Below are 72,089 nucleotides of genomic sequence, written 5' to 3'. Positions count from 1 at the left end.
CAGCCATCTTAAACTCATCATACCTTTGAGTGGAAGTCCAGTTTGGATGAGGAATTAACAATGTCATATCGCAAATATTTAGAACAAAGTTTTCCCAAGCGGTTAATGGTCGTTAATCCCAGACCAGGACATGACTATATTTATTGTGTATATGTATCCCATTCATTTTTCCCAATGGTGTTTTCCACAACACTGTTTTCCCATTAATGTGTTTTAATAGCCCCCAAATCTTTGAATGTGATCTGTTTTTGAATAGTGGTTAATGGCTTAAATGCCTCTAGTGCCTGTGGTAGTTGTTGGAATCCCCTTGGGACCAGTCCCCTATATGCAATGGGCGTCACTGGTTTCCAGTCGTAGTTGGACAGTGGTGGACACAAGGAAGGGGTGCTGGGTTTCTTACACTCATGGAGTCATGGGTTGGTGGGTCAGCCCACTCATCGCTGTGCCTTTACTCTACCGTTTCCTCCTCGAAACTTCCCCAATCTACATCATCACTATTTTTACATGGCCAAAATAAGGGTGATCATGGCCGTTTCCACGGGCTGGCTGTCTGGCACTGTAAAACTTTCCTTTCCTTTTCTGTCCGTCTCTTACAAGCCTCCACGGTATCACAAACCTCTGTGTAATAATGAGACACAGATACTGCCACTTTCATTCCCTTGTCCTTTTTCTGATATAGCCAATGCTTCTTGAGAGCCCATTTCAGATCCTGCTCATTATACGTCATTTTATTTTCAGCTTTCTTAAATTTGTCAAATATGTATCTTAACATCAACAATCAACGACCTTTGTCCAGGTTCTTTCCCAATGTACTTGTGTTTGACATTGTAAAAGACGTATTTCCCTTTCCGTACTCACCCTGCATCGCAGGTCTTCCCCATTTGAACCACTTGACCTAGAGTTCTCTCCTCCATTACGGGTGCTCTTGATCCAGCGTTGTTAGTTCCAGTACACTTCCAGTAGGACTGCATTTGTTCACTCCATTACAGAACCCCCCCACCGCCCCGAATGTACCCTGCTCCAACGTGAGGTTCACTCCACTTGGCTCGAATACCCCATTTGCTACAGTCTCCCAGAGGCAAGTAACGTGGCCGCTTACGATGTTCAGCCCCTTCCTCGGACTTCTGGAGTTACCTGTCGGCTACACCAATTGTTGCGATGTTTCAATACATTCAACACCCGGAGTCAGTATCTCGCGTTCAGGGGTCTTTATTTCAGCATATGCAGGAGATCAGTGTCTCGTCACAAGTCAGAGCCAAAGATCTCGCCATACAACCTTCATATTCATTTTTCACTATGTAGACACAGGTTTTTAGTCATGTACGTTGTTCCATTAAACCACACAAGGCAGAAATCTCTCATTTGCGAAGCAACTGTATCCCTTTGACTGACTCCGATCGCTTATCATTGCTATATTTCTCTAAAATATAACCACATGGACATCCTGCTCCACTTCTAACCTTGTTCTGCTTCTAGTTATTGTTTTTAATGCTTTTGTGAGTTCCATGATGAAGCAGGGTTGTTTACCTCTTACCATAGTCTTGCTCTTCTCACAAACTAACCCTAACAGGGTGTAAGGGCAAATTCATTAAGCAGAGCTTCGTAAATGTCAGGGGCTCTGAGTTGTGAATGAAGCATAGAAACATAGAATATAGAAGCAGGAGCAGGTCATTCAGCCCTTCGAGCCTGCTTCATAATTCAAATAAGGTAATGACTGATCCATTATCTCAATACCATACCCACGCTCATTTCCCATATCACTTGATGCCTTTAGAGTCTTGAAAACTATCTATTTGCTTCCTAAATATATTCAGTGACTTGGCATCCATAGCCCCCTGTGGTGCAGAATGCCACAGGTTCGCGACTCTCTGTATTCTCCTCATCTCAGTCATCAATGGTCATCCCCATATTATGAGGTTGTGACTCAAAAACATAAGTAAAAATATCAATAACACTTCAATGAAAGTGGTAACTTTCCCCTCAAGTTGATGTCTAATTTAATCGTTTATTTCCCTTCATCACAGTTAACTTAGTAACGATTTCAATCCTGTCTCGCCAATCCTGCGGTCTTTCCAATTGTGTCACTCATTACCTGGTGGCTATGTCAACAGCGGATCTACTGGTTGTTTTCCTGGACCTGATATTGAGACAGATTCCGATTGTATACTTAAAACAGTTTTATTTCATGCAGTCCATCCCCGTATGTAATATCCATGCTGTCCTGCTTTATGCAGCCACTGACTGTTCTGTCTGGTTCACCGTCACTTTCACCTTTGATCGATTTGTGGCCATTTGCTGCCAGAAGTTGAAAAGTAAATATTGCACCGAGAAAACAGCGGCTGTGGTTATGGGAACAGTGACTGTGCTCAGTCTTTTGAAAAACATATTCTGGTATTTTATGCTAACAGGTTTGTATTGGCTGGGAAACGAACCGTGGTTTGTTCTGTAAACACATATGTTGAGGATTCTCCCATCTGGGTAACAATCGAGTTCCTCCATCACATTCTAACACCGTGTGTCCCATTTGTCCTGATTCTGCTGCTCAATGTTCTCACCATCAGACACATTTTATTGACCAGCAGAGCCCGCAGGAGACTCCGGGGGCACAATAGTGGGGAAAGTAGCAGAGACAAAGAGATGGAGAGTCGACAGAAATCCATCGTTTTACTGTTTATTATCTCGGCCAATTTCATTTTGTTATGGTCAGTGATAATGGTGTTTTCCATATGGAGACGGATGTATCGTTTGAAGTATAGTTCTATTTATCTACATTATTTTGTTCAGGAATTGGGTTTCATGCTGCAGCTCCTGAGCTGTTGTAGTTGCATTTATGCCGTGACCCAGACTAATTTCAGAGAGCAGTTGAAGAATGTGCTCAAATCTCCTTTCACTGCAATGGTCAATTCATTCAGAGACTAGAAGTACTGAGCTATTGCGATTTCCTGACATTTACTCATTTTATCCACCTGGGCGGGTGGCCTGTCTCTAAGGTAATAGAAGCTGGGAGTGCCCTCTGGTAAAGGTAACATATTGTGTTCAGCAGCTGTGAGAAAGAAATTTAGCAACGTCTGATTTGACAGTGAGGCCTCCCTCTTCCAGTATTCCCATGTGCCGGTCGATCTCGCCATTATTTTCGCTGCCTTGTACTGACTAGTCAGCGAACCCTCCCGCAGCATTATTCCATTTCCATTTGAAGGTCGGCCGGTCACACCCTCCGATTTGAACAGCAAGCTCAAACCCTCACATAATTCCTGGCCCATTGCTGATTCTACCTGTCCATCATTTCACACCCGCAAAACGTCCATTACTTGATTGGAAGTTTTTTGACTGTCTGTCAAGTTGTTTTAATCTTTAACCTACCTTGATAACAAAAATAAGCGCAACTGCTTTGATCCTGGCAAAAGGGGCCTGAGGTTTCTCTATAATAACCTGGAGCTTTCGAACTGAATAACGCGGCCGATTGTTTTGTTCCACCTTTCACACTAGCAGCAGCTGCAGCTTTTTTCAGAGAGTAACGGGTGCAGGGACCAGAGAGAAATTGAGGTCACAGAGAAGAGCAGCGCAGACGCAGTTTCCAATCTCCCGCCAGCCTTGAGAGTCCATGTGCCAATGGACAGGGATGTCAATTCACGCACAGCATGGGATTCGTGGGGTGAGGGGGTGTGGGGCGTGTTCGGAGTCGTAAAGAGCACTAGCTGATCAATTCGACCTTTTTAACTCTTAGGTGGGTAGAGGAATAATGACCATAGACATTAGACCACAGGCACAGTCATCCAGCAACATAAAGATGGGGACAGAGAGCGAAGACAGATGGAGATAAGGAGTGAGAGAGAGAAAAGGAGAGACGGAGAGGAGACTAAAAAAGAGGGACATAACAAAAGGGGTAGAAATTGACACAGAGTGATGAGGAGGGAGAGAGAGTGTGAGTGTGGGAGAGGTACAGAGCGAGAATGAGGGAGAGAGACAGATAGAGAGAATGAGGGAGGGAGAGGGCGGCGGGAGAGTAGAGAGAGAGTGGGGCATAGGCAGATGGGGAGAGAGAGAGAGCCAGAAAGCTGGGAAGGGGGTGGGACAGAGAGAAAAGGACAGAGAGATTGAGAATTAGAGAGAGCGAGAGAGAGACAGCGAGAGGGAGAGAGTGAGAGAGAGAGAGAGTGTGAGAGAGAGAGAGATAGAAAGAGGAAGGGAGAGAGGGAGAGGGAGGAACAAAAGAGAGAGAAAGAAACATAGAGGAAAGGATGGAGAGGGTTTCAGAGAGGGGAAGAAAAGGTTGGTTCGAAAGAAAGACAGAGAGTGAGAGGAGTTGAAGTTTCTATCTCAAACTCACTGCCACAGAAACAGTGGGACGTTAGGTGGTGACAGTTCCCTGGCCAACATTCTCAGGGCTGAATTCTTGGTGCAGCAGTGTGCAGCCGTCCCCAGGGTGATACCGCACAGCCTCCCATCGAGATAGACTTGTCACTCATTCAGGCTCTGTCAACAGGCAGCAAGAACCTGGACACAACACAGAAAACACCAGCTCGTTAATCTGTCAGAGAGCCTGTCATGGGGTGTCGGTGGCGGTGCGGGGTTGAAATGCCGGGAGGGGACCGTGTGGAGCTCGTGCTTGGGTTGGAGCAGCTCCCTGTGACAATTCCTGGAGTGGGAGTAGAATGAGGGGCTCGGAACAGAGCTGGGCACCCTCACTGTCGCGATGTCCATGGGAGTTCGGATCTGGTTATTGGGCTGGGCCAGCTCACTGTCTCAAGGTCTGGGGGTATTCGGGTCTGGTCCCTGGACTGGGCCAGCTATATGTGCCGAGGTCTTTGGGTGTTCGGGTCTCGTCTCTGGTCTGGGCCAGCTCGCTGTCACGTGGTCTAGGGGGGTTTGTGTCTAGTCCCTGAGTTGGGCCAGCTCACTGTCCAAATGTCTGGGGATTTCCGTGACCGGTCCCTGTGCTTATCCAGCTCACTGTTCCGAGGTCTGGTGGTGTTCGTGTCTGGTCCCTGGGCAGGGCAAGCTCAATGTCCCAACGTCCTGGGGTGTTCGGGTCTTGTTAGTGGGCTGGGTCAACTCACTGTCCAGAGGTTTGGGGACGTTCCTGTCTAGTCCCTGGCCTGAGGAAGATTACTGTTCCGAGGTCTGGCAGTATTCGTGTCTAGTCCCTGGGCTGGGCCAGCTCACTGTCTCGAGGTATGGGGCTGTTTGGGCCCACTCCCAGGCCTGGGCCGGCGCACCGTCCCGAGGTCAGTGGATGTTCGGGTCTGGCCCTTGGTTGGGCCAGCTCACTCTCCCAAGGTCTGTGGTTGTTCGTTTCTGGTCCCCGGGCCGGTCTAATGACCAGTTCCAAAGGGTGGAATGATTTGATGGGGTAAAGATCATCGTAAAACATTATTTCTACAAAGATAGATTTCCATTTCTCCAGAATCGTTCACCACTTCAGGATATCCCAAATTGTTCCCTGTGAAATGAGGTCCTATTGCATAGTGGGAAACACAATATAATGTTTACACACTTTAAGCTCCCAGAAACAGCAATGTGAGGATGAGCAGATCAACTGTTTAGGGTTATCTCGCGTGAGTTATAAATATTTAGCTCTGGACACCGGGAGAATTTCCCCATTATTCTTCCAGATTGACTGTGGGATCTTATACGCTGAGTTAAGTGGGAAGACAGTGTCACAGTTTAAGGTATCACCCTGACCCACAGCAGAAATGTCAGTGCAGTGTTCCCTCAGAACTGACATTCCAAAAGCACAGCTCCCCGTCAGTATTGAGACACCCTTCGTTACAGAGTGCCCTTCATTACATGACCCTCCGACAGTGGAGCGCTCACTCATTATTGTCTATCTAACAGTGCAGAAACTGGTGAGCACTGACACACTGACAGTGCAGCATATATGAGGGCTGACCAACAGGCAGTGCAGGAACTCCACAGTATTGATCCTCCGACAGTGCAGCACTCATCAGTACTGACCCACAGGCAGTGCAGTACTGACCGTCCGAAATTGCAGCCCAACCTCAGTACTGAAGCTTCGAAAGTTCAGTCGTCCCTCAGCACTGACCATCCAACAGTACGGTGTTCCCTCAGCACTGACCCTCCAACAGTACGGTGTTCCCCCATGACTGAACCTCTCAGAGTGCAGAACTCCTCCGTTACTGAGCCTCGGAATTTGGACCATCGCTTCATTACTGACGCTCTGACAACGAGGGGCTCCCACAGCACTACACAAGCGACACTGCAGTTCGCCCTCCGTATTTACTTTCTGACAGTGTTGCACTTCCTCTGCACAGTCACAGCAACAACAAGGTTCTCCCACTATCGCGACACTCTGACAGCGTGTTGCTCCCTCAACACGACCTCCAACAGCACAGTGCTCCCTCAACACCTCCTCCAAAAGTGCAGTACTCCCTGAGCATTGATCCTCCTGTTTGGCTATCCCCCCTGTACAGTCACAGCAAAAGCAGAGGTCCCCGACAGTATTGGCCCTCTGAAACTGCAGTACTCCCTCAACATTACCGTCAACAGTGCAGGGCATATTGACCACCCATCCCTGTAGCACTCCCTCTGCAATGTCACTGGAACAGTGTTCGACTTAGTATTGATCCCCCGCTGTGCAGCACCACCCTCAGAACTGCACTCTCAACTTGCAGTGTATCATCAGTGTTGATCCTCAAACAGTGCAGCACACGCTCTGCACAGAGACTGCGACAGCAGGACTCTCGCTCATACTGGCTCTCTGCTAGTGCAATGTCCCCTCAGTAGTGGCCCTCTGACAGTGTGGCCTGCGAAACATGCGAGGGTTCAGATTAGGTGCAAGAATAGGCAACTCGTCCCCTCTAGCCTACGCTTCAATTCAAGAAGGTCTTGTTTGAGCTACTTTGATGCTCAACTCCACGTTCAACCCTCCCCCTTCACCCTCCCTCCACCAAGTCCAATAACGTGCCAACCCCTTCCTTGTTAAGAGTCTATCTAGCTCCACCTGAGAGACATTGAAACAATTTGCTTCAACCACTTTCTGTGGACAAGAATTACACAATTTTACAATCCTCCGACAGGAAAAACGCTAATCTCTCTCTTAAATGTGGACTCTTTATTTTATGCACTGGACCCTAGTTCTAGACTCACGCAGAAGAAGAATCATCCTTCCCACATACAACCTTTCAACTCCACTCAGAATGTTTCATGTGTCAATCAAGTTGCCTTTTAATTTTCGAAAGTCCGGCAGATAAAATCCTCGCCTGTACAGATTTTCCTCATAAGACAGCTCTGTTATTCCAAGTATTAGTCAAGCAAACGCTCTTTGAATTGCTTCCAAACTACATACACTGTTCCTTTAATAAAGGGAGCAACACCGTATTCACTACTCCTGACGTGGCCCTCAGTAACGCTCTCTGTAACTGAAGCATAACCTCCCTACTTTTGTATCCAATTCCGCTTACAATAAACGATAACATTTGAATAGCTTCACTAATTAATTGCTGTACCTGCATATTACACGTTTGCAGTTCATGCACAAGTGTACCTAAATACATCTGTTCTCAGAGCTCTGCAATCGCTCACCATTTGGTTAATATGTTATTGTAATGTAATATGAATAACTATGTTATTCGCCTGACAAAATGGACAACGTCAATTCCACCCAAAACTTTCCTCCTCATATTTGCTTCATCAGCAAATTTACCAACCATACTATAAGCCTCTTCAACCAAATTATTCATTTAAATTGTAAAGAGTTGGGGCTCCAGCACTTGATCCCTGTGGCAGATAACACTTCGCATCCTACCAAACGGAACATCAACCATTTATCCTTACTCTCCGTTTCCTGTTAGCTAGCCAAACCTTACTCCATGCAATATGTTACCTTGTATACCAAGAGCTATCAAATTTGCCACAATAAAATTTCATGCGCCACACTAACAAATGCTTTGTGAAAATCTAAGTGCATGTCATCCATTTCATTCACATCGTACGTTAATTTAACAAGGAAAATCAATAAATTGGTTAAACATGTTTTTAATTTCACAAAGACATGTTGAATGCGCCCGAATACTTTCAATTAATCTAGAAACCCTCCTTAGTTTCTAATAATGGCTTCTAACATTTTCCCTAAGACAGATGTTCAGCTATAGTTTCCTGTAGTTTCCTTTGTCCTTTCTCCCTCCGTTTTCCAATGTAATAGAACCTCCCCCAAAGCGAGAGGAGTTTGGTAAATTTTATTAGCTATTTCTTTTAACTAATCAGGACCAGGTTACATGCAACCCGGTGTTTCAACAATTCCTTAAAAACCACTACTCTGGTGATTGTAATTTTCTAGACTTCCTCCCCCGCTTCAAATTTCTGATTTACAGTTACTTCCGGGTTGTTACTTGTATCCCCTATAATGAGGGCCGATGCAAATTATCTGCTCAATTGATCTGACATGTCTCTATTTTGCATTACTAATTACACAGACTCATTTTCTATCGGGCCAAGCCTCACTTTGTTAACAACTGTACTTTTGTTTTAATACCTGTAGCATTTCTTATGCTTTGTTTTATGTTTCTAGATAACTTACGCTAGTATTGGTATTTCCCCTCCTTTCCTACCCTTTGGACATTAGTTTTTTAAATATTATGTCCCATCTTCTGACCTGCCACCGACATTTGTGCAATTAAAAGCATTTTTCTTAATGATGCTATCTTAATTTTTTTCTTAGTTAACAACAAAGGTCGTCCCATTGGTTATTTTCTTCCTTATTGGATGATACTATTCTGTGCATTTCGATTATCCATTTAAATGTCTGCCACTTAATTTCTATTTTACTATCCCTTAACACAATTTGTTAGTTCACTGTAGATAGCGCTGGTTTCATGCTGTCATGATTGTCCTTATTTAAGTTAAAATGCTAGTCTTGGACCCAAACTTCTCCTCTCCGCATTGAATATATTAGAATGATCAACCCAGCCTACCGGGGCCTTCGATGTGGGGCTCTTAATAATTCGCATCTCGTTGCAGAATATCAGATGTAGTATAACCTGCTAGAGTGTGACGCATCCTCAGTACTGACCCACTTACAGTTCTCTCTCCCTCGTTACTTCCCCTCCATCAATGAGCCAACTTGCCATTGTCAATTCAAAAGTGAAGCCCTCCCTCTGTGCTGACCCCCGACAGTACGCCGCTTCTTCCGTGATGCCGCTCCCTAAATGCCACTCTACCTCAGTGCTGTCGCTCTGACTGTGTGACACTCCGTAAATGCCACAACAGTCCCTAGTCCTCTCTGCCGCACCGCCCCACCCTCCTAGTCTCCACTCTCTTTCTTTCTCCCTCTCTCTCTCTCTCTCTCTCACTCTCTCTTTCTCTCTTTCTCTCTCTCTCTCTGTCTCTCTCGGTCTCTCTCTGTCTCTCTCGTAAATGGTCACAGGGAATAAAACTAACTCTAGTTCATTCGTCACCTCGAGCTTGCTCCTCCATTGAGCAAGTTCATGGGCGATCTAATAATGGCTGGAGTTCTGCTGGAGGCAACATCGTACTTGTCTCCCGTGCAGTTCAATAATTTATATATTTCTCCCTTAAATGCATTAAATGATTCTCTTTCTTATGATCTCTGGCGAAAGGGTTTCATAGATTACTGTCTTGAGAGAAGATATTTTCCTCATCTCCCTCCTAAATGGGAGACCGGTTATTTTTAAAATGCAAAGCTCTCGATTCCTCACCAGGTTAACACCCTCTAAGGATCTAACATCTCAAGCCCCCTCAAAACCGAACATCTTCAAGTAAGAACATCACTCATTCAGCTAAATTCCAATGCTTAAATGTTCAACCCGCTCAAACGTCCCTCATAAGATCACCCTTTTTTACAATATTCGCTATGTTGTGGTAAGGTGTCGTTATAAATTAAAAACAGCGAATGTAAGTCCTTTCATCAAACGGTAGGGAGGCAGAAAGGAGGGAACTACATGTCAGTTGGCTTAATATCTGTCATAGGAAAAATTGTAGAAGTTATCATTAAATACGATGTAGCAGGGTTCTTGAAAACATTCAAGGTAACCAGGCAGAGTCAACATAGTTTTGTGAAATTGCAAATATTGATGTTCTTTGAGAAGTAACATGTGACGTGGAGAAGGGGGAACGAGTGGATCTATTGTCCTTAGATTTCCAGAAGACACTTCATCAGGTTGCTCATAAAAAGGTCATTGCGAAAAAGGAATGCTCATGGCGTGTGTGTATGTGTGTGTGTTTGTATGTGTGTGTTTGTGTTTACGCGTGTGTGTGTGTGTTTAAATCTGTATGTGTGTGTTTATGTGTGTGTTTGTATTTGTTTGAATGTATCTAAGTGTTTGTGTTGGGGGAGAAGAGGGTGTGTGTGACAAATTGGAATGGGTAGAATATTGGCTAACTACCAGGAAACCTAGTTGGCAAGAGTGGTGTACAACGGGATTCAGCCCTGGGGCCCCAACGTTTCACAATTAATATAAATGACTTTCATGAATAGACCAAAGTTATGGTTGCTATATTTGCTGATGACACATAGATTGGTCGGATAGTAAGATGTAAAGAGGACAGGAGGAGGCATTAAATATTTATTGATACATTAAGTGATTGTGGAATGCACTGGCAAATATCGTATGATGAACGAAATTTTGCGATTGTACATTTTGGCAGAAATCTTTTTTTTAAAAAAGCTTATTTTCTTGATGTTGAGAGCAAAGGTCTATTGCAGCAATCACCTAGGAAAGCTGATAGAATGTGAATATTTTTTACGAGAGAATTTAATAATGAAAAAAAACAATATACCAGGCATATGTAAGGCCAAATCTGAAGACCTGTCTAGAGTATTGTTCTAATTTAAGGAAGAACGCTTTTTTTTTTGCTCATGGGATGATGGCGCATACATTAATGCCCTTGTAAGAAAGGCAGATTTCCTTCCCAAAAATGACATAAACATTTCTTAAAGAAAGTGCTGGATAGACTACTGATAAATAAGGAGGAGTAAGGTTATCGGGAGTAGGCAGGAACGTGAAGTGGAGGTTACAATCAGATCAGCCATGACCCTATTGAATGTCACAGAAGACTCGAAGCACCGAGTGCCCTCATCCTGCTCATGAATCGGGTTAGTATCACGCTCATCCCTGGAATCAGTCGAGTGAACCTTCTGTGATCTGCACCCAATGTAACTATATCCCTCCTTCAGGAAGAAGGCCAAAGTTGTATGCAGTACATCAGGTGTGGGCTGTCCAAATCCCTGTGCAGTTGTAATAAGTTCCCTACTTTTATTCTCCATTCAATTGCAAGAAATCTCTTCCCAATTTTTTGCTTTTTCTGTAAGTTCGCTTTGGTGATTCATATTCGAGGATGCTTGAATCCCTCCGCACTGTTTTTATTTTCTTCCTTGCAAAGTGAAGATGCACACATTTTGCCACAAGCAGATATTTTCCCACAGTGCAGCCCATCTCACGTTTTATTCCCCACAATCTTAACCTAATTATACAGCATATGCAGGCCCACTATATCCGCTCCACACTTAGTTTCCGAACAATTTTTCAATCATCAGCAAATTTGGCTTCAATATATTTTGCTCCTCTCCTTCATTCAAATTATTAATTTAATTCCCAAATAACCGAAACCACAACATTGATCTCAGCAGCACGCATTATAGTTTGTCGACCTGAAAATGACACATTTATGACGACTCTCTGTTTCCTGTTAGTTACCCAGCCCTATATGCATTCTGATATGCCACTTTCAGAACCATGAGAATTTATCTTGTGTACAAAGTTTACATCTGACATCTTATCAAATGTCCTTTGCAGATCCAAATACATCACATCTACTGGATCTGCGTCTCTGTCTGATTCTAATATGATTTTCTAAATTTCCTGCTACTATCCATTTAATAATGATATTGAGCATTTTCTCCATGACAGGTTTACACTAGCGGTTAACACTAATGTCCGTGCTTCGTGTCTCCCTTCTTGAACGGTTGTGTTACATTTTCAGTTTTCAAGTCTGTTCTGAACTATCCAGCATCTGAAAGCCCAACCCTACCTCTACAAGTAAGCTGAGCCCCCAGCTTAAATATACCTGTCACCTTACACTTGACCCCATCTTATACCCTAAACCTAAACTGAACCTGAAGTTGAACTTTACCCTAAATGCCTTCTGCTCCGAATACTTAGTGTTTTAGTTAACTTGTGGTTATACGGAGCCGTTAATATAGTGAAACGGCTCAAGGTGCTTCACAAAAATGTTTGACATGACAACGAGCCACAAATGTAGATATTAGGGTAGGTGATAAAATCTTGATCAAGGACTTCTGGTTTGAGGTGCAACTTAAAGGAGAGAGAGATGGATATAAGAATAGGCTTGCATAGTTAAGCACCCAGTCAGCAGAAACACATTCCAATCTGATGCCTTTTTACAAGCATCTGAATGAACTTGCTTTTCATTTAAACCCACTTTAAAAATCTTAGAATGTTACAAAACAGTTCGCATCAAAATATATCGAGCTTGCAAAGCAGAGGCAGCCCATTTGGCCATTAGGCCTGTGCCGGTGTTTCTGACCAGACAAATCTCCTCCCACCCACTCTGCAGCTCACCCCAACATTTTCATCTATTCCTTTCTCTCTCATGTGAATATCCTGATTGACTTTCAATATATCGATACTAATCAACTCAACGACCCGCAATGAGAGCGAGTTCCACACGCTCACCTCTCTGTGGTAAAGAAGGTCTCCCTGTTAAACCTGTTGTAATTATTTTTTAAAATATATTATATTTATCAGCAGTAGTTCTTGTTTCTCTAACAAGTGGAATCGAATTATCTAAGTCTATCCGATTAAGACCTTTCAATACCTTGAATACATCTATCAGGTCAATCCCACACCGCCCCACTGCACGCTTTTCATTTCTAGGGAATGGAGCCCCAACCTGTTCAGCCGTTCTTGATGGTTAGAACCTCTCAGGTCCCGGATGGTTCAAGTGAAGTTTCCTTGTAAATCTCGCAATATCTGTTGATTATATGGTATTAAGGGACATGTCTGGACTCAACCAGAGAATTTTGTGCGAATCTGTGCGAACCTTATGGAGAATTTGAAAGTTTTAGAGAGAAAGCAGACACAAGTTACAAGAATGGATCCGGAGATCAGGGACTTCAGTTTCGTGGATAGAAAGGAGATGTTTTGATTGTTCTCCTTGGAGACGATCAGGTTGGGAAAAATCTTGAAGGAGATGTTCAGAATAATGAGGGATTGAAATGTCTCGACGGGGAGGAACTTATCCCATCGGTGGAATGATTGACAACCACAATTAATCTGATTGGTAAAAGGAACGAGTTGTTCAATTGGATACTTTTTTTTAATCACGTGAGAGGTTAGGATCTGGACTACAAAAGGAGTGTGAGAGGGGCAGATTAATTCGTGAATTTTACAGGAATACTTAGCACATATCTGGAAAGAAAACGTTTACAGGGATACGGGGGACGGTTGGGGGAGTGGAATGAGCTTAGTTAAACTTGCCGTCATGGCCAGCACAGTCTGAATGGCCTCATTCAATGCTTCTGTATCCAACCATTCTATGATTCTATGTACACTAACCTCTTGCTTCCAATCAACACTCAATCTGCAATAGCATCAGTATCACTTGTATTCATACACCAGCTGCAGACAGACACCAGATCAGTCTTTCCCCCTTCCATCACCCCAGTCCTGTAGTGTCTGCTCTCCACAGCCAGATAGCCCTATTGATCACAGTAACACCATTGCGGATGGCCAGAGAAAGCACGCAGTCAGAAACAGGGAATATATTTACACAATAACGCAGAGCACCTTCACACAAAAGGAAATTACATTGTACATAGTGCAGAGTTACGCAACAGAAAAAAAAACACTGGGCAAGGGACGTTCTACACAACAGGAAAATGTATTGACAAGGGAGGACTTTACACAACAGGGAAATATATTGGATAAGAGTGAGATTTGCACAATAGGAAACAAACTCGACAAGGGGCAGCGTTAGACAACGGGAAAACACACTGAACAAGGGAGAGGTTTACACAACAGGAAATGCATTGGAGAAGGGACAGCTTGACAAAAAAGGAAATAAACTGGACAAGGTGCAGCTTTACACAACAGGAAAAATACATTGGATCAGGGACGGATTTGACAACTGGAAAAATAAATTGGACAAGGGTCAGCTTTACACAACAGGAAAATACATTGGAGAAGGGACAGCTTTACACAACAGGAAAGTACATTGGAGAAGGGACAGCTTTACACAACAGGAAAGTACATTGGAGAAGGGACAGCTTTACAGAACAGGAAAATACACTAGACGCGGGACAGCTTTACACAACAGGAAAATACATTGGAGAACGGACAGATTTACACAACAGAAAAATACACTAGACAAGGGACAGCTTTACACAACAGGAAAATACATTGGAGAAGAGACAGCTTTACACAACAGAAAAATACACTAGACAAGGGTCAGCTTTACACAACAGGAAAATACATTGGAGAAGGGACAGCTTTACAGAACAGGAAAATACACTAGACAAGGGTCAGCTTTACACAACAGGAAAATACATTGGAGAAGGGACAGCTTTACAGAACAGGAAAATACACTAGACAAGGGTCAGCTTTACACAACAGAAAAATACATTGGAGATGGGACAGCTTTACACAACAGGAAAATACACTAGACAAGGGTCAGCTTTACACAACAGGAAAATACATTGGAGAAGGGACAGCTTTACAGAACAGGAAAATACACTAGACAAGGGTCAGCTTTACACAACAGGAAAATACATTGGAGAAGGGACAGCTTTACAGAACAGGAAAATACACTAGACAAGGGTCAGCTTTACACAACAGAAAAATACATTGGAGATGGGACAGCTTTACACAACAGGAAAATACACTAGACAAGGGACAACTTTACACAACAGGAAAATACATTGGAGAAGAGACAGCTTTACAGAACAGGAAAATACACTGGACAAGGGTCAGCTTTACACAACAGGAAAAAACATTGGAGAAGGGACAGCTTTACACAACAGAAAAATAGACTAGACAAGGGTCAGCTTTGCACAACAGGAAAATACATTGGACAAGGCTCAGCTTTGCACAACACGGAAATACATTGGAGATGGGACAGCTTTACACAACAGGAAATGCACTGGAGAAGGGTCAGCTTTACACAACAGGAAAATATACTGTTCAAGGGACAGTTTTACACAACCGGAGAAAACATTGGCCAAGGGACAGCTTTACACAAGCGGGGAAAACACTGGCCAAGGGACAGCTTTACACAACCGGGGAAAACACTGGCCAAGGGAAATCATTACACAACAGGAAAGACTTTGACACAACGCCTTCAGACAAGAAGCAACATCTTCCACAACAACACAACAGCTCCAGGACAGTATGCAGAGGGAGGCATTGTAGCAACCGCCACAAACATTCAATGGTAAAAGTTCCAGTTTAATCTACAAGGGCCATAGTTCACCGAAGGACTGGAAATTATGTAAAATCCCTCGGTTGAAATCTTTTTCGTGAAATGTGTCCGCTTAATATCACCATTGTCATTATAGTGAGGAATCTCAACTTGTTACATGCAGGGAACTGGAAATGCATGAAACTTACAGTAATGTCCAATCCCAAATTGTCTGGATGCAGTTCCACAACGTAACATGAAATAGATTATAATTTTAGAGAAAAATAAATCTCAGACCAGGGACCTACTGTAAACGGCAGGAACCGGCTGTATACAACAGGACAAATCTCGGGAAAACAGCGAATGTGATCATGCAAATTACTTGTTTCCATATATTAGTCTGTTTGCTGTCCATCAGCCCCTCTCCCTCTCCCCCAACCCGCCTTCCTCTGTCTCTCTACTTCTCTCTTTCTGTCTCCCTCACTCTCTCTCTCTCTTTCCTCTCTCTCTCTTTCTCTCTCTCTCTCTCCCTCACTCTTTCTGCGTCTCTCACTATCGCTCTCCTCTCTCCCTCGCTCTCTCTCCCTAGCTCTCTCACTCTCTCTCACTCCTTCATCTCTCTCAATTTCTCTTTCCCCTTCTACCTTTCTGTTTCTCTCTCGCGCGCAGACACAGACTCTCTCCCTCTCTCTGTCCCCGCCCCCTCTCTCTAGTTCTCTCTCACTTTCTCTCCTCTCTCCCTGCCCTTCTCTCTTCCTGTCTATCTCTCTCACATACATACTCTCTCTCTCGAGCTCTCTCCCTCCCTCTCTCTCGCCCTCTAACTCTCTCGCTCCTCTCCCTCCCCCGCCTCCTTCTATCTTTTTGCTGTCTCTCTCTTTACAGATCTCTCTCTCTCTCTCTCTCTCTCTTTCGCTCTCTCTCTCTAGGTCTCTCTATAGACCTCTCAATCCCTCTCTCTCTCTAGCTCTCTCACTCTCCCTCTCTCCTCTCTTTCTTTCTTTCTCCCACTGTCGCTCTCTATAGCACTCTCACCCTTTCGCTCATCTCCCCCTCCCTCCACCTCTCTACCCTTCTGTCTCTCTAGCTCTCTCCAGCTCTCTCACCCATCCCGTTCTCTCCATCTCTCTAGCTCTCGCTCCCCCTCTCTCTTTCTAGCTCTCTCACTCACTCTCTCTCTCTCTCTCTCTCTCTCTTTCTCTCCTCTCTCCCCTTCTTTCTTTCTGTCACCCTCTCGACGCAAACAGTATCTCTCTCCCTCTCCCTTTCCCTCTCTCTCTCCCCATCTCACTCAAAGGCTTGTTTTCAGACTCCCTCCGGCTGCCTCTAACTCTGACTATCCGGAGGGCACCCAAATGTTCGCTTCCTGCAAGATTCAAAAGCTGCATGTCCTCCTCCTGTCATTATGTAAAAGACGTGTGGGGGATGGATGGCTTCGTCCTGTTCCGGTTTAACAGACATAAGGGGCGGAAGGAACTCCTCCCGAAACTGGGTTACGTGTTTGAGAAAACTCTGCTCTCAATCCTCCTTTTGAGGAATGTGATGCCATTCAGCCCATATGGTCCGTTACTTAGGGACAGTAGGAAGCCATTCAGCCCCTCGGTCCTGTCACAAAGGAGCAGGAAAATGTTAATCAGCCTTTGAATCCTGTTGCAAAGGACCATGTGGTGTCCATTCGGCTCTTTGAGGCCGTTACACAGGCCAAGACATCATTCAGCTAGGCGCGTCTGTTACACAGAACCAGCAGGAAGTCTTTTATTCCCACAAGCCTGTTACCCAAGATCTGAGTGTTGGCATTCAGCCATTCGACCATGTTACATGAGGTGAGGAGGAGGCCCTTCAGCCTTTCGAACCTGTTACAGTGGACTAGGACCAGGTCATTAATACCCTCCAATCTGGTTACTGAGGAACAAGATGTGGACACTGAACTCTTAGTGCAAATTTTAGAGCAACAGGAAAAGTTAACGAGTGCATGGAGCACTTCAAAAGGGAACAAGCGGAGGTCCATTCAGGTGTCAAATCTTGTTAAGCATGGACAACAGGAGGCCAGCCACCCCAGTGATCCTGCTCACCAGAGCTCCTGGAGTCCTTTCTGGTCCTTTTGCAATTTACGCTGGAGACTCAGCCATTTGAGCCCTTTATACTGGTTCACGAGAAGGTTAGAAGCCCCTCTGAGCCTATATAACAGGATCAGGAGAGGCCCATTAGCCCCTCGACACTGAGGCACAGAAACAGGAGAGGCCCATCCAGTCCATCGGCTCTGATGCACAGAAAGAGGAAAGGCCCATTCAGCCCCTCGACCCTCATACACTGAAAAAGGAGAAGGCCCTTCAAATCCTTGGCAGAGATATACAGAAACAGAAGAGGCCCATTCAGCCCATTGACCCTGATACACATAAACAGGACAGCCCCATTCAGCCCCCAGGCGCTGATACACAGAAACAGGAGAGGACCATTAAGCCCCTCGACCTGATACACAGAAACAGGAGAAGGCCCTTCAACCCCGTGGCCCAGATACACAGAACAATGAGGGGCCCATTCAGCGCCTCGACGTCGATACACAGAAACAGGAGAAGGCCCTTCAGCCCCTCGGTACTGATTCAGAGAAACAGGAGAAGAACCTTCAGCCCCTCGAACCTGATACACAGAAACAGGAGAATGCCCAACAGTACATTGGCCCTGATTCACAGAAACCAGAGAAGGCCCTTCAGCAAGTGCATGCTGAAGACATGGGCAGCTCAATCACTGAAAGGGAGCAAGTTGAAATTTCGCCTGAGAGAAGAAGTGTGAAACTGAACCCTCTGGTAGACAGAAGAAGAAAGAATGGAGGATGGGTTAGAAAATACAATGGACAAACCCCCAAACTACTGCAAGTTCAAGACCTTCTGAATTATTTATGAAGCGAAGCCTTCAAATGAGATTTGCCTGGTACCTCGCATGTTTTTTTTGTTGTGCTCCGTTTGTCAAAGTGACCACAACCATCTCCCGCTCTCTCTGACCATCACATGCGCGCGCTCTCTCTCTCAACAAATGCATTCTCCCTCTCTCTCTCCCACTCTGTCTACCTTTCTCTCTCACTCACTCACAGTGCCCCTCTCTCTCATCTTCTGTTCCCATTTCTCTCTCGCTTTCCCCGTCTCCCTCTTTCTCCCATATTCTCATGCTGCATCCCTCTCTCATATTGTCATTCTCTCTATCTCACTCACAGTCTCCCTCTCTCTCTCACATATTCAGATGCCCCCTATACCTCACATTCACAGTTTCCCCCCTTCTCTCTGATATTTTCCATCTATCTCACTCACAGTCACAGTTTAGCTCTAAATCTCTCACACACAGCCTCCCTCCCTGTCACATTCACCGTCTCACTCTCTCACTCATTCTCTCCCACTCAGTCTCCCTCCTCATCACTCTTTCACATTCAGAGTCTCCTTCTCACTATCGCAATCAGAGTTTCTCTCTATCACTCAGTCTCCCCCCTCTCACTCACAGTCTCTCTCTCTCTCAGTCTCCCTCTACCTCTCTCACTCACAGCCTCCATCTGTATCACTCACTCATATTCTTCCTCTCTCTCTCTCTCACTCACAATATGCATTTATCTCTCACTCACAGTCTCACAATCTCTCTCACATTCACATGCTCCCTCCCTCTCTCTCGCATTCACATGAACCCTCTGTCTATCACATTCACATGCTCCCTCTCTCCCTCACTCAAACTCTCAATCTCTCTCTCCCTATCAGTCTCCCTCTTTCTCTCACTCTCAGACTCCCTTTTCTCTCTCAATTGCAGTCTCCCTCTCTCTCAAACGAAGAATCTCTCTCTCATTCTCAAACTCTCTCTCGATGACTCAGTCTCCCTCTGTATCTCACATTCACATGCTCACTCTCTCTCTCTCTCACACACATTCAGAGTTCCCCTCTCCCTTCCTTACATTCAGTCTCCCTCGCTCTCTCTCTCTCTCTCTCATTCAGTCTCCCTTGCTCTCTCACGCATTCACAATCTCTCTCTCTCTCTCTCTCACTAACAGCTTCACTCCCTCTAACATTCACCGTCTCCCTCTCTCACCCTTTCTTCCTCTCTGTCATTCTGTCTTCCCCTTCCTGTATCAGATTCACTCTCCCTCTCTCACACACATTAACAGCATCGCTCTCTCTCACACTTTCAGTCTCCATCTCTCCCTCTCTCAACCACAGCTTCCCTCCCTCTCACATGCACTGTCTCCCTCTCTTAATCATTGTCCCTCTCTCTTATTCAGTCATCGTCTTCCGGTATCACATTCACATTCAACGACTCCCCCTCTCTCTCACATTCAGCATCTCCTTCTCCCGCTTACTCATAGTGTTCATCTCTCCGTCATTGAGAGTGTCCCTCTCTCGCCCGCTGAGACTCTTTCTTGCTCACTCAAGTTCTCCCTCTTTCTCTCTCACTCAAATTATCTCTTTCCATAACTCACTTTCTCCCTCTCTCTCACATGCAGACCCCTCCGTCTCTAACATTCAAGGATCCCTCTCTCTCTCTCTCTCTCTCTCTCTCACGTTCACAGTCTCCCTCACTGTCCCATGAAATCTCTATATCTCACACTCACTCTCTCTCTCATTCATAGTCTCCCTTTGTCTTTCACATTCACATGCACCTTCTCTCTCTAATATTCACAGTCTCCCTCTCTCTCTGCCACATTCACAGTCTCCCTCCATCTCTCTTTCAATCAATGTCCCCAGCTCACTCGCACATTTACAGTCTCCCTCTCTCACTCATTCATAGTCTCCTCTTTCTGACATTCACAGTCTCCATCTCTCTCTCTCTCTCTCTCACTCACTCACTGTCTCCCTCTCTCTCACTTTCAGTCCCCATTTCTCTCACTCACTGTCTCTTCTACCCCTCACTTTCAAAGCCTCCCTCTCTCACTCGCTCAGTCTCCCGGTATCTCACATTCACAGTCTCCCACTCACGCTCACTTACTTACTTTCTCCCTCTCTCTCTCACTCACTCCGACGGTCTCCCTTTCTTTCTCGCCCATTCGCTGTCTCCTTCTACCTCGCCTTCAGTTCCCATTTCTTTCTCTCATTCATCGTCTCCAACTCTCTCTGACCCTCACATGGACCCTCTCGCTCTCACATTCGTATTCATCCTTTCTCTCCCACTCTGTCTTCTTTTGTCTCTCACTCACTCACATTCTCCCTCTCTCTCAGCTTCAATTCCCATTTCTCTCTCTCATTCACGGTATCCCTCTCCCTCTCACATTCACTTGCCCCATCCCTATCACATTGGCATTCTCTCTCCAACTCACTCAGTCAGTCTCCCTCTCTGTCAATCGGTCAGTCTCCTGTCGCTCACCCATAGTCAGTCTCTCTCTCTCTCTCTCTCTCTCTTTCCCACTCACAGTCTCCGTCTCATTCTCTCATTCAGTTACTCCCTCTTCCTCACATTCACAGTCTCCCCCACTCTCTGACATTGTCTACGTATCTCACTCACATTCGCAGTTTTACTCTCTCTCTCTCAATCACAGACTCACTTCCTCTCACATTAACCATCTCCCTCTCTCAATCATTCTCTCTCTCACTCAGTCTCCCTCACTCTCTTTCTCTCAAATGCAGAGATCAACTCTCTCTCACACACATTCAGATTATCCCTCTCTTTCTCAAATTCAGAGTTTCCCTCTCTCTCTCTCTCAATACCCCTACCTCTCTCAATCACGACTCCCTATGTCTCTCTCACATCCTCCTCTGTCTCTCTCACTCACCGTCTCCCTCTGACAATCTCACTCAAATTGACCCTCTCGATCCCTCACTCCCTCTCACTCAGTCTCCCTCTCTCTACCACTCAGTCTCTCTATCTCAACTTTCTAACACAGGTTCCCTCTTCTCTCACTCAGTCACCCTCTCTCTCACACACATTAACAATCTCCACCTGTCTCTCACTTTCACAATCTCCAAATCTCTCTCAATCGCAGTCTCCATCTTTTTCTCACTCACAGTCTCCCTCTGTCTCTCCAGCTCATATGTCGCTTGTCCCTCTACATTCAAAGTCTCGCTCTTTCTCGCACATTCACAGTCCCCCTCTCTCTCACTCAGTCTCCTTCTCTCTCACAAACATTCAAAGCCTCCTTCTATCTCTCTCTCAGTCTCCACCTCTCTCGCACATTCATATTCTCCCTCTCTCTCATTCACACTTTCCCTCTCTCACATTCAGTCTCCCTCTCTCTCTCAGTTTCTCACAAACTCCCTCTTTCCTGCAGTCACTGTCTCCCCTTCTCACATTCAGTTCCCATGTCCCTAAGTCACAGACTCCATCTCTCCCTAACATTCAGAGTCTCTCTCTCTCTCTCTCACTAAATCAGTCTCCCTCATTCTCTCCATTCCATAGTCTCCCTCTCTCACTCACTCAATATCCCTCTCTCTCGGATAGACAGTATTCCTCTCTCTCTCATATTCAGTCTCCCTTTCACACATGCAGTCTCCCACTCTCTCTCTGCATTACTCACTGTCTCCCTCTCTCTCTCACTCACTTATTCTCTATCCCTTTCTCAATCTCTCACTGTCTCCCGCCCGTTCTTAGAACTTCAGTTCCCATTGTCTCTCTCAGTCATCGCCTCCCTCTCTCTCTCTCTCAAGCTCACACCCGCCCTCTCTCTCTCACATTCGCATTTTTTCTGTCTACCACTCTGTCTCCCTCTCTTTTTCACTCACTCTCAGTCTCCCTCTCACTCGCCTTTATTTCCTATTCCCTCTCTCTCATTCAGCGTCGTCCTTATCTCTCTCTCTCACCTACTCATGCTCCATCCCTCCCGCACATTGTCATTCTCTCCCCATTTCACTCACTCAGTCTCCCTCTCTCTCTCAATCAGAGTCAGTCTCTCTATCTGTCTCACTCGCAGTCCCCCTCTTACTCTTACATTCAGCTCCTCCCTCACCCTCACATTCACATCTCCCTCTCACTCTGACAATCCTCAACTATCTCACTCGCATTCAAAGTTTAGCTCTCTCTCTCTCAATCACAGCCTCCCTCCCTCTCACATTTACCGTTTCCCTTTCTCACTCATTCGCTCTCTCTCTCTCATTCAGTCTCCCTCTCTCTCTGCCTCACATTCTGAGATCCCTCTCTCACACACACATTCAGAGTCACCCTCTCTCTCGCTTTCACTCAGTCTCCCTCTACCTCTCTCACTCACACCACCCCTCTGTCTCTCTCACTCACAGTCTCCCTCTGTCAATCTCACTCACATACTCTCTCTCTCTCACTCAGTCTCCCTCTCTGTCTCTCACTCAAAGCCTTCCTCTCTCTCTCACTCACAGCGTCCGGCTCTCTCTCACTCCCTGTCCCACTCTCTCATTCTCACACACCCTCCCTTTCTCTCAATCAGTCTCCACCTCTCTCTCCCATTCGCAGTCTCCATTAATCTAACAATCAAATCCTCCCTCACTCTCTCACTAAGTCTCTCTCTCTCATATTCACAGCCCCCTCAATCTCTGACTCCCCCTTTCCCCCACTGTCATTCTCCCTCTTTCTCTCTCTCACAATCTCCCTCTTTCCCTTACTCACAACGTCCCTCTTTCTTCTCACTCATTCTCTCCCTTTCTCTCTCACACGTAGTCTCTCTCGCTCACGCTCAGGCTCTCTCTCACTCACAGTCTCCCTTTGTCTCTCACATTCACCGGCTCCGTCCCTCCCTCTCTCCCTCTCACACACACTCTCAATTGCTCTCTCACTCACAGTCTCCGTTTCTCACACTTTTAGTCTCCCTCTCTATCTAACATTGACTCTCTCTCTGTCTCTCTGACACACACATTCATAGTCTCCCTCTCACTCACATTCTCTCTGTCTCTCACTCATATCTTCCCTCCCTCTCACATTCATCGTCTCCTTTTCTCACTCATTCTCTCCTTTCCCTCTAAATATCCCCATTCTTGCCTCACATTCACTCTCCCTCCGTCTCTCACGTTCAGAGTATCCCTCTCTCTCACACATTCAGTCTCTCTCTCTCTCCCACCTTCAGTTTCCCTCTCACTCACCCAGTCTCCCTCTCTCTCTCGCTCAGCCTCTCTCGCGCAGTCTCTCACGCATTCATTCAGTATCCCTGTGTCTGTTACATTCACGTGCTCCCTCTCTCTCACACAATCACCGTCTCCCTCACTCTCTCTCATATATTCTCCCTCTCTCTCTCACTCGCAGTCTCCTGCTCTCTCTCTCCCTCATATTCTCCCTCCCTCTCACTCTCCCACTCACAGTCTCCTTCTCTTTCTCACTCTTGGCTTCGCTCCCTCTCACTTTCACCCCCTCTGTCTCTCAGTCATTCTCTCTCTCACTCAGTCGCCCTCTCCCTGTCTCACATTCACCCTCTCTCTCTCTCTCTCACATTCAAGCTCTCCCTCTCTCTCTCCCATATTCAGGGTCTCCCTCTCTCACTCATTCATAGCGTCCTACTCTCGCTCACTCACAGTCTGCCTCTCTTGCTCACTCACAGTCTCACTCTCTCATTCATTCACAATCTCCCTCTCCATCGCTCATTCACAATGTCTGTATCTCTCGCAATCGCAGCCTCACTGTCTTTCTTACTTACAGTCTCTCTCTCGCTCACTCAGTCCCCTCTCTCTCTCTCTCACTCTCACACATTCATAGTCTCCCTCTCCCTCTCTCTCATATTAAGCCTCCCTCTCTTTCTCAAATTCAGCCTCGCTCTCCCTCTCACGTTCGCGAATGCCTCCTTTCTGTCTCACATTGTCAGCCTTTCTGTCACTCAACGTCTCACGCTCTCCCTCACTCAGTACCCATCTCTCTTTGACTCATAGTCTCACTCCCAGGAAGCTCATTCCAGACCGTCACCACCATTTGAGTAAAAAGATGTTTCCTCATATCCCCGCTAAACCTTTTGACTCTCACGATAAAATTAACTCCCCTTCTGACTGATCCTTCAAATAAGGGGAACAGCTGCACCTCAGCCACTCTGCCCATGCCCCTCATAATATTGTATATCGCGACCAGGTCGCCAATCAGTCTTCTCTGCACCAAGAAAAACAACCTAGATCTGTCCAACCTCTCTTCCCTTTGAAATATATCCGCCGTTCCTTCACTGTCGCTGGGTCAAAATACTGGATTTCCCTCATTAACAGCACTGTAGGTGTACCTACACCACATGGACTGCAGCAGTTCAAGAGAGCAGCTCACCACCACCTCCTCAAGGTGGCATTAGGGATGGGCAATAAATGCTGGCCAAGACTGCGGCAACCACATCCCGTGAATGAATGAAAAAGGAACTGGATGATATACAGCAGAGGCAGAGAGTAAAGTGAAATAACACTATAAAGGGGAATATAGAACATAAGCAGACAGTAAAGGGAGAAAACACTGGATAGAGAGGATGCAAAAATGTGCCGTATATGCAGAGGGATGTGTGGGGTGAGCGAGCACTGGGCCAGGGTAACGCAGAGTGAAAGGTGGCTTCTGAATTCTGAACAAGGAGAGGAAGATTCTTGTGGTGGTTACCACAGACGGGAGGCTGTCTAAGTGGCGGCGAATGACCCGTTGAAGTTGGACGATGCTGCGATGGAAGGTGAGGGTAAAGGGAGCGCTGAGTTTGATTGTGGGAGGAAGGGAAAGCGGTGATGGTTGTAAGAGTGGTGTGAGATGGACGTGATCGATAGCCCAGCCTAGCCAGTGAGGGGGGTTTTGGGTGTGCTTGAAGTCTGTTGAGGGAGTAGGAAGACATGTTGGAAATAATGTCGTGGGCGTTTGCAGTTAAGGATCTGACTCTGTGATTGTCGATTCCATTCTGGCGGTTGGAAGTTTCCGGAGACTGTTCTCAGACAAAGACACTGCTCCACGCGTGACACGGGCTGTTTAAAGGGTACCTTGAGACTTTCTAATATCAGATTGAATATATATCAATATATATTCACTGTCCAGCACTGTTCACATCGGTAACATTTTTCAATATTTTTAAACCTCATTTCAGGTTCACATCCCACAGTGGGGCAGGTCGAAGTAACCAAGACAGTTAGTTAGTTAATTGGTTAGAACATTCCTGCTACTGGGTCCATGAGATAATGATTAAAATCTGCAGCAGCTACTTCCTTTATGAGTTGAATTCATTACACCATTGTGCTGCTTATTGTACAGGCAAAATATCGTTTCTAAATAATTCAGAAGTGTGGTTCGGAATGCTCCATGTCACCAATACAACTGAGAAAGTCACAGGCCTCTCTCCTTTGTGCAAGGGACACGAGGAATACTAGATCTGACACACAGTGAACTTTTCACCAGAACTTCAAGGATTTGCAGCAGTCACTGTTATCTGTGTCTATCAGACACTCTGCTCAAAGCAGAGCCCTGAAGTACAGGAAGGCTCCGAATGTGGAGCTTGGCAACGGCCGCTCCTTCAGTGGGACACATTGCTGATGAAGAGTAGCGGTGGATGGTCAAGGATCTGATGATAATGTCTCTTACATTCCCCACCACGAAAGAGATGACATGTTTCAGCACAATGCACACCTTGCGCTTCCTTCCTTGCAGATCGAAACTCAGGAAAAGCCGGAACAGTCGAACCTCACGTATCAGTCTGTAACCTCAGGTATCTACCATAGGACAACAATTCAAAACAGTCTCATCACCCAATGAGAGCCCCGTCCAGGGGATACATCCACTTAATATTGAGGGACAAAAAGCGAGGAACTGAGGAAGTGGGATGCAGTGCCTGAGTGGAGTGGGATGCAGTGACTGAGGGGAGTGGGATGCAGTGGCTGAGGGGAGTTGTATGAAGTTATTGAGGGGAGTGGGTTGGAGTTAATGAGGGAGGTGCGATGAAATGACTGAGGCGAGTGGGATGCAGTGACTGAAGCGAGTTTGATTAACTTACTGAGGGAAGTGCGATATAATGACTGAGTCGAATGGGACGGAGTTACTGATGGGAGTGGGATACAGTGACGGAGGGGAGCGGGATGTGTTGAGTGTGAGGACTGGGAATTAATTATTTGGGTACAGACAGGACTGATAGAGAACAGTGACATTGGTAGGTTTCAGACTGTATTAATGATTAACTGATTACATTTCTAAACTTTCATACCATTTAAATTATCTCCTCAGGTAATCCAGACTCTGCAATCTCCCCTGCCTCCCTCCTTTATTCCCATCCTAGGGAAAACACCAACTCCAGAATCTGAGGAACGCTCGATTCCTGAATCGACTTTCCATGCATTCTCCAGCCCAGCACGATCTGATATAACAGTTTACAGACTTGAGAGGATATTCTACAAAAACTCTTCAAACAATTTGATCACTGAAATCTCATATTGTATGGAGCCGGCTGTAATGACTGAGAGGGGTGGGAGGCAGTGACTGAGGGGAACGGGAGGCAGTGCCTGAGGGGAGTAGGATGTACTGAGTGAAGCAAGTGGTATGCCATGACTGAGAGAAGAGAGATGCAGTGACTGAGGGAAGTGGGATTCCGTGACCGAGGGGAGTGCATTGTAGTGACAGATGGGATTGGGACGTAGTGACTGAGGTGAGTGAGATGTGGCGACTGGGGTGGTTGGGATATCGTGACTGAGGAGAGTGGGATGCCGTGTTCAAGGTGATTGGGGTGTAGTGTCTGAGAGGAGTGGAATGCCGCGACGGAGGGGAGTGGGATCTAATGACTGAGAATTCGTGACTGGGGTCCAGTCAGCAGTGGCAGAGCAGAGTGATATTGGTGGGTTTCAGACTTTTAAAATATTTACGCGAACCATTTTCTAAACTTTCCTACCAATTAAATGATCTCCTGAGGTGATCCGCATTCTGCAATCTCACATGCCTCCACTTTTAATGCAGACGCCTGTTTAACTGAATATTACTAGGTCAGCGTAAGGCTTTTATTGTAAAATTGCTTTCACTATAAAAATGAACTTGAATCAGATTTACCATTCGAAGTCTCACTTTGTACCAACCTCAAAATTCACAAATATTCTCACCCAGTCTCTATATCACTCAGTCCAATGCCTCCTCTCACTGACTGTGTGCCCATGACTGACTGTGCACTCTAAAAATACCTCTCTTTTATTGAGCTGTTATGAGTAATTCTGCATCTCAGCTTCTTGCTACTGTCATCTAAAACTATTCAGGCAACGGTGATTGACAGCGGCGTTTGGGGGTTCAACCTGCACTTATTGTGAGCAATACTTTTATTTACTATCACAGACACTGAGGCGTCACACAACGAGGGATCCGAGGAACAATGTAGTCGAAAATGCGCTCAGCATCCATCCTTTGTCAGAGTCGGATCATCAGACTCAGGTGCCTGACTTTTCAACTCAATTTGTGGATAACCGTCTCCCAATACATCTCCACCACGGGGATTCATTCAGTCTGTCAGCGAGGGGAGTGGACAGAGTCTGACTCTAGAGCTTTGCCCCTCCCCTCTCCCCCACCTCACTCCTCCCCTCCAATCCACCTCCGTACACAGTTCTCACTTTCACCTCTAACCCTTTCCAGGGACTTTGTGTGGGTGTGTCTGACGCATTGTCCTCTCGATGTTACAGTGGTCCTGCACCTCAGCAAGGTGGATTGTGACCAGATCAATGCCAAAGTCCAAGCGATGTCCGTTGGGAAGAACAAACTGGACACTAGGGAGGAAAAGGAAGCCAATTCCCGACATATGAGGGGGTTGATCATGCAGTCATTCTCGGGCTCAGCGCATCACCCATTCAATTACCCGAGTTGGCATTATTTAACCAGATCATTGATTGGCCATTTCCGGTTGACACTGATTCGAGGGTACGGATAAAGATTCCGTTCCTCACTCTCTAAAAGGGGTTTGATTGAACCGATGGGGGGCGTGGGAGTGGATTACCCAGAGGCTGAATGGGCAGAGAGTGAGCTGGTGTTAAGGGGACAGGGATTGTCCGGGTGTAGGGGGGTGTGGGGGGGTTGGGTGGGGGCCGTTCCCCCTCCTTTTCATGTAAGGAATTTCCCTCGTGCTAAGGGGCCCGTCGATGTCTACTGAGATCCCTTTGTCAGATGCTCAGGAACAGCGTTCCCATTCTCTCCAACCTGGCTCCTCACCTGTCCATTTGCAGGTACATGAAATGCTGAAAAAATATCTTTCCTGAAAGAATCTGGTGCCAAAATTACAAGAGAATCCCGGCGAGGAGAAGAAGAAATGTGACGGAAGATGCCGGTTTTTCGGCGAATGGTTTTGGGGTTATTATGCAAATTTGGTTTTATGACGGCCATGAGATTGAATCATCATCTGCGATAGCTCTTCATATAAATTGAGAACAATTGTTTTGTAATTAAGGCCAGAAGAGGTAGGATCAGAAGTAGGCCGTTCGGCCCATCGAGTCCGCTCCACCCTTCAAGGAGTTGATGGCTGACCTGATAATCCCCAACTCCACTTTCCTGTATTTTCCCCATACCCCTTGATTCCCTTATTGATTAAAAATCCGTCTATCTCAGCTTCGAAAACGCTTCACGACCTAACATCTCGAGCACTCTGTGGTAAAGAATTCAACAGATTGACTACCCACTGAGAGAATAAATTCCTCCTCATCTCTATTTTAAATTCCCTTTACTCTGCCCTTACTCTGAGATTATGCCCTCTGGTCCTAGACTCTCCCACAAGGGGAAACAACCTGTCAGCATCTATCCTGTAAAGCTCCCCAAGAATTTTCTATGTTTCAGTCCCTCAGTGCTGACCCTCCACCAATGTAGAGAAAAAGTGCCAGCCAATAGCCATCTCCAACCAGAGAGAATGTAACCATCGCCCCTTGACATTCAACGACATTAACATGAAAAATCCCCCACTTTCAACATCCTGGAGATTATCATTGACTAGGAACTGAACTGGACCAGCTACATAAATAGGATAACAGCAAGAGCAGCTCAACGATTGTGAACCCTTTGGTGAGCATCTCATCTCCTGACTACCGAAAGCCTGTCCACCATCGACAAGGCACAAGTCAGTAGTTTTGTGGAATGCTATGCACTTGCCTGGACGATTGCAACAACACTCAATAAGCTTGACACCACCCAGCACAAAGCAGCCCCGCTTGAATGGCACCCAGTGCACAAACTTTCACTCCCTCCACCACCGATGCACAGTGGCAGCAGTATGTACCATCTATATGCTGCACTGCAGAAACTGGCCAAGGGTGTTCGAAGGTACGTTCCAAACCCACGAGCTCTACCATCTAGAAGAAACAAGGGCAGCTGACACATGAGAACACCACCAGCTGGAAGTTTCCCTCCAAGACACTCACCATACTGACTTGTAAAAATATCTCCTTTCCTTCACTGCCACTGGGTCAAATTTTTGGAATTGGCTGCCTAAGAGCGATATCTGTGTACCTGCACTACAGTGGCTGCAGCGGTTCAAGGCGATAGCTCACTAAAGCTTTATAAAAGGCAACTTGCGTTGTGGAATAAATTTGCCATCGCTGACAATGCCAACACCGAGTAAATCAATATATACGAAGCCAATTAGTCCTGACCCTCTGCCAGTTCAGCACTCCCTCAGTAACTCTTGCTCCGACAATGCGGCGCTGCCTCAGTAGAGATCCTTCAACAGGGCAGCGTTCCTTCAGTACTTACCCGCCAAAAGGGCAGTGTTCCCTCATTACTGACCCTCCAACAGGGCAGCGCTCCTTCAGTACTGATTCTTCAACAGTGCCGTGTTCCCTCATTACTGATCCTCAAAAAGTGCAGTGCTCCTTCAGTGCTGACCCTCAGGCAGTTCAATTGTCCTTCAGTGCTGACCCTCCGACAAGGCAGCTCCCTCCCAGTACTAACCTTCAAAAACTGCTCAGCCAGGAAGGAACTGTAAGAAACTCCGTGTGAATGAAGGGCGTCGTCTTATTGCGACCAAACATGAAGGAAATGGTGGCAGTCCCCGCAGCTACTCGTCGGTTAAACTTTATAATGACACGATTAGGCCATGATCAGAAATGCAGGAGCCTGAAAGCTCCTCCTTGGGGAGCCGCGATTTTAAATTACGTGGTCCATTTCTTATGTATTAGAGGGCGGTAGCGTTAGGTAAGTCATTAGGGATTTGGGGAGCGGGTGGGGGTGTGGTGGTGGTGGGTGGAGGGAGGGCTGCTTGGAATTTCCTTTGGCCTGGTGTGCAGGACATTGTGACTCTTGCTTAGGGAGTAATAGCCAGAATCTGCCCTTCTTTCAGACCCATGAGAATGCCCATTGAGCGCGAAAAAACGGGTCTGAAAGTGTCAACAAATCGGGTCGTGGGAGGCTCGGGTTCCAGACAAATGTCTCTAATTAGCTGCCAATTTCTAGTCAATTATATTGTTTAACTTTGTTAATGTCATGTCAATTACATCGTTAAGTTGTTATTAATTTTAATTTTAATTTTCATTGAGGATGCTTAAATAGGAAAAAGTAACATTTCAATTTAATTAGATAACTTATCTTTAAAGTTGTTTATTTTGCTTCTGTGCCCCTTACAGAGGCTGTCAATTTGTTGATGAGATTGTTTTATTTTACTGGCTAACTCCAAAGAGTATAAAAATGGCACAACTCAGGCACTCGTTCTTTGGGAGGAAGTAGACAGACTGAAGAAGTCAACAGATTCCCTCAGTGAAGAAATGGTCTGTTCTCGATTTCTGATTCTCAAACAGATTGGATCCTCTCAACTACCGCTTCCACGAACAGTCGCAGGGGCCCATGGAGATGGACGTCTTCTGACACGTCTCTGTGTTTCGGGAAATCCCACAACCATGCACCCCACCCTAACCTTGCCCATTCTTGAAAAAATGGACTAACACAACAACGGGTGCAGAGAAGTTTGCCATCGTTTTGGCTCCCCAGACCCCACCCAGATGAAGGACAATGGTAGGAATGATGGAGCAGATGCCAGCCCAGCGCTCCATCAGTGAATATGCATCATTCACTTGGAGATCAGCTGGAGGCGGATGGCGTTCTTCTCGCAGATCAACAGGAAATTCGCCCCGCAGGCCTCGTCGTACCAGCGCCGCTGCCCCATGAGGCCGCCGTTTTCCCTTATCCTATTTGTCCTCTTGAAGGCCTTGTCCGGCTGTCCTGGACCCAGAAGAATCCGGGGCAAAGCGAAAGCAAAAACAAAATAAATAAACCAGAAAACGGCCAGCGCTCGCCTGGCGGAATTTAGACCCTTTACCTCATTCGAGCAGAAACAGCCCATAAACACCCCACCCAGTTCACGTCAAACAATCTCCATCTGACCCTCTGCCCAACCCAACCAGCCCGCTGATCCCCTGACACTTATATAACCTCTGACCTGCAGATGTCCTCTGTTCTCTTGACTCAATCTGACATCTTCTCCCTTGCTACAGTTCATAACACTGATTCCCTCTGACCCTGTATAACCCGTGACACTCTGTCTAACCCCTAACACCCTGATTAACCCTTCCCCCTACGCCTAACCCCTGACCCTCCACCTAAACACTGACCCTCTGCCTAACACCTGACCTTCTGCCTAACCCCTCGCCCTATGCTTAACTCCTGACCCGCTACCTAAACAGTGAGCCCCTATCAGACCCTCCGCCTAAATCCAGCCTATCCACCTAAACCTTGAAATACAGCCCCTAACCCCTGTGGAAAACCCTGACCCAGTTTGTCTCCTAACTCTCATATAACCTGTGACCTTCAAGCTGGTCTTAGTTCTATTGACACAGTCTGACCTCTGCCCACTCGACCGTGCGCCTCACCTTGATTCCCATGACCCTCTGCCTTACCTCTCACCCTCTACTCGGCCTTTCTCCTCTGACACAGAGAGTAGCCTCAGACAATCAGCCTATCTCCACCCCGATCAATCCCATCACCAACCCACCCTGGGGCTGACCTTTTGCCACCCCGACCCCTGACAATGTCGAAAGTGTCTGTGTTGTGGGGGCGGGGGGTAGGGGGGTGGATTGTATGTTATATTGGGATGTGGAAGAATGGATGATTCTGGGTGCAGCCTAAAGAGCAGAATTCTATGGATATGGCCAACGGCCTCGATTGCTGATCAATATCCTATGGATTCACTCCATAGAGGCTGGTTCCGCTTCTAGATGCTGCGCCAGTTTTATGTGGATGGTGAATGCTATAGACACTGAGCGGCCATCTAATAGCAGTGGGGTGAGTTTATCATTGCTTGCCCAGCCGGTTAGCTGATTATTCAAACTCTGTTGATGAATGAACTTAGAGATGATCGGTCAGTTTATTGGGGCTGATTCAGTTTCTGGGCTCTGGGAGTGCTTATGGTGGCCGAGGTGCTGTGTGATCTTATAAGTGCTTTGTCGTCTCTCTGTCTCTGTAAGTGTCTCTGTCAGTGAAGACCAGATCTGTCACTCACCCCATCACTGCTCTTGAATATTTGGGAATTGCATTCTGAGATTTGGGGATATTATTTTCCCACCCAGGGAAACATAAGTTGTGAGGCATGGAAAATCATAACGGAGTGTTGAGTACATTTGAAAGAATCCCTTTGTTCAGGTAATTAGCATCTTTCCCCCCGGACACACGCCCACTCTGCCACCAGAGGGATTCCGCTGAAATTAACAGGGAAAACAATTCTAAACTGTCATTCCACACAGTCAGTGTGAACATCAACTGCGGCTCTAACAATGACCCGGAGCTTCACAGAGAGGCCCACAATGTACCCGGGTTAGTCCCTGGATGTGAGGATTCAAATGTCCCTCTATGAGTTTGAAGCCATTTACTATCCATTACTCGCTGCTCTTGCAGTTCCTGGTAAGCCTCTGCACCGAGCATTGTTTCTGTCAGACGGATATTATTTTATTCATATTCCTGTCATTGAGTGCCTCCTCTCTTCACAGTTACTGTTCTTCCTGGTAAGACACTGTGTCCAGTAATTATTCCAACAGCTATCATTCGCCGTATTACTCTTGCACCTCTTTAATTCAAAAGGCTCGTTATTGATTTTATTCAATGATTTTTTTTTTGTTCCGAGTTGAATGAATGGCACATTATCACTTTCACCTTGTCAATCTCTGTGCGTTGTTTTTCTAAACAAGATCATTTTCTTTTCTCTCTTGGCTTTTCCATCACCGATTAGAAATCCGAAACCGGACATTTCTTTGCACAGGTATTCGTGTCCAGTTTTAGAAACGGGACTGAGCTGGTAAGTCACAGGCAGAATTTGAAGTTTTTCGCTGTAATGACTCATAATCCAGATCCAGGCGCCCAACATCAAATCCTCTCTCATCAAGGGTTCATTTACAGAAGAGTTAATATTAGAACAAAAACTGAGCTATCTTCTAAAATTAAGCAGACTTTTCGCTTTTTCTAATGTCCTCCTTTCTAATCATTGTTTTCAACAATGTGGATTGCTCACTGCCTGACACAGGGGCTGGAATTAGTCGCACCTCTAACTTGTTTTGCTACTCTATTCTGCGTTATTTTACATGTTTCTATCTGCTGATAATTCCCACATTGTGCACAGTGGATACTTTCGTTATTTTACACGGTAAAACCATGATAAAACTCCCTGGCAATCATTGAAGGGGGACACGGGTTACATTAGTGCTCTCAGTGTTAATCCAATCATTTCTGAGCCCCGATAGTTACTCATTGCTTCAACAACAATAATAATGTATCTGTATGTTTCCCTTCGTCACAGTTAACGTACTGACGATAGTGATCATTACTCAGGGAAAGTGTGGTATCTCGAAAGGTGTCACTTACCACCTTGTGGCCATGCATGGGGAAGATCTCCTCGTTGTAATCGTTGACCTGATACTGAGCCTTCTTCCAAAACTTTATATTTTCGAGTTTATGTTCATGTTTTCTGTGGCCATGTGTAATATCCACGCTGTTCTGCTTTACGCAGTAACAGACTTTTCTGGCTTGTTCACTGTCACCTTTACATTCGATCGATTTGTTGCTATTTGAAGTATGTTGAGAACCAAATGTTGCACTGAGAAAAATGCATCTGTGGTTATGGGAACAGTTACTTTGTTGAGCTGTTTGAAGAATGTGTACTAGTATTTTATGGATACGGCTGAGTAATGTCTTTTCAATTTCCCCTGGTTTTGTGTTGTGAGAGTGGATGCTCAAAATTCATGGGCATGGGCAGCAATCGAGACTTTTCATTACATTGTAACGCAGGCTGTCCCATTTTTCTGCATTCTAGTGCTCAATGCTTTAATGATCAGTTTTATTTTAGTGAGCAACAGAGCCCGCAGGAGACTCCCGGCTCACAGCAGTGACGAGAGCCCTAGAGACCCAGAGATGGAGAGTCGGAGGAAATCCATCATTTTACTGTTTTTGATTTCAGGAAATTTCATCCTGTTATGGGCTGTCTTCACGATGTTCTCTATATGTGGCGAATGCTAGCTTTCGGCTACAGTGCTGTAATTTCACCTCTTTATATTCGGCAAATAGGCTTCATTCTGCAGCTCCTGGGCTGCTACACAAACACTAGGTTATATGCAGTGACCCAGTCTAACTTCAGACAGCAGCTGAAGGCTGTGCTGAAATATCTATTTACTGCGATTCTAAAACTCATTCAATGCTGAGCTGCACTGAATGATTTCAAAACCAGATAACACGCACGCCTCATACTCAGCCCAACCTAACTCTTCACAGCAGGTCCAGTGATCGAGTTGAATAATCAGACTCTGACTGACACAGGGTGAGCCATCCTCAGCCAATGTCAAAGGTATACTGTGAACTGGGAAAACACTGTGGCTGCCGCCTGGATTAGATGTGGGGCTTTTGGAAATTGTAGAATGGCATTATTCTTCCCTGAAACCCAGTTAACAGGTCATTTCCAATAGGAATCATGTCAACAAGGGCAGGACACAACAAAGGAGAGACTCTAGTGCACATTTCCCCAGGTATAGAATTAAAAAGTAGAGACATTATATAAACCTGCAATGCGGTTCTGGTTTACCCACTCACCATTACTGTTCCATAACTCTTCTGGATGGTCTCCTAATCTCAGACAACCTTTCCTGAATCAGAGAATCACACAGAACAGAAGAGGCACTTCAGCACGTCGAGTCTTTACCGGCATTTAAAACACGGTTGACCTACCTACCTAACACCATTTACCAGCACTTGGTCCAATTGCTTGAATGTTATGACACGCCAAGTGCTCATCCAGGTACTTTTTAAAAGATGTGAGGCAACCTGCTGCCACCACACTCCCAGGCAGCGCATTGCAGACCATCACCTCCATCTGGTTAAAAAAAAGATTTTCCTCACATACCCCCTAAATTTCCTGCCCCTCACCTTAATCGTGTGTCCCCTCGTGACTGTGCCTTCAAATAAGGGAACAGCTGCTCCCTATCCAACCTGTCCATGACGCTCATAATCTTGAAAGCCTCGATCAGGTCGGTCCTCAGTCTTCTCAGCTCCAACCAAGGGAACCCAAGTCTATCCAAGCTATCTGCAAAGTTTTCATGTTTCAACCCAGGCGGCATCCTGGTGAATCGCCGCTGCACCCCCTCCAGGGCAACTACATTCTAACCATAATGTGGCGACCAGAACTGGACACAGCACCACAGCTGTGGCCTCACCAATGTTCTTTGCATCTCCAACATGACCTCCCTACTTTATAATCTATGCCTCGATTCATAAAGGCAGATGTCCCAATTGCCTTTTTCACCACCCCACTAACATGCCTCTCCGCCTTCAGAAACCTATGGACACACATAACAAGGTCCCTTGTTACTCTGACTTCCTAGTGTCTTGCCATTCATTGAATACTTCCTTTTCAAAGTACTCCTTCCAAGGTGTATCACCTGACACTTTTCAGGGTCCAAATCCAACTGCCATTTATCTGCAAATTTGACCATCCTGTCTATACCTGCATGTCGTCCAAGATACTCAACCTCACTGTTAACCACCCAGCCCATCTTTCATAACTTAGCACAAATACAGGAAGGATATTGTTGATAAACTAACGGGACCAAACCAGTGCACAAATACGCAGGGAATTTCATTAATAAACTAGCGAGAGCATGCAGTCTGCAGATAGGCAGGGAATGTAAATAATGACCTAGCGAGAGCAACCCAGTGTCTGAATAGTTAGGGAATGTAATTAATAAACTAGCGGGAGAAACGCAAAGTGCAAGTGGAGGATGAATGCAATTAATAAATTAGAGAGAGAGAGAGCAACTCAGTGTTCAAATAAAGGGGAATGTAATTAATTAATTTGAGTGAGAGAGAGAGAGAGAGCAATGCAGTGTGCAAATAGAGGTGGAATGTAATTAGTAAATTAGAGAGAGAGAACAACCCAGTGTTCAAATAGTGGAAAAAATGTAATTAATAATTTGGGGAGTGAGAGAGAGAGAGCAACACAGTATGAAAATAGAGCAGGAATACAATTCATGAATTATGGAGAGAGCCACCCAGCGTGTAGAAATAGGAAGAATTCAACTAATGAATTAGAGAGAGAGAGTGAGGTCAACCCAGTGACCAAATAGAGGAGGAATGTAATTAAAAAATTACATAAAGAGAGAGTGAGAGAGACCCAGTGTAAAAATTTAGGAGACATGCAATTATAAATTAGAGAGGGAGAGTAACCAACTGTGCCATTAGCGAATTGCAAATAATACTTTTGAAATTGAGATAGAAAGAGCAACCAAGTGTGCACATAAAGGAAGTATGCGATCAATGAATTAGGGCGAGGGAGATAGAGCATGCCTGGGCAAAAATAGTGAAGGAATGGAATTACTAAAAGAATGAGAGCAAACCAGTCTGCAAAAAGAAAGGGAATAATTAATTTCCTCCACTATTTTCACACTGGGTTACTCTCTCTCTCTAATTTATTAATTAATTTCCTCCCCTATTTTCACACTGGGTTACTCCCTCTCTCTCTCTAAGTTGTTAATTAATTTCCTCATCTAATGTCACAACGGGTTACACTCTCTCTCTCTAAGTTGTTAATTAATTTCCTCCTCTATTTTCACGCTGGGTTACTCTCTCACTCTCTCTAGTTCAATAATTAATTCCCTCCTCTATTTTCACACTGGGTTACTCTCTCTCTCACTAATTTATTAATTAATTCCCTCCTCTATTTTCACACTGGGTTAATCTCACTCTCTATCTCTCTCTCTAACTCATTCATTAATTAACTCATCAATTTTCACACTGGTTTACTCTCTCTCTAATTCATGAATTAATTTCCTCCTCTATTTTCACACTGGGTTATTCTCTCTCTAACTGTCTCTCAAATTTATTATTTAATTTCCTCCTCTATTTTCACACTGGGTTACTCTCTCCCTCTCTCTCTAGTTCATTAATTAATTTCCTTCTTTATTTTCACACTGGGTTACTCTCTCTCTCTGTAATTTATTAATTAATTCCCTCCTCTATTTTCACAATGGGTTACTCTCTCTCTCTGTAATTTATTAATTAATTCCCTCCTCTATTTTCACACTGGGTTACTCTCTCTCTAATTTATTAATGAATTGCCTCCTGTATTTTCAAACTGGGTTACTCTCTCTCTCTAAGTTATAAATTAATTTCCTCGTCTGTTTTCACACTGGGTGACTCTCTCTCTCTCTGTCTAATTTATTAATAAATTTCCTGCTCTATTTTCACACTGGTTTACTCTCTCTCTAAGTTATTAATTAATTTCCTCCTCTATTTTCACAATGGGTTAGTCTCTCTCGCTCTAATATTTAAATTAATTTCCTTCTCTACTTTCACGCTGGGTTACCCTTTGTCTCTCTCTAAGTGATTATTCAATTTACTCCTCTATTGTCACACTGGGTTACTCCACCTTCTTTCTCTAATTTATTAATTAATTTCCTCCTCTATGAACACACAGGGTTACTCTCTCTCTCTGTAAGTTATTACTTAATGTCCTCTTCTTCATTCACACTGGATTACTCTCTCTCTCTTTAATTTATTAATTAATTCCCTCCTCTATTCTCACACTGGGCTACTCTGTCTCTCTCTCTCTCTAATTCATTAATAAATTTCCTGCTATATTATCACACTGGTTTACCCTCTCTCTCTAATTTATTAATTAATTTCCGCCGCTATTTTCACACGGGGTTACTCTCTCCCTCTCTCCCTAGTTCATTAATTAATTTCCTTCTTTATTTTCACACTGGGTTACTCTCTCTCTCTGTAATTTATTAATTAATTCCCTCCTCTATTTTCACAATGGGTTACTCGCTCTCTCTAGTTCATTAATTAATTTCCTCCTCCATTTTCACACTGGGTTACTCTCTCTCTCTAATTTATCAATTAATTTCCTCCCCTATTTTCACACTGGGTTACTCTCTCTCTCTCTAAGTTTTTAATTAATTTCCTCTTCTATTTTAACACTGGGTTACTCTCTCTCTCCCTAATTTATTAATTAATACCTCCTCTATTTTAACACTGGGTTAATCTCTCTCTCGCTCTCTGCAGTTCATTAATTAATTTCCTTCCCTATTTTCACACTGGGTTACTCTCTCTCTCGAATTAATTTATTAATTCCCTCCTGTATTTTCACGCTGGGTTACTCTCTCTCTCTCTCTAGTTCATTAATTAATTACCTCCTCTATTTTCACACTGGGTTACTCTCTCTCTAATTTAATAATTAATTGCCTCCTCTATTTTCAAACTGGGTTACTCTCTCTCTCTAAGTTATTAATTAATTTCCTCGTCTGTTTTTACACTGGGTCACTCTCTCTCTCTCTCTCTGTCTAATTTATTAATAAATTTCCTGCTCTATTTTCACACTGGTTTACTCTCTCTCTATGTTATTAATTAATTTCCTCCTCTATTTTCACAATGGGTTAGTCTCTCTCTCTCTAATTTTAAATTAATTTCCTTCTCTACTTTCACGCTGGGTTACCCTTTGTCTCTCTCTAAGTGATTATTCAATTTACTCCTCTATTGTCACACTGGGTTACTCCACCTTCTCTCTCTAATTTATTAGTTAATTTCCTCCTCTATGGACACACAGGGTTACTCTCTCTCTCTGTAAGTTATTACTTAATGTCCTCTTCTTCATTCACACTGGATTACTCTCTCTCTCTTTAATTTATTAATTAATTCCCTCCTCTATTCTCACACTGGGTTACTCTGTCTCTCTCTCTCTCTAATTCATTAATAAATTTCCTGCTATATTATCACACTGGTTTACCCTCTCTCTCTAATTTATTAATTAATTTCCTCCGCTATGTTCACACTGGGTTACTCTCTCCCTCTCTCTCTAGTTCATTAATTAATTTCCTTCTTTATTTTCACACTGGGTTACTCTCTCTCTCTGTAATTTATTAATTAATTCCCTCCTCTATTTTCACAATGGGTTACTCGCTCTCTCTAGTTCATTAATTAATTTCCTCCTCCATTTTCACACTGGGTTATTCTCTCTCTCTAATTTATCAATTAATTTCCTCCCCTATTTTCACACTGGGTTACTCTCTCTCTCTCTAAGTTTTTAATTAATTTCCTCTTCTATTTTCACACTGGGTTACTCTCTCTCTCTCGAATTAATTAATTAATTCCCTCCTGTATTTTCACACTGGGTTACTTTCCTTCTCTCTCTAATTTATTAATTAATACCCTCCTCTATTTTGACACTGGGTTAATCTCTCTCTCGCTCTCTGCAGTTCATTAATTAATTTCCTTCTCTATTTTCACACTGGGTTACTCTCTCTCTCTCGAATTAATTAATTAATTCCCTCCTGTATTTTCACACTGGGTTACTTTCCTTCTCTCTCTAATTTATTAATTAATACCCTCCTCTATTTTGACACTGGGTTAATCTCTCCCTCGCTCTCTGCAGTTCATTAATTAATTTCCTTCTCTATTTTCACACTGGGTTACTCTCTCTCTCTCTAGTTCATTAATTAATTACCTCCTCTATTTTCACACTAGGTTACTCTCTCTCTAATTTATTAATTAATTGCCTCCTCTATTTTCAAACTGGGTTACTCTCTCTCTCTAAGTTATTAATTAATTTCCTCGTCTGTTTTTACACTGGGTCACTCTCTCTCTCTCTGTCTAATTTATTAATAAATTTCCTGCTCCATTTGCACACTGGTTTACTCTCTCTCTAAGTTATTAATTAATTTCCTCCTCTATTTTCACAATGGGTTAGTCTCTCTCTCTCTAATTTTAAATTAATTTCCTCCTCTACTTTCACGCTGGGTTACCCTTTGTCTCTCTCTAAGTGATTATTCAATTTACTCCTCTATTGTCACACTGGGTTACTCCACCTTCTCTCTCTAATTTATTAATTAATTTCCTCCTCTATGAACACACAGGGTTACTCTCTCTCTCTGTAAGTTATTACTTAATGTCCTCCACTTCATTCACACTGGATTACTCTCTCTCTCTTTAATTTATTAATTATTTCCCTCCTCTATTCTCACACTGGGTTACTCTGTCTCTCTCTCTCTCCAATTTATTAATAAATTTCCTGCTATATTATCACACTGGTTTACCCTCTCTCTCTAATTTATTAATTAATTTCCTCTGCTATTTTCACACTGGGTTACTCTCTCTCTCTCTCTCGCTCTATAATTTATTAATTAATTTCCTCCTCTATTATCACACTGGGTTACTCTCAGTATCTGTAAGTTATTAATTAATTTTCTCCTCTGTATTCACACTGAGCTTCTCTCCCTCTCTCTCTCTAATTTATTAATTAATTTTCTCCTCTACTGTCAGACTGGTTTACTCTCCCACTCTCTCTCTAATTTATTAATTAATTTCCTCCTCTATTGACATACTGGGTTACACTCCCTCTCTCACTGTCTATAACTTATTAACTAATTTCCTCCTCTATCTTCACACTGGGCTACTCTCCCTCTCTCTCTCTAATTTATTAAGTAGTTTCCTCGTTTATTTTCACACTGGGTTACTCTCTCTCATTCATTAATTAATTTCCTCATCTATTGTCACACTGGGTTACTTTCTCTCTCTGTAAGTTATTAATTAATTTCCTCATCTATTTTCACACTGGGTTACTCTCTCTCTCTAAGTTATTAAATCACTTCCTCCTCTATTTTCGCACTGGGTTACTCTCTCTCTCTAATTTGTTAATTCATTTCCTACTCTATTGTCACACTGGGTTATTCTCCCTCACTCTCCTTAATTTATTAATTAATTTCCTCCTCTAATTTCACATTGGGTTACTCCCTCTCACTCTCTCTTTCTAATTATCTAATATATTAATTAATTTCCTGCTCTATTGACAAACTTGGTTACTCTCCCTCTCTCTCTGTCATTTATTAGTTAATTTCCTCCTTTATTATCACACTGGGTTACTCGCTCTCTCTGTAAGTTATTAATTAATTTCCTCCTCTATTTTCACACTGGTTTACTCTCTCTCTCTGTCTTTCTCTAATTTATTAATGAATTTCCTCATCCATTTTCACACTGGGTTACTCTCTCTCTCTCTCTCTCTAATTTATTAATTAATTTCCTCCTCTATTTTCACACTGGGTTACTCTCTCTCTATCTCTAATTTAATAATTAATTTCCTCCTTTATTATCACACTGTGTTACTCTCTCTCTAAGTTATTAAAAACTTCCCTCCTCTATTTTCACACTGGGTTACTAACTCTCTCTATCTCTAATTTATTAATTCATTTCCTCCTCTATCTGTACATTGGGTAACTCTCTGTCTCTCTTTATGTGATTAATCTATTTCCTCCTCTATTTTCACACTGGGTTACTCTCTCTCTCTCTCTAATTTATTAATTAATTTCCTCCTCTATTGTCACACTGGGTTATTCTCCCTCTCTCACCCTAATATTTCAATTAATTTCATCAACTAGTTTCACACTGGGTTACTCTCCCTCTCTCTCTCTAATTTATTAATTAATTTACTCCTCTATTTTAACACTGGATTACTCTCTCTCTCTCTAATTTATAAATTAATACCCTCCTCTATTTTGACACTGGGTTAACCTCTCTCTCGCTCTCTGCAGTACATTAATTAATTTCCTTCTCTATTTTCAAACTGGGTTACTGTCTCTCTCTAAGTTATTAATTAATTTGCTCGTCTGTTTTCACACTGGGTTACTCTCTCTCTCTCTCTATAATTTATTAATAAATTTCTTGCTCTATTTTCACACTGGTTTACTCTCTCTCTAAGTTATTAATTAATTTCCTCCTCTATTTTCACAATGGGTTGCTCTCTCTCTCTCTAAGTTATTAATTAATTTCCTCCTCTATTTTCATAATGGGTTACTCTCTCTCTCTCTCTAATTTTAAATTAATTTCCTCCTCTATGAACACACAGGGTTGCTCTCTCTCTCTCTAAGTTATTAATTAATTTCCTCCTCTATTTTCACAATGGGTTACTCTCTCTCTCTCTCTAATTTTAAATTAATTTCCACCTCTATGAACACACAGGGTTACTCTCTCTCTCTCTAAGTTATTACGTAATGTCCTCCTCTTCATTCACACAGGATTACTCTCCCTCTCCCTAATTTATTAATTAATTCCATCCTCTATTCTCACACTGGGTTACTCTCTCTCTCTCTCTCTAATTTATTAATAAATTTCCTGCTATATTATCACACTGGTTTACCCTCTCTCTCTAATTTATTAATAAATTTCTTCCTCTACTTTCACAATGGGTTACTCTCTCTCTCCCTAATTTATTAATAAACTTCATCCTCTATTGTCACACTGTGTTAATATCTCTCTCTCTAATTTATTAATTAGCTTCCAACTCTATTATCACACAGGGTTACTCTCTCTCTCTGTAAGTTATTAATTAATTTCCTCCTCTATTTTAACACTGGCTTACTCTCCCTCTCTCTCTAATTTATTAATTAATTTCCTCCTCTATTTTCACAATGGATTTCTCTGTCTCTATAAATTTTAAATTAATTTCCTACTCTATTTTCACGCTGGGTTACCATTTGTCTCTCTCTAAGTGATTATTCAATTCCCTCCTCTATTTTCACACTGGGTTACTCTCTCTCTCTCCCAAATTTATTAATTAATTCCCTCCTCTATTTTCAGTCTGGGTTACTCTCTCACTCTCTCTGGTTCAATTCTTAATTCCCTCCTCTATTTTCACACTGGGTTACTCTCTCTCTCTCTAATTTAATAATTAATTACCTCCTCTATTTTCACACTGGGTTAATCTCTCTCTCTATCACTCTTTCTAATTTATTCATTAATTTGCTCGTCTATTTTCACACTGGTATACTCTCTCTCTAGTTCATGAATTAATTTCCTCCTCTATTTTCACACTGGATTATTCTATCTCTAAATCTCTCTCTAATTTATTATTGAATTTCCTCCTCTATTTTCACACTGGGTTACTCTCTCTCTCTCTCTAGTTCATTAATTAATTTCCTCCTCCATTTTAACACTGGTTTACTCTCTCTAATTTATAAATTAAATACCTCCACTATTTTCTCACTGGGTTACTCTCTCTCTCTCTAAGTTATTAATTAATTTCCTCCTCTATTTTAACACTGGGTTACTTTCTCTCACTCTCTAATTTATTAATAAATACCCCCCTCTATTTTGACACTGGGTTAATCTCTCCTTCGCTCTCTGCAGTTCATTTATTAATTTCCTTCTCTATTTTCACACTGGGTTACTCTCTCTCCAATTAATTAATTAATTCCCTCCTGAATTTTCACACTGGGTTACTCTCTCTCTCTCTAGTTCATTAATTAATTTCCTCGTCTGTTTTCACACTGGGTTACTCTCTCTCTCTCTAATTTATTAATTAATTTCCTCCTCCATTTTCACATTGCTTTACTCTCTCTCTCTAAGTTATTAATTAATTTCCTCCTCTATTTTCACACTGGGTTACGCTCTCTCTCTAAGTTATTAATTAATTTCCTCCTCTATTTTCACAATGGGTTACTCTCTCTCTCTCTAATTTTAAATTAATTTCCTCCTCCATTTTCACGCTGGGTTTCCCTTTGTCTCTCTCTAAGTGATTATGCAATTTCTTCTCTGTTGTCACAGTGCGTTACTCCACCTTCTCCCTTTACTTTATTAAATGATTTCCTCCTCTATGAACACACAGGGTTACTCTCTCTCTCTGTAAGTTATTACTTAATGTCCTCCTCTTCATTCACACTGGATTACTCTCTCTATCTCTAATTTATTAATCAATTCCCTCCTCTATTCTCACACTGGGTTACTCTCTCTCTCTCTCTCTCTCTCTCTAATTTATTAATAAATTTCCTGCTACATTATCACGCTGGTTTACCCTCTCTCTCTAATTTATTAATTAATTTCCTCCTCTATGTTCACACTGGGTTACTCTCTCTCTCTCTAATTTATTAATTAACTTCCTCCTCTATTGTCACACTGTGTTACTGTCTCTCTCTCTCTAATTTATTAATTAGTTTCCAACTCTATTATCACACTGGGTTACTCTCTCTCTCTGTAAGTTATTAATTAATTTCCTCCTCTATTTTATCACTGGGTTACTTACCCTCTCTCTCAAATTTATTAATTAATTTCCTCCTCTATTTTCACACTGGGTTACCCTTTGTCTCTCTCTAAGTGATTATTCAATTCCCTCCTCGATTTTCACACTGGGTTACTCTCTCTCTACTTTATTAATTAATTTCCTCATCTATTTTCACCTATGGTTACTCTCTCTGTCTCTCTAATTTATTAGTTAATTCCCTCCTCTATTTTCAGGCTGGGTTACTTTCTCACTTTCTCTAGTTCAATTCTTAATTCCCTCCTCTATTTTACACACTGGGTTACTCTCTCTCTCTCTAATTTATTAATTAATTCCCTCCTCTATTTTCACACTGCATTAATCTCTCTCTCTATCTCTCTCTCTAATTTATTCATTAATTTGCTGATCTATTTTCACACTGGTTTACTCTCTCTCTAGTTCATGAATTGATTTCCTCCTCTATTTTCACACTGGGTTATTCACTCTCTAACTCTCTCTCTTATTTATTATTGAATTTCCTCCTCTATTTTCACACTGGGTTACTCTCTCTCTCTCTCTCTCTAGTTCATTAATTAATTTCCTTCTTTATTTTCACACTGGGTTACTCTCTCTCTCTCTAGTTCATTAATTAATTTCGTCCTCCATTTTAACACTGGTTTACCCTCTCTCTCTAATTTATAAATTAATTACCTCCACTATTTTCTCACTGGGTTACTCTCTCTCTCTAATTTTTAAATTAATTTCCTCCACTATTTCCACACTGGGTTATTCTCTCTCTCTCTAAGTTATTAATTAATTTCCTCCTCTATTTTAACACTGGGTTACTTTCTCTCTCTCTCTAATTTATTAATAATACCCTCCTCTATTTTGACACTGGGTTAATCTCTCTCTCGCTCTCTGCAGTTCATTTATTAATTTCCTTCTCTATTTTCACACTGGGTTACTCTCTCTCTCCATCCAATTAATTAATTCCCTCCTCTATTTTCACACTGGGATACTCTCTCTCTCTCTAGTTCATTAATTAATTCCCTCCTCTATTTTCAGTCAGGGTTACTCTCTCACTCTCTCTGGTTCAATTCTTAATTCCCTCCTCTATTTTCACACTGGGTTACTCTCTCTCTCTCTAATTTAATAATTAATTACCTCCTCTATTTTCACACTGGGTTAATCTCTCTCTCTATCACTCTTTCTAATTTATTCATTAATTTGCTCGTCTATTTTCACACTGGTATACTCTCTCTCTAGTTCATGAATTAATTTCCTCCTCTATTTTCACACTGGATTATTCTCTCTCTAAATCTCTCTCTAATTTATTATTGAATTTCCTCCTCTATTTTCACACTGGGTTACTCTCTCTCTCTCTCTCTAGTTCAGTAATTAATTTCCTTCTTTATTTTCACACTGGGTTACTCTCTCTCTCTCTAGTTCATTAATTAATTTCCTCCTCCATTTTAACACTGGTTTACTCTCTCTAATTTATAAATTAAATACCTCCACTATTTTCTCACTGGGTTACTCTCTCACTATAATTTATAAATTAATTTCCTCCACTATTTTCACACTGGGTTACTCTCTCTCTCTCTCTAAGTTATTAATTAATTTCCTCCTCTACTTTAACACTGGGTTACTTTCTCTCACTCTCTAATTTATTAATAAATACCCTCCTCTATTTTGACACTGGGTTAATCTCTCCTTCGCTCTCTGCAGTTCATTTATTAAGTTCCTTCTCTATTTTCACACTGGGTTACTCTCTCTCTCCAATTAATTAATTAATTCCCTCCTGAATTTTCACACTGGGTTACTCTCTCTAGTTCATTAGTAAATTTCCTCGTCTGTTTTCACACTGGGTTACTCTCTCTCTCTCTAATTTATTAATTAATTTCCTCCTCCATTTTCACATTGCTTTACTCTCTCTCTCAAAGTTATTAATTAATTTCCTCCTCTATTTTCACACTGGGTTACGCTCTCTCTCTAAGTTATTAATTAATTTCCTCCTCTATTTTCAAACTGGGTTACTCTCTCTCTCTAAGTTATTAATTAATTTCCTCGTCCGTTTTCACACTGGGTTACTCTCTCTCTCTCTCTCTAATTTATTAATAAATTTCCTGCTCTATTTTCACACTGGTTTACTCTCTCTCTCTAAGTTATTAATTAATTTCCTCCTTTATTTTCACACTGGGTTACTCTCTCTCTCTAAGTTATTAATTAATTTCCTCCTCTATTTTCACAATGGGTTACTCTCTCTCTCTCTAATTTTAAATTAATTTCCTCCTCCATTTTCACGCTGGGTTTCCCTTTGTCTCTCTCTAAGTGATTATGCAATTTCTCCTCTGTTGTCACAGTGCGTTACTCCACCTTCTCCCTCTAATTTATTAAATAATTTCCTCCTCTATGAACACACAGGGTTACTCTCTCTCTCTCTGTAAGTTATTACTTAATGTCCTCCTCTTCATTCACACTGGATTACTCTCTCTATCTCTAATTTATTAATTAATTCCCTCCTCTATTCTCACACTGGGTTACTCTCTCTCTCTCTCTCTAATTTATTAATAAATTTCCTGCTACATTATCACGCTGGTTTACCCTCTCTCTCTAATTTATTAATTAATTTCCTCCTCTATGTTCACACTGGGTTACTCTCTCCCTCTCTAATTTATTAATTAACTTCCTCCTCTATTGTCACACTGTGTTACTGTCTCTCTCTCTCTAATTTATTAATAGTTTCCAACTCTATTATCACACTGGGTTACTCTCTCTCTCCATCCAATTCATTAATTCCCTCCTGTATTTTCACACTGCGATACTCTCTCTCTCTCTAGTTCATTAATTAATTACCTCCTCTATTTTCACACTGCGTTACTCTCTCTCTAATTTATTAATTAACTTCCTCCTCTATTTTTACACTGGGTTACTCTCTCTCTCTAAGTTATTAAATAATTTCCTCCTCTATTGTCGCACTGGGGTACTTTCTCTGTCTGTAAGTTATTAATTAATTACCTCCTCTAATTTCACACTGGGAAACTCTCTCTCTCTCATTTATTAATTCATTTACTCCTCTATTTTCACACTGGGTTACTCTCTCTCTCTAAGTTATTGATTAATTTTCTCGTCTGTTTTCACACTGGGTTACTCTCTCTCTCTCTAATTTATTAATTAATTTCCTCCTCCATTTTCACACTGCTTTACTCTCTTTATCTAAGTTATTAATTAATTTCCTCCTCTATTTTCACACTGGTTTACGCTCTCTCTCTAAGTTATTAATTAATTTCCTCCTCTATTTTCACACTGGGTTAATCTCTCTCTCTAAGTTATTAATTAATTTCCTCGTCTGTTTTCACACTGGGTTACTCTCTCTCTCTCTAATTTATTAATTAATTTCCTCCTCCATTTTCACACTGCTTTACTCTCTTTATCTAAGTTATTAATTAATTTCCTCCTCTATTTTCACACTGGTTTACGCTCTCTCTCTAAGTTATTAATTAATTTCCTCCTCTATTTTCACACTGGGTTACTCTCTCTCTCTAAGTTATTAATTAATTTCCTCCTCTTTTTTCACAATGAGTTGGTCTCTCTCTCTCTAATTTTAAATTAATTTCCTCCTCTATTTTCACGCTGGGATACCCTTTGTCTCTCTCTAAGTGATTATGCAATTTCCTCCTCTATTGTCACACTGGGTTACTCCAACTTCTCTCCCTAATTTATTAATTAATTTCCTCCTCTATGAACACACAGGGTTACTCTCTCTCTCTCTCTGTAAGTTATTACTTAATGTCCTCCTCTTCATTCACACTGGATTACTCTCTCTCTCTCTAAATTATTAATTAATTCCCTCCTCTATTCTCACACTGGGTTACTCTCTCTCTCTCTTTCTAATTTATTAATAAATTTCCTGCTATATTATCACACTGGTTTACCCTCTCTCTCTAATTTATTAATTAATTTCCTCCTGTATTTTCACACTGGGTTATTCTCTCTCTCTCTCTCTCTCTAATTTATTAATTAACTTCCTCCTCTATTGTCACACTGTGTTACTCTCTCTCTCTCTCATTTATTAATTAGTTTCCAACTCTATTATCACACTGGGTTACTCTCCCTCTCTGTAAGTTATTATTAAATTTCCTCCTCTATTTTAACACTGGGTTACTCTCCCTCTCTCTCTAATTTATTAATTAATTTCCTCCTCTATTTTCACACTGGCTTACCCTTTGTCTCTCTCTAAGTGATTATTCAATTCCCCCCTCTATGTTCACATTGGGTTACTCTCTTTCTCTCCCTAATTTATGAATTAATTCTCTCCTCTATTTTCACAATGGGTTACTCTCTCTCTAGTTTATTAATTAATTTCCTCATCTATTTTCACCTTGGGTTGCTCTCTCTGTCTCTCTAATTTATTACTTAATTCCCTCCTCTATTTTCAGGCAGGGTTACTCTCTCACTCTCTCTAGTTCAATAATTAATTCCCTCCTCGATTTTCACACTGCGTTACTGTCTCCCTCTCTAATTTATTAATTATTTCCCTCCTCTATTTTCACACTGGGTTCATCTCTCTCTCTATCTCTCTCTCTAATTTATTCATTAATTTGCTCATCTATTTTCACACTGGTTTACTCTCTCTCTAGTTCATGAATTAATTCCCTACTCTATTTTCACAATGGGTAATTCTCTCTCTCTCTCTAGTTCATTAATTAGTTTCCTCCTCCTTTTTAACACTGGTTTACTCTCTCTCTCTAATTTATAAATTAATTACCTCCGCTATTTTTTCACTGGGTTACTCTCTCTCTCTAATTTATAAATTAATTTCCTCCACTATTTCCACACTGGGTTACTCTCTCTCTCTCTCTAAGTTATTAATTAATTTCCGCCTCTATTTTAACACTGGGTTACTTTCTTCTCTCTCTAATTTATTAATAAATACCCTCCTCTATTTTGACACTGGTATAATCTATCTCTCGCTCTCTGCAGTTCATTTATTAATTTCCTTCTCTATTTTCACACTGGGTTACTCTCTCTCTCCAATTAATTAATTAATTCCCTCCTGTATTTTCACACTGGGTTACTCTCTCTCTCTCTAGTTCATTAATTAATTACCTCCTCTATTTTCACACTGCGTTACTCTCTCTCTAATTTAATAATTAATTTCCTCCTCTATTTTCACACTGGGTTACTCTCTCACTCTAAATTATTAATTAATTTCCTCCTCTATTGTCACACTGGGTTACTTTCTCTCTCTGTATGTTATTAATTAATTTCCTCATCTATTTTCACACTGGGTTACTCTCTCTCTCTAATTTATTAATTCATTTCCTCCTCTCTTTTCACACTGGGTTACTCTCTCTCTAATTTATTAATTCATTTCCTCCTCTATTGTCACACTGGGTTATTCTCCCTCACTCACCTTAATTTATTAATTAGTTTCCTCGACCAATTTCACGCTGGGTTACTCTCCCTCTCTCTCTCTAATTTATAAATTAATTTCCTCCTCTAATTTCGCATTGGGTTACTCTCTCTCTCTCTCTCTCTCTCTAATTACCTAACACAGTAATTAATTTCCTGCTCTATTGTCAAACTTGGTTACTCTCCCTCTCTCTCTGTCATTTATTAGTTAATTTCCTCCTTTATTATCATACTGGGTTACTCGCTCTCTTTGTAAGTTATTAATTAATTTCCTCCTCTATTTTCACACTGGTTTGCTATCTCTCTCTCTCTCTCTCTAATTTATTAATTAATTTCCTCCTCTATTTTCAAAACTGGGTTACTCTCTCTCTTTCGCCATAATTTATTAATTAGTTTCCTCCTCTATTATCACACTGGGTTACTCTCTCTCTCTGTAAGTTATTAATTAATTTTCTCCTCTATTTTAACACTGGGTTACTCTCCCTCTCTCTCTAATTTATTAATTAATTCCCTCCTGTATTATCACACTGGGTTACTCTCTCTCTCTCTCTCTCTAATTTATTAATTAATTTCCAGCTCTATTATCACACTGGGTTACGCTCTCTCTCTCTAATTTATTAATTAATTTCCTCCTCTATTTTCACACTGGGTTACTCTCTCTCACTCTCTAATTTATTCATTAACTTCCTCCTCTAATGTCACACTGGGTTACTCTCCCTCTCTCTCTCTAATTTATTAATTAATTTCCTCCTCTATTATCACACTGTGTTACTCTCACGCTCTGTAGGTTATTAATTAATTTTATCCTCTGTATTCACACTGAACTACTCTCCCTCTCTCTCTCTAATTTATTAATTAATTTCCTCCTCGATTGTCACACTGGGTTACTCTTCCTCTTTCTCGCTAATTTATTAATTAACTTCCTCCTCTATTGACACACTGGGTTACTCTCCCTCTCTCTCTCTATTTTATTAATTTCCGCCTCTATTTTCACACTGCGTTACACTCTCTCTCTCCAATTAATTAATTAATTCCCTCCTGTATTATCACACCGGGTTACTCTCTCTCTCTCTAGTTCATTAATTAATTACCTCCTCTATTTTCACACTGCGTTACTCTCTCTCTCTCATTTATAAATTCATTTCCTCCTCTATTTTCACACTGGGTTACTCTCTCTCTCTCATTTATTAATTCATTTCCTCCTCTATTTTCACACTGGGTTACTCTCTCTCTCCAATTAATTAATTAATTCCCTCCTGAATTTTCACACTGGGTTACTCTCTCTCTCTCTCTAGTTCATTAATTAATTTCCTCGTCTGTTTTCACACTGGGTTCCTCTCTCTCTCTCTAATTTATTAATTAATTTCCTCCTCCATTTTCACATTGCTTTACTCTCTCTCTCTAAGTTATTAATTAATTTCCTCCTCTATTTTCAAACTGGGTTACTCTCTCTCTCTAAGTTATTAATTAATTTCCTCGTCAGTTTTCACACTGGGTTACTCTCTCTCTCTCTCTCTAATTTGTTAATAAATTTCCTGCTCTATTTTCACACAGGTTTACTCTCTCTCTCTTAGTTATTAATTAACTTCCTCCTTTATTTTCACACTGGGTTACTCTCTCCCTCTAAGTTATTAATTAATTTCCTCCTCTATTTTCACGCTGGGATACCCTTTGTCTCTCTCTAAGTGATTATGCAATTTCCTCCTCTATTGTCACACTGGGTTACTCCAACTTCTCTCTCTAATTTATTAATTAATTTCCTCCTCTATGAACACACAGGGTTACTCTCTCTCTCTGTAAGTTATTACTTAATGTCATCCTCTTCATTCACACTGGATTACTCTCTCTCTCTCTAATTTATTAATTAATTCCCTCCTCTATTCTCACACTGGGTTACTCTCTCTCTCTCTAATTTATTAATAAATTTCCTGCTATATTATCACACTGGTTTACCCTCTCTCTCTAATTTAATAAATAATTTCCTCCTGTATTTTCACACTGGGTTACTCTCTCTCTCTCTAATTTATTAATTAATTCCCTCCTCTATTTACAGGCTAGGGTACTCTCTCACTCTCTCTAGTTCAATAATTAATTCTCTCCTCTATTTTCACACTGGGTTACTCTCTCTCTCTCTAGTTTATTAATTAATTTCCTCATCTATTTTCACCTTGGGTTGCTCTCTCTGTCTCTCTAATTTATTATTTAATTCCCTCCTCTATTTTCAGGCAGGGTTACTCTCTCACTCTCTCTAGTTCAATAATTGATTCCCTCCTCGATTTTCACACTGGGTTACTCTCTCCCTCTCTAATTTATTAATTAATTCCCTCCTCTATTTTCACATTGGGTTAATCTCTCTCTCTATCTCTCTCTCTAATTTATTCATTAATTTGCTCATATATTTTCACACTGGTTTACTCTCTCTCTCCAGTTCATGAATTAATTTCCTCCTCTATTTTCACAATGGGTTATTCTCTCTTTCTCTCTCTAGTTCATTAATTAATTTCCTTCTTTATTTTCACACAGTGTTACTCTCTCTCTCTCTAGTTCATTAATTAATTTATTCCTCCTTTTTAACACTGGTTTACTCTCTCTAATTTATAAATTAATTACCTCCACTATTTTCTCACTGGGTTACTCTCTCTCTCTAATTTATAAATTAATTTCCTCCACTATTTCCACAGTGGGTTACTCTCTCTCTCTCTAAGTTATTAATTAATTTCCTCCTCTATTTTAGCACTGGGTTATTTTCACTCTCTCTAATTTATTAATAAATACCCTCCTCTATTTTGATACTGGGATAATCTCTCTCTCGCTCTCTGCAGTTCATTTATTAATTTCCTTCTCTATTTTCACACTGGGTTACTCTCTCTCCAATTAATTAATTAATTCCCTCCTGTATTTTCACACTGGGTTACTCTCTCTCTCTCTAGTTCATTAATTAATTACCTCCTCTATTTTCACACTGCGTTACTCTCTCTCTAATTTAATAATTAATTTCCTCCTCTATTTTCACACTGGGATACTCTCTCACTCTAAATTATTAATTAATTTCCTCCTCTATTGTCACACTGGGTTACTTTCTCTCTCTGTATGTTATTAATTAATTTCCTCATCTATTTTCACACTGGGTTACTCTCTCTCTCTAATTTATTAATTCATTTCCTCCTCTCTTTTCACACTGGGTTACTCTCTCTCTAATTTATTAATTCATTTCCTCCTCTATTGTCACACTGGGTTATTCTCCCTCACTCACCTTAATTTATTAATTAGTTTCCTCGACCAATTTCACGCTGGGTTACTCTCCCTCTCTCTCTCTAATTTATAAATTAATTTCCTCCTCTAATTTCGCATTGGGTTACTCTCTCTCTCTCTCTCTCTCTCTAATTACCTAACACAGTAATTAATTTCCTGCTCTATTGTCAAACTTGGTTACTCTCCCTCTCTCTCTGTCATTTATTAATTAATTTCCTCCTTTATTATCATACTGGGTTACTCGCTCTCTTTGTAAGTTATTAATTAATTTCCTCCTCTATTTTCACACTGGTTTGCTATCTCTCTCTCTCTCTCTCTAATTTATTAATTAATTTCCTCCTCTATTTTCAAAACTGGGTTACTCTCTCTCTTTCGCCATAATTTATTAATTAGTTTCCTCCTCTATTATCACACTGGGTTACTCTCTCTCTCTGTAAGTTATTAATTAATTTTCTCCTCTATTTTAACACTGGGTTACTCTCCCTCTCTCTCTAATTTATTAATTAATTCCCTCCTGTATTATCACACTGGGTTACTCTCTCTCTCTCTCTCTCTAATTTATTAATTAATTTCCAGCTCTATTATCACACTGGGTTACGCTCTCTCTCTCTAATTTATTAATTAATTTCCTCCTCTATTTTCACACTGGGTTACTCTCTCTCACTCTCTAATTTATTCATTAACTTCCTCCTCTAATGTCACACTGGGTTACTCTCCCTCTCTCTCTCTAATTTATTAATTAATTTCCTCCTCTATTATCACACTGTGTTACTCTCACTCTCTGTAGGTTATTAATTAATTTTATCCTCTGTATTCACACTGAACTACTCTCCCTCTCTCTCTCTAATTTATTAATTAATTTCCTCCTCGATTGTCACACTGGGTTACTCTTCCTCTTTCTCGCTAATTTATTAATTAACTTCCTCCTCTATTGACACACTGGGTTACTCTCCCTCTCTCTCTCTATTTTATTAATTAATTTCCGCCTCTATTTTCACACTGCGTTACACTCTCTCTCTCCAATTAATTAATTAATTCCCTCCTGTATTATCACACCGGGTTACTCTCTCTCTCTCTAGTTCATTAATTAATTACCTCCTCTATTTTCACACTGCGTTACTCTCTCTCTCTCATTTATAAATTCATTTCCTCCTCTATTTTCACACTGGGTTACTCTCTCTCTCTCATTTATTAATTCATTTCCTCCTCTATTTTCACACTGGGTTACTCTCTCTCTCCAATTAATTAATTAATTCCCTCCTGAATTTTCACACTGGGTTACTCTCTCTCTCTCTCTAGTTCATTAATTAATTTCCTCGTCTGTTTTCACACTGGGTTCCTCTCTCTCTCTCTAATTTATTAATTAATTTCCTCCTCCATTTTCACATTGCTTTACTCTCTCTCTCTAAGTTATTAATTAATTTCCTCCTCTATTTTCAAACTGGGTTACTCTCTCTCTCTAAGTTATTAATTAATTTCCTCGTCAGTTTTCACACTGGGTTACTCTCTCTCTCTCTCTCTAATTTGTTAATAAATTTCCTGCTCTATTTTCACACAGGTTTACTCTCTCTCTCTTAGTTATTAATTAACTTCCTCCTTTATTTTCACACTGGGTTACTCTCTCCCTCTAAGTTATTAATTAATTTCCTCCTCTATTTTCACGCTGGGATACCCTTTGTCTCTCTCTAAGTGATTATGCAATTTCCTCCTCTATTGTCACACTGGGTTACTCCAACTTCTCTCTCTAATTTATTAATTAATTTCCTCCTCTATGAACACACAGGGTTACTCTCTCTCTCTGTAAGTTATTACTTAATGTCATCCTCTTCATTCACACTGGATTACTCTCTCTCTCTCTAATTTATTAATTAATTCCCTCCTCTATTCTCACACTGGGTTACTCTCTCTCTCTCTCTCTCTAATTTATTAATAAATTTCCTGCTATATTATCACACTGGTTTACCCTCTCTCTCTAATTTAATAAATAATTTCCTCCTGTATTTTCACACTGGGTTACTCTCTCTCTCTCTAATTTATTAATTAATTCCCTCCTCTATTTACAGGCTAGGGTACTCTCTCACTCTCTCTAGTTCAATAATTAATTCTCTCCTCTATTTTCACACTGGGTTACTCTCTCTCTCTCTAGTTTATTAATTAATTTCCTCATCTATTTTCACCTTGGGTTGCTCTCTCTGTCTCTCTAATTTATTATTTAATTCCCTCCTCTATTTTCAGGCAGGGTTACTCTCTCACTCTCTCTAGTTCAATAATTGATTCCCTCCTCGATTTTCACACTGGGTTACTCTCTCCCTCTCTAATTTATTAATTAATTCCCTCCTCTATTTTCACATTGGGTTAATCTCTCTCTCTATCTCTCTCTCTAATTTATTCATTAATTTGCTCATATATTTTCACACTGGTTTACTCTCTCTCTCTAGTTCATGAATTAATTTCCTCCTCTATTTTCACAATGGGTTATTCTCTCTCTCTCTCTCTAGTTCATTAATTAATTTCCTTCTTTATTTTCACACAGTGTTACTCTCTCTCTCTCTAGTTCATTAATTAATTTATTCCTCCTTTTTAACACTGGTTTACTCTCTCTCTCTAATTTATAAATTAATTACCTCCACTATTTTCTCACTGGGTTACTCTCTCTCTCTAATTTATAAATTAATTTCCTCCACTATTTCCACAGTGGGTTACTCTCTCTCTCTCTAAGTTATTAATTAATTTCCTCCTCTATTTTAGCACTGGGTTATTTTCACTCTCTCTAATTTATTAATAAATACCCTCCTCTATTTTGATACTGGGATAATCTCTCTCTCACTCTCTGCAGTTCATTTATTAATTTCCTTCTCTATTTTCACACTGGGTTACTCTCTCTCCAATTAATTAATTAATTCCCTCCTGTATTTTCACACTGGGTTACTCTCTCTCTCTCTAGTTCATTAATTAATTACCTCCTCTATTTTCACACTGCGCTACTCTCTCTCTAATTTAATAATTAATTTCCTCCTCTATTTTCACACTGGGTTACTCTCTCTCTCTAAGTTATTAATTAATTTCCTCCTCTATTGTCACACTGGGTTACTTTCTCTCTCTGTATGTTATTAACTAATTTCCTCCTCTATTTTCACACTGGGTTACTCTCTCTCTCTAAGTTATTAATTCATTTCCTCCTCTATTGTCACACTGGCTTATTCTCCCTCACTCACCTTAATTTATTAATTAATTTCCTCGACCAATTTCACACTGGCTTACTCTCCCTCTCTCTCTCTAATTTATTAATTAATTTCCTCCTCTAATTTCGCATTGGGTTACTCTCTCTCGCTATCGCTAATTACCTAACACAGTAATTAATTTCCTGCTCTATTGTCAAACTTGGTTACTCTCCCTCTCTCTCTGTCATTTATTAGTTAATTTCCTCCTTTATTATCATACTGGGTTACTCGCTCTCTTTGTAAGTTATTAATTAATTTCCTCCTCCATTTTCACACTGGTTTGCTATCTCTCTCTCTCTCTCTAATTTATTAATTAATTTCCTCCTCTATTTTCAAAACTGGGTTACTCTCTCTCTTTCTCCCTAACTTATTAATTAGTTTCCTCCTCTATTATCACACTGGGTTACTCTCTCTCTCTCTGTAAGTTATTAATTAATTACCTGCTCTATTTTAACACTGGGTTACTCTCCCTCTCTCTCTAATTTATTAATTAATTCCCTCCTGTATTATCACACTGGGTTACTCTCTCTCTCTCTCTAATTTATTAATTAATTTCCTCCTCTATTTTCACACTGGGTTACTCTCTCTCACTCTCTAATTTATTAAGTAACTTCCTCCTCTAATGTCACACTGGGTTACTCTTCCTCTCTCACTCTAATTTATTAATTAATTTCCTCCTCGATTTTCACACTGGGTTACTCTTCCTCTTTCTCGCTAATTTATTAATTAACTTCCTCCTCTATTGACACACTGGGTTACTCTCCCTCTCCCTCTTTATTTTATTAACTAATTTCCTCCTCTATTTTCACACTGGGCTACTCTCTCTCTCCAATTAAATAATTAATTCCCTCCTGTATTTTCACACTGGGTTACTCTCTCTCTCCCTAGTTCATTAATTAATTACCTCCCCTATTTTCACACTGTGTTACTCTCTCTCTCTCCTTTATTAATTCATTTCCTCCTCTATTTTCACACTGGGTTACTCTATCTCTCTAAGTTATTAATTAATTTCCTCGTCTGTTTTCACACTGGGTTACGCTCTCTCTCTCTAATTTATTAATTAATTTCCTCCTCCATTTTCACACTGCTTTACTCTCTCTCTCTAAGTTTTTAATTAATTTCCACCTCTATTTTCACACTGGGTTACTCTCTCTCCCTCTCAGTTATTAATTAATTTCCGCCTCTATTTTCACAATGGGTTACTCTCTCTCTCTCTAATTTTAAATTAATTTCCTCCTCTATTTTCACGCTGGGTTACTCTACCTTCTCTCTCTAATTTATTAATTAATTTCCTCCTCTATGAACACACAGGGTTACTCTCTCTCTCTGGAAGTTATTACTTAATGTCCTACTCTTCATTCACACTGGATTACTCTCACTCTCTCTAATTTATTAATTAATTCCCTCCTCTATTCTCACACTGGGTTACTCTCTCTCTCTCTCTCTCTAATTTATTAATAAATTTCCTGCTATATTATCACACTGGTTTACCCTCTCTCTCTAATTTATTAATTAATTTCCTCCTCTATTTTCACACTGCGTTACTCTCTCTCTAATATATTAATTAATTTCCTCCTCTATTTTCACACTGGGTTACTCTCTCTCTCTCTAAGTTATTAATTAATCTCCTCCTCTATTGCCACACTGGGTTACTTTCTCTCTCTGTAAGTTATTAATTAATTTCCTCGTCTATTTTCGTACTGGGTTACTCACTCTCTCTAATTTATTAATTCATTTCCTCCTCTATTTTCACACTGGGTCACTCTCTCTCTCTAATTTATTAATTCATTTCCTCCTCTATTGTCACAGTGCGTTATTCTCCCTCACTCACCTTAATTTATTAATTAATTTCCTCAACCAATTTCAAGCTGGGTTAATCTCCCTCTCTCTCTCTAATTTATTAATTAATTTCCTCCTCTAATTTCACATTGGGTAACTCTCTCTCTCTCTCTCTCTCTCTAATTATCTACTTTAGTAATGAATTTCCTGCTCTATTGTCAAACTTGGTTACTCTCCCTCTCTCTCTGTCATTTATTAGTTAATTTCCTCCTTTATTATCATACTGGGTTACTCGCTCTCTCTGTAAGTTATTAATTAATTTCCTCCTCTATTTTCACACTGGTTTGCTATCTCTCTCTCTCTCTCTAATTTATTAATTAACTTCCTCCTCTATTTTCACACTGGGTTACTCTCTCTCTTTCTCCCTAATTTATTAATTAGTTTCCTGCTCTATTATCACACTGGGTTACTCTCTCTCTCTGTAAGTTATTAATTAATTTCCTCCTCTATTTTAACACTGGGTTACTCTCCCTCTCTCTTTAATTTATTAATTAATTCCCTCCTCTATTATCACACTGGGTTACTCTCTCTCTCTCTAATTTATTAATTAATTTCCTGCTCTATTATCACACTGGGTTACGCTCTCTCTCTAATTTATTACTTAATTTCCTCCTCTATTTTCACACTGGGTAACTCTCTCTCACTCTCTAATTTATTAATTAACTTCCTCCTCTATTGTCACACTGGGTTACTCTCCCTCTCTCTCTCTAATTTATTAATTAATTTCCTCCTCTATTATCACACTGTGTTACTCTCACTCTCTGTAGGTTATTAATTAATTTTATCCTCTGTATTCTCACTGAGCTACTCTACCTCTCTCTCTCTAATTTATTAATTAATTTCCTCCTCTATTGTCACACTGGGTTACTCTTCCTCTTTCTCGCTAATTTATTAATTAATTTCCTCCTCTATTGACACACTGGGTTACTCTCCCTCTCTCTCTCTATTTTATTATCTAATTTCCGCCTCTATTTTCACACTGGGCTACTCTCCCTCTCTGTCTCTAATTTATTAATTAATTTCCTCATGTATTTTCACACTGGGTTACTCTCTCTCTCTCACTGTAAGTTATTATTTAATTTCCTCATCTATTTTTGCACTGGGTTACTCTCTCTCTTTAATTTATAAATTAATTACCTCCACTATTTTCACACTGGGTTACTCTCTCTCTCTCTCTCTAAGTTATTAATTAATTTCCTCCTATATTTTAACAATGGGTTACTTTCTCTCTCTCTCTAATTTATTAATAAATACCCGCCTCTATTGTGACACTGGGTTAATCTCTCTTTCGCTCTCTGCAGTTCATTTATTAATTCCCTTCTCTATTTTCACACTGGGTTACTCTCTCTCTCTACTTCATTAATTAATTCCCTCCTGTATTTTCACACTGGGATACTCTCTCTCTCTCTAGTTCATTAATTAATTACCTCCTCTATTTACACACTGTGTTACTCTCTCGCTAATTTATTAATTAATTTCCTCCTCTATTTGCACATTGGGTAACTCTCTCTAAGTTATTAATAAATTTCCTCGTCTGTTTTCACAATGGATTACTCTCTCTCTAATTTTAAATTAATTTCCTCCTCTATTAACACACTGGGTTATTCTCTCTCTCTGTAAATTATTACTTAATGTCCTCCTCTTCTTTCTAACTGGATTACTGTCTCTCTCCCTAATTTATTAATTAATTCCCTCCTCTATTATCACACTCGATTACTCTCCCGCTCTCTCTCTCTAATTTATTAATTGATTTCCTGCCATGTTATCACACTGGGTTAACCTCTCTCTCTAATTTTTAATTAATTTCCTCCGCTATTTTCACACTGGGTTACTCTCTCTCTCTCTCTAATTTATAAATTAACTTCCTCCTCTATTATCACACTGGGTTACTCTCTCTCTCTGTAAGTTATTAATTAATTTCCTCTTCTATTTTATCACTGGATTACTCTCCCTCTCTCTCTAATTTATTAATTAAATTCCTCCTCTATTTTCACAATGGATTTCTCTCTCTCTCTAAATTTTAAATTAATTTCCTCCTCTATTTTCACACTGGGTTACCCTTTGTCTCTCTCTAACTGATTATGCAATTCCATCCTCTTTTTTCACACTGGGTTACTCTTTCTCTCTCCCTAATTTATGAATTAATTCTCTCCTCTATTTTCACACTGGGTTACTCTCTCTCTCTCTAGTTCATTAATAAATTTCCTCCTCCATTTTAACACTGCGTTACTTTCTCTGTCTCTCTAATTTATTAATAAATACCCTCCTCTATATTGACACTGGGTTAATCTCTCTCTCTATCTCTCTCTCTAATTTATTGATTAATTAGCTCGTCTATTTTCACACTGGTTTACTCTTTCTCTAGTTCATGAATTAATTTCCTCCTCTATTTTCACACTGGATTATTCTTTCTCTAACTCTCTCTCTAATTTATAAATTAATTACCTCCACTATTTCCTTACTGGGTAACTCTCTCTCTCTCTAAGTTATTAAGTAAATTCCTCCTCTATTTTAACACTGGGTTACTTTCTCTCTCTCTCTCTAATTTATTAATAAATACCCTCCTCTATTTTTACACTGGGTTAATCTCTCTCTCGATCTCTGCAGTTCATTTATTAATTTATTTCTCTATTTTCAGGCTGGGTTACTCTCTCTCTTCAATAAATTAATTAATTCCCTCCTGTATTTTCACACTAGGTTACTCTCTCTCTCTCTAGTTCATTAATTAATTACCTCCTCTAATTTTCACACTGCGTTACTCTCTCTCTAATATATTAATTAATTTCCTCCTCTATTTTCACACTGGGTTACTCTCTCTCTCCAAGTTATTAATTAATTTCCTCGTCTGTTTTCACACTGGGTTACTCTCTCTCTCTAAGTTATTAATTAATTTGCTCCTCTATTTTCACACCGGGTTACTCTCTCTCTCTAAGTTATTAATTAATTTCCTCGTCTGTTTTCACACTGGGTTACTCTCTCTCTCTCTCTCTCTAATTTATTGATAAATTGCCTGCTCTCTTTTCACACTGGTTTACTCTCTCTCTCTAAGTTATTAATTAATTTCCTCCTCTATTATTACAATGGGTTACTCTCTCTCTCTCTAATTTTAAATTAATTTCCTCCTCTATTTTCACGCTGGGTTACTCTCTCTCTCTCTAATTTATTAATTAATTCCCTCCTCTATTTTTACACTGGGTTAATCTCTCTATCACTCTCTCTAATTTATTCATTAATTTGCTTGTTTATTTTCACACAGGTTTACTCTCTCTCTAGTTCATGAATTAATTTCCTCCTTTATTTTCACACTGGGTTATGCTCTCTCTAACTCTCTCTCTAATTTATTATTGAATTTCCTCCTCTATTTTCACACTGGGTTACTCTCTCTCTCTCTAGTTCATTAATTAATTTCCTCCTCCATTTTCACACTGGTTTACTCTCTCTCTCTAATTTATAAATTAATTACCTCCACCATTTTCTCACTGGGTTACTCCCTCTCTCTAATTTATAAATTAATTTCCTCCATTATTTCCACACTGGGTTACTCTCTCTCTCTCTCTAAGTCATTATTTAATTTCCTCCTCTATTTTAACACTGGTTTACTCTCCCTCTCTCTCTAATTTATTAATTAATTTCCTCCTCTATTTTCACAACAGATTTCTCTCTCTCTCTAAAGTTTAAATTGATTTCCTCCTCTATTTTCACACTGGGTTACCCTTTGTCTCTCTCTAAGTGATTATTCAATTCCCTCCTCTATTTTCACACTGGGTTACTCTCTCTCTCTCCCTAATTTCTGAATTAATTCTCTCCTCTATTTTCACACTGGGTTACTCTCTCTCTCTCTCTAGTTTATTAATTGGTTTCCTCATCTATTTTCACACTGGGTTACTCTCTCTCTTTCACTAGTTCAATAATTAATTCCCTCCTCTATTTTCACACAGGGTTACTCTCTCTCTCTCTCCCATTTATTAATTAATTCCCTCCTCTATTTTCACACTGGGTTAATCCCTCTCTCTATCTCTCTCTCTAATTTATTCATTAATTTGCTCGTCTATTTTCACACTGGTTTACACTCTCTCTAGTTCATGTACTAATTTTCTCCTCTATTTTCACACTGGGTTATTCTCTCTCTAAATCTCTCTCTAATTTATTATTGAAATTCCCCCTCTATTTTCACACTGGGTTACTCTCTCTCTCTCTCTCTAGCTCATTAATTAATTTCCTTCTTTATTATTCACACTGGGTTACTCTCTCTCTAATTTATTAATTAATTTCCACCTCTATTTTCACACTGGGTTACTCTCTCTCTCTCTAATTTTTTAATTAATTTCCTCCTCCATTTTCACACTGCTTTACTCTCTCTCTATAAGTTATTAATTAATTTCCTCCTCTATTTTCACACTGGGTTACTCCCTCCTTCTAAGTTATTAATTAATTTCCTGCTCTATTTTCACACTGGTTTACTCTCTCTCTCTAAGTTATTAATTAATTTCCTCCTCTATTTTCACACTGGGTTACTCTATCCATCTAAGTTATTAATTAATTTCCGCCTCTATTTTCACAATGGGTTACTCTCTCTCTCTCTAATTTTCAATTAATTTCCTCCTCTATTTTCACGCTGGGTTACCCTTTGTCTCTCTCTAAGTGATTATGCAATTTCCTCCTTTATTGTCACACTGGGTTTCTCCACCTTCTCTCTCTAATTTATTAATTAATTTCCTCCTCTATGAACACACAGGGTTACTCTCTCTCTCTCTGTAAGTTATTACTTAATGTGCTCCTCTTCATTCACACTGGATTACTCTCTCTCTCTCTAATTCATTAATTAATTCCCTCCTCTATTCTCACACTGGGTTACTCTCTCTCTCTCTCTCTCTCTCTAATTTATTAATAAATTTCCTGCTATATTATCACACTGGCTTACCCTCTCTAATTTATTAATTAATTTCCTCCTCTATTTTCACACTGGGTTACTCTCTCTCTCTCTAATTTATTAATTAATTTCCTCCTCTATTGTCACACTGTGTTACTCTCTCTCTCTCTAATTTATTAATTAGTTTCCAATGCTATTATCACACTGGGTTACTCTCTCTCTCTCTGTAAGTTATTATTTAATTTCCTCCTCTATTTTAACACTGGGTTACTCTCCCTCTCTCTCTAATTTATTAATTAATTTCCTCCTCTATTTTCACAATGGATTTCTCTCTCTCTCTAAAGTTTAAATTAATTTCCTCCTCTATTTTCACACTGGGTTACTCTCTCTCTCTCCCTAACTTATGAATTAATTCTCTCCTCTATTTTCACACTGGGTTACTCTCTCTCTATATATATTATTAATGATTTCCTCATCTATTTTCACACTGAATAACTCTCTCTCTATCTCATTTATTAATTAATTCCCTCCTCTATTTTCAGACTGGGTTAGTCTCTCTCTCTAACTCTCTCTCTAATTTATTCATTAATTTGCTCGTCTATTTCCACACTGGTTTACACTCTCTCTAGTTCGTGTATTAATTTCCTCCTCTATTTTCACACTGGGTTATTCTCTCTCTAACTCTCTCTCTAATTTATGATTGAAATTCCTCCTCTATTTTCACACTGGGTTACTCTCTCTCTCTCTCTCTAGTTAATTAATTAATTTCCTTCTTTATTATTCACACTCGGTTACTCTCTCTCTCTCTAGTTCATTAATTAATTGCTTCCTCCATTTTCACACTCGTTTACTCTCTCTCTCTAATTTATAAATTAATTACCTCGACTATTTTCTCACTGGGTTACTCTCTCTCTCTAATTTATAAATTAATTTCCTCCACTATTTCCACACTGGGTTACTCTCTCTCTCTAAGTTATTAATTAATTTCCTCCTCTGTTTTAACAATGGGTTACTTTCTCTCTCTCTCTAATTTATTAATAAATAGCCTCCTCTATTTTGACACAGGGTTAATCTCTCTCTCGCTCTCTGCAGTTCATTTATTAATTTCCTTCTCTATTTTCACACTGGGTTACTCTCTCTCTCCAATTAATTAATTAATTCCCTCCTTTATTTTCACACTGGGTAACTCTCTCTTTCTCTAGTTCATTCATTAATTACCTCCTCTATTTTCACACTGCGTTAATCTCTCTCTAATTTATTAATTAATTTCCTCCTCCATTTTCACACTGCTTTACTCTCTCTCTCTACGTTATTAATTAATTTCCTCCTCTATTTTCACACTGGGTTACTCTCTCTCTCTAAGTTATTAATTAATTTCCTCCTCTATTTTCACAATGGGTTACTCTCTCTCTCATTTTAAATTAATTCCCTCATCTATTTACACTCTGGGTTACCTTTTTGCTTCTCTCTAAGTGATTCTTCAATTTCATCCTCTATTGTCACACTGGGTTACTCCCCCTTCTCTCTAATTTATTAATTAATTTCCTCCTCTATTAACACACTGGGTTACTCGCTCTGTCTCTAAATTATTACTTAATGTCCTCCTCCTCTTTCTAACGGGATTACTCTCTCTCTCCCTAATTTATTAATTAATTCCCTCCTCTATTTTCACACTGGGTTACTCTCCCGCTCTCTCTCTCTAATTTATTAATTGATTTCCTGCTATATTATCACACTGGGTTACCCTCTCTCTCTAATTTATTAATTAATTTCCTCCTCTATTTTCACACTGGGTTACTCTCTCTCTCTCTCTAATTTATTAATTAACTTCCTCCTCTATTGTCACACTGGATTACTCTCCCTCTCTATCTCTAATTTATTAATTGATTTCCTCCTCATTTATCACACTGGGTTACTCTCACTCTCTGTAAGTTATTAATTAATTTTCTGCTCTGTATTCACACTAAGCTGCTCTCTCTCTCTCTCTAATTTATTAATTAACTTCCTCCTCTATTGTCGCACTGGGTTACTCTTCCTCTTTCTTGCTAATTTATTAATTAATTTCCTCTTCTATTGACACACTGGGTCACTCTCCCTCTCTCTCTCTATTTTATTAACTAATTTCCGCCTCTACTTTCACACTGGGCTACTCTCCCACTCTCTCTCTAATTTATTAATTAATTTCCTCGTCTACTTTCACACTGAGATACTCTCTCTCTCTCTCTAATTTATTAATTAATTTCCTCCTCTATTGTCACACTGGATTACTCTCTCTCTCTCTCTGTAAGTTATTAATTAATTTCCTCATTTATTTTCACACTGGGTTACTCTCTCTCTCTAATTTATAAATTAATTTCCTCCAATAATTTCACACTGGGTTACTCTCTCTCTCTAAGTTATTAATTAATTTCATCCTCTATTTTAACACTGGGTTACTTTCTCTCTCTCTCTAATTTATTAATAAATAACCTCCTCTATTTTGACAATGGGTTAATCTCTCTCTCGCTCTCTGCAGTTCATTTATTAATTTACTTCTCTATTTTCACACTGGGTTACTCTCTCTCTACAATTAATTAATTAATTCCCTCCTGTTCTTTCACACTGGATTACTCTCTCTCTCTAAGTTATTAATTAATTTCCTCCTCTGTTTTCACACTGGGTTACTCTCTCTCTGTTTAATTTATTAATTAATTTCCTCCTCCAGTTTCACACTGCTTTACTCTCTCTCTCTATGTTATTAATTAATTTCCTCCTCTATTTTCACACTGGGTTACTCTCTCTCTCTAAGTTATTAATTAATTTCCTCCTCTATTTTCACAATGGGTTACTCTCTCTCTCATTTTAAATTAATTTCCTCATCTATTTTCACGCTGGGTTACCTTTTGTCTCTCTCTAAGAGATTCTTCAATTTCCTCCTCTATTGTCACACTGGGTTACTCCCCCTTCTCTCTCTAATTTATTAATTAATTTCCTCCTCTATTAACACACTGGGTTACTCTCTCTCTCTGCAAGTTATTACTTAATGTCCTCCTCTTCTTTCTAACTGGATTACTCTCTCTCTCCCTAATTTATTAATTAATTCCCTCCTCTATTCTCACACTGGGTTACTTTCCCGCTCTCTCTCTCTAATTTATTAATTGATTTCCTGCTATATTATCACACTGGGTTACCCTCTCTCTCTATTAATTAATTTCCTCCTCTATTTTCACACTGGGTTACTCTCTCTCTCTCTCTAATTTATTAATTAACTTCCTCCTCTATTGTCACACTGGGTTACTCTCCCTCTCTCTCTCTAATTTATTAATTGATTTCCTCCTCTATTATCACACTGGGTTACTCTCCTTCTCGCTCTCTAATTTATTATTGACTTTCCTCCTCTATTTTCACACTGGGTTACACTCTCTCTCTCTCTCTAGTTCTTAATTAATTTCCTTCTTTATTATTCACACTGGGTTACTCTCTCTCTAATTTATTAATTAATTTCCACCTCTATTTTCACACTGGGTTACTCTCTCTTTCTCTAATTTATTAATTAATTTCCTCCTCCATTTTCACACTGCTTTACTCTCTCTCTCTAAGTTATTAATTGATTTCCACCTCTATTTTCACACTGGGTTACTCTCTCTCTAAGTTATTAATTAATTTCCTCCTCTATTTTCATACTGGGTTACTCTCTCTCTCTAAGTTATTAATTAATTTCCTCGTCTGTTATCACACTCGGTTACTCTCTCTCTCTCTCTAATTTATTAATTAATTTCCTCCTCTATTTTCACACTGGGTTACTCTCTCTCTCTAAGTTGTTAATTAATTTCCGCCTTTATTTTCACAATGTGTTAATCTCTCTCTCTAATTTAAAGTAATTTCCTCCTCTATTTTCAGGCTGGGTTACCCTTTGTCCTCTCTAAGTGATTATGCAATTTCCTCCTCTATTGTCACACTGGGTTACTCCACCTTCTCTCTCTTATTTATTAATTAATTTCCTCGTCTATGAACACACAGGGTTACTCACTCTCTCTGTAAGTTATTACTTAATGTCCTCCTCTTCATTCACACTGGATTACTCTCTCTCTCTCTCTAATTTATTAATTAATTCCCTCCTCTATTCTCAAACTGGGTTACTCTCTCTCTCTCCCTCTCTCTAATTTATTAATAAATTTCCTGCTATATTATCACACTGGCTTACCCTCTCTCTCTAATTTATTAATTAATTTCCTCCTCCATCTTCACACTGCTTTACTCTCTCTCTATAAGTTATTAATTAATTTCCTCCTCTATTTTCACACTGGGTTACTCTCTCTCTCTAAGTTATTAATTAATTTCCTCCTCTATTTTCACAATGGGTTACTCTCTCTCACATTTTAAATTAATTTCCTCATCTATTTTCACTCTGGGTTACCTTTTTGCCTCTCTCTATGTGATTCTTCAATTTCCTCCTCTATTGTCACACTGGGTTACTCCCCCTTCTCTCTCTAATTTATTAATTAATTTCCTCCTCTATTAACGCACTGGGTTAATCGCTCTCTCTGTAAATTATTACTTAATGTCCTCCTCCTCTTTCTAACTGGATTACTCTCTTTCTCCCTAATTTATTAATTAATTCCCTCCTCTATTTTCACACTGAGTTACTCTCCCGCTCTCTATCTCTAATTTATTAATTGATTTCCTGCTATATTATCACACTGGGTTACCCTCTCTCTCTAATTTATTAATTAATTTCCTCCTCTATTTTCACACTGGGTTACTCTCTCTCTCTCTCTAATTTATTAATTAACTTCCTCCTCTATTGTCGCACTGGGTTACTCTTCCTCTTTCTTGCTAATTTAATAATTAATTTCCTCTTCTATTGACACACTGGGTTACTCTCCCTCTCTCCCTCTATTTTATTAACTAATTTCCGCCTCTACTTTCACACTGGGCTACTCTCCCACTCTCTCTCTAATTTATTAATTAATTTCCTCCTCTATTTTCACATTGAGATACTCTCTCTCTCTCTCTCTAATTTATTAATTAATTTCCTCCTCTATTGTCACACTCGATTACTCTCTCTCTCTGTAAGTTATTAATTAATTTCCTCATCTATTTTCACCCTGGGTTACTCTCTCTCTCTAATTTATAAATTAATTTCCTCCAATATTTTCACACTGGGTTACTCTCTCTCTCTCTAAGTTATTAATTAATTTCATCCTCTATTTTAACACTGGGTTACTTTCTCTCTCTCTCTAATTTATAAATGAATACGCTCCTCTATTTTGACAATGGGTTAATCTCTCTCTCGCTCTCTGCAGTTCATTTATTAATTTCCTTCTCTATTTTCACACTGGGTTACTCTCTCTCTCCAATTAATTAATTAATTCCCTCCTGTTTTTTCACACTGGGTTACTCTCTCTTTCTCTAGTTCATTAATTAATTACATCCTCTATTTTCACACTGGTTTACTCTCTATCTAATTTATTAATTAATTTCCTCCTCTATTTTCACACTGGGTTACTCTCTCTCTCTAAGTTATTAATTAATTTCCTCCTCTGTTTTCACACTGGGTTACTCTCTCTCTCTCTCATTTATTAATTAATTTCCTCCTCCATTTTCACACTGCTTCACTCTCTCTCTCTCTAAGTAATTAATTCATTCCCTCCTCTATTTTCACACTGGGTTACTCTCTCTCTCTAAGTTATTAATTAATTCCCTCCTCTATTTTCACAATGGGTTACTCTCTCTCTAACTTTAAATTAATTTCCTCATCTATTTTCATGCTGGGTTACCTTTTTGTCTCTCTCTAAGTGATTCTTCAATTTCCTCCTCTATTGTCACACTGGGTTACTCCCCCTTCTCTCTCTAATTTATAAATTAATTTCCTGCTCTATTTTCACACTGCTTTACTCTCTCTCTCTAAGTTATTAATTAATTTCCTCCTCTATTTTCACACTGGGTTACTCTCTCTCTCTAAATTATTAATTAATTTCCGCCTCTATTTTCACAATGGGTTACTCTCTCTCTCTCTAATTTTAAATTAATTTCCTCCTCTTTTTTCGCGCTGGGTTACCCTTTGTCTCTCTCTAGTGATTATGCAATTTCCTCCTCTATTGTCACACTGGGTTACTCCACCTTCTCTCTCTAATTTATTAATTAATTTCCTCCTCTATGAACACACAGGGTTACTCTCTCTCTCTGTAAGTTATTACTTAATGTCCTCCTCTTGATTCACACTGGATTACTCTTCTCTCCCTAATTTATTAATTAATTCCCTCCTCTATTCTCACACTCTGTTACTCTCTCTCTCTCTCTCTCTAATTTATTATTAAATTTACTGCTATACTATCACACTGGTTTACCCTCTCTCTCTAATTTATTAATTAATTTCCTCCTCTATTTTCACACTGGGTTGCTCTCTCTCTCTCTAATTTATTAATTAACTTCCTTTTCTATTGTCACTCTGTGTTACTCTCTCTCTCTCTAATTTATTAATTAGTTTCCAACTCTATTATCACACTGGGTTACTCTCTCGCTCTGTAAGTTATTAATTTATTTCCTCCTCTATTTTAACACTGGCTTACTCTCCCCCTCTCTCTAATTTGTTAATTAATTTGCTCTATTTTCACAATGGATTTCTCTCTCTCTATATATTTTAAATTAATTTCCTCCTCTATTTTCACACTGGGTTACCCTTTGTCTCTCTCTAAGTGATTATTCAATTCCCTACTCTATTTTCACACTGGGTTAGTCTCTCTCTCTCCCTAATTTATAAATTCATTCTCTCCTCTATTTTCAGGCTGGGTTACTCTCTCACTCTCTCTAGTTCAATAATTAATTCCCTCCTCTATTTTCACACTGGGTTACTCTCTCTCTCTCTAATTTATTAATTAACTTCCTCCTCCATTGTCACACGGGGTTAATCTCCCTCTCTCTCTCTAATTTATTAATTGATTTCCTCCTCTATTAACACACTGGGTTACTCTCACTCTCTGTAAATTATTAATTAATTTTCTCCTCTGTATTCACACTGAGCTGCTATCCCTCTCTCTCTAATTTATAAATTAATTTCCTCCACTATTTTCACACTGGGTTACTCTCTCTCTCTCTAAGTTATTAATTAATTTCCTCCTCTATTTTAACACTGGGTTACTTTCTCTCTCTCTCTAATTTATTAATAAATACCATGCTCTTTTTTGACACAGGGTTAATCTCTCTCTCGCTCTCTGCAGTTCATGTATTAATTTCCTTCTCTATTTTCACACTGGGTTACTCTCTCTCTCCAATTAATGAATTAATTCCCTCCTGTATTTTCACACTGGGTTACTCTCTCTCTCTCTAGATCATTAATTAATTACCTCTGCTATTTTCACACTGGTTTACTCTCTCTCTAATATATTAATTAATTTCCTCCTCCATTTTCACACTGCTTTACTCTCTCTCTCTAAGTTATTAATTAATTTCCTCCTCTATTTTCAAACCGGGTTATTCTCTCTCTCAAAATTATTAATTAATTTCCTCGTCTGTTATCATACTGGGTTGCTCTCTCTCTCTCTCTAATTTATTAATAAATTTCCTGCTCTATTTTCACACTGCTTTACTCTCTCTCTCTAAGTTATTAATTAATTTCCTCCTCTATTTTCACACTGGGTTACTCTCTCTCTCTAAGTTATTAACTAATTTCCGCCTCTATTTTCACAATGGGTTACTCTCTCTCTCTCTCATTTTAAATTAATTTCCTCCTCTTTTTTCGCGCTGGGTTACCCTTTGTCTCTCTCTAAGTGATTATGCAATGTCCTCCTCTATTGTCACACTGGGTTACTCCACCTTCTCTCTCTAATTTATTAATTAATTTCCTGCTCTATGAACACACAGGGTTACTCTCTCTCTCTGTAAGTTATTACTTAATGTCCTCTTCTTCATTCACACTGGATTACTCTCTCTCTCCCTAATTTATTAATTAATTCCCTCCTCTATTCTCACACTGGGTTACTCTCCCGCTCTCTCTCTCTAATTTATTAATTGATTTCCTGCTATATTATCACACTGGTTTACCCTCTCTCTCTAATTTATTAAATAATTTCCTCCTCTATTTTCACACTGGGTTACTCTCTCTCTCTCTAATTTATTAATTAACTTCCTTTTCTATTGTCACTCTGTGTTACTCTCTCTCTCTCTAATTTATTAATTAGTTTCCAACTCTATTATCACACTGGGCTACTCTCTCGCTCTGTAAGTTATTAATTAATTTCCTCCTCTATTTTAACACTGGGTTACTCTCCCCCTCTCTCTAATTTATTAATTAATTTCCTCCTCTATTTTCACAATGGATTTCTCTCTCTCTAAATATTTTAAATTAATTTGCTCCTCTATTTTCACACTGGGTTACTCGCTCTCTCTCTAATTTATTAATTAATTTCCTCCTCCATTTTCACACTGCTTTACTCTCTCTCTCTAAGTTATTAATTAATTTCCTCCTCTATTTTCAAACTGGGTTATTCTCTCTCTCAAAATTATTAATTCATTTCCTCGTCTGTTATCATACTGGGTTGCTCTCTCTCTCTCTCTAATTTATTAATAAATTTCCTGCTCTATTTTCACACTGCTTTACTCTCTCTCTCTAAGTTATTAATTAATTTCCTCCTCTATTGTCACACTCGATTACTCTCTCTCTCTGTAAGTTATTAATTAATTTCCTCATCTATTTTCACCCTGGGTTACTCTCTCTCTCTAATTTATAAATTAATTTCCTCCAATATTTTCTCACTGGGTTACTCTCTCTCTCTCTAAGTTATTAATTAATTTCATCCTCTATTTTAACACTGGGTTACTTTCTCTCTCTCTC

Source organism: Cetorhinus maximus, chromosome X (genome assembly GCF_964194155.1).
Source record: "Cetorhinus maximus chromosome X, sCetMax3.hap1.1, whole genome shotgun sequence".
NCBI lineage: Eukaryota > Metazoa > Chordata > Chondrichthyes > Lamniformes > Cetorhinidae > Cetorhinus > Cetorhinus maximus.
The sequence above is the reverse complement of the archived record's forward strand: the minus strand, read 5'-3'. Positions refer to the sequence as shown.